General features: G+C 41.6%; 2 protein-coding genes and 1 long non-coding RNA gene across 3 annotated transcripts; all 3 read right to left on the reverse strand.

Annotated features, from left to right (window-relative positions):
- Window positions 1-6,704: 6,704 nt before the first annotated feature.
- LOC143116670 (protein NLRC3-like) lies at window positions 6,705-18,428 on the reverse strand. Its single transcript, XM_076277943.1, has 7 exons — window positions 18,311-18,428; window positions 17,925-18,012; window positions 16,368-16,484; window positions 13,025-13,123; window positions 9,676-11,478; window positions 8,915-9,088; window positions 6,705-6,819 (listed from the first exon to the last, which is right to left on the reverse strand). Exons 2-7 carry the CDS (start codon window positions 17,966-17,968, stop codon window positions 6,705-6,707), a joined length of 2,352 nt encoding a protein of 783 aa, XP_076134058.1. The 5' UTR covers window positions 17,969-18,012; window positions 18,311-18,428.
- Window positions 18,429-23,793: 5,365 nt separating this feature from the next.
- LOC143136269 (uncharacterized) lies at window positions 23,794-26,183 on the reverse strand. The gene is made up of 3 exons (XR_012989290.1): window positions 24,518-26,183; window positions 24,156-24,272; window positions 23,794-24,025 (listed from the first exon to the last, which is right to left on the reverse strand). It is a non-coding gene; the product is annotated as an uncharacterized LOC143136269 (long non-coding RNA).
- Window positions 26,184-30,885: 4,702 nt separating this feature from the next.
- Window positions 30,886-45,517, reverse strand: LOC143135924 (uncharacterized). Its single transcript, XM_076296290.1, has 4 exons — window positions 45,456-45,517; window positions 42,661-42,756; window positions 41,421-41,692; window positions 30,886-33,834 (listed from the first exon to the last, which is right to left on the reverse strand). Exons 3-4 carry the CDS (start codon window positions 41,473-41,475, stop codon window positions 31,607-31,609), a joined length of 2,283 nt encoding a protein of 760 aa, XP_076152405.1. The 5' UTR covers window positions 41,476-41,692; window positions 42,661-42,756; window positions 45,456-45,517; the 3' UTR covers window positions 30,886-31,606.
- Between the last annotated feature and the right edge of the window lie 19,900 nt (window positions 45,518-65,417).

Consider the following 65,417-nt stretch of genomic DNA (forward strand, 5'->3'; position numbering starts at 1 on the left):
TTAACATCCATCACTTTCAGCTTCAAGATGGCTCTTCATGCTCTTCACTTGTACTGCTCTTCACATCAATGCCCAACCTACTCCAGCCTAGACGCTTGCTCTCATTCTCTACTCCAGCCTAGACGCTTGCTCTCATTCTCTACTCCAGCCTAGACGCTTGTTCTCATTCTCTATATTTTGCTCTGATCTTTCAGGTCTTCTCGTGCTCTTGAACACAACACTGCCACTATTAAAGTGTATGCTGAAGGTTCATGTTCATATTTATTCTCCAGTTCAACTACCATGATGCCTTGGTAGATCAGTGTTTTCTAGAAACTTATAGTGCAAAGAAGAAACCAGTAACACCCATTTATCACTTTCAATAACTATCCTTATATTCAGACCATGTGTACATGCTGTGTAATGTCTGAGTTTTCCCTTATAGCACATATTTGATTCTTATCTCCAAATGCACATTGTGGGTAACGCTCATTGTTTCACCTCATACTGCACTAGCACACCTGGAGCAGCAGGGGGAGCTATGTGCAGATGCTCTTTGTAGATTAGAGCTCTGCATTCAACACCATCCTCCCTCACAAGATAGTGGTCAAACTGGGAGACCTGGGGCTTCCACACACCACCTGCATGTGGATCAACAGCTTCCTCTCTGACCGCAGACAGAGGGTCAGAGTGGGCCACCACACATCCACGGCCCTAAGCCTCAGTACCGGCTCCCCCCAGGGCTGTGTGCTGAGTCCTTTGCTCTAGTCCCTCTACACACACGACTGCTCCCCTGTCCATCACAGCAGCACCATGGTGAAGTTTGCAGATGACACCACAGTGGTGGGGCTCATCTCCAGAGGGGCGGTGAGTCTGCCTACAGAGATGAGGTGGAGCAGCTGTCAACATGGTGCAGGGCCAACAACCTGCTCCTCAACACCTCAAAGACCAAAGAACTCATCATAGACTACAGGAGAAAGAAAACAGAGATCCCACCATTAATCATCAGCGGGGACTGTGTGGAGAGGGTGGCAGACTTCTGCTTCCTGGGAGTCCAGGAGGAGAGCCTATCCTGGAGCGTGAACACCTCTGAGCTGCTGAAAAAGGCCCAGCAGAGTCTGTACTTCCTGAGAATACTCAGGAGGAATAACATCACACAAAGACTGCTGGTGTCCTTTTACCGTGCCTCCATTGAGAGCATACTAACATACTGCATGAGCGTATGGTACACCAGCTGCACAGTGCACTCCAGAGGGTCATCAACACCGCCCAAAAGATCGTCGGCTGCCCTCTCCCCACACTGGGAGAACTACATAGTTCCTGTTGTCTCAAAAAAGCCCAGAACATTATAAAGGACACCCACCATCCCGGTCACTCCCTGTTTGAACTGTTGCCTTCAGGCAGACGATACAGATCAATTGAGGACAAATGGACTCTAACACAGTTTTTATCCAACCGCAATAACCACCCTCAATACTGCAAAGAAATATGGTGCAATATGGAATCTGTTGTGAAATGGATCAGTGCAATGACAGAAGTATGTATGTATGTATGAAGATGTGTGTTCATACTATTCTTTAATGCAATGACTGGGTGTGTATGACTGTGTTTGTTTACGTATGCTGCTAATGATATTTTATGTTTCTATCTATATTCTTTTTTAAATTATATTTTTATAGACTCATGAATGATGCACTGACGGGAAAGCACTTTAAATTTCGTTGTACCTGTGACAATGACAATAAAGACCTGTTCTATTCTTCTTTTCAAGCACAACTCAAACATCTACCAACGCATATTGGAACTGGCCCAGACAGTTTTATTACATAAAATGGAATGTGAAAAGTGAAAATTGAAATTGAATCACGTGCCATGAGCATCTGCAACGGCACCAATCCTATATTCCTGCTGCACTGCCCCCTAGTGTCTGCAACGGCAAGCTCTATCCCACTGCAATGACCCCGAGCTCTGCAACTGCAAGCTGTACTCCCCTGCACTGACCCCTAGTGTCTGCAACTGCAAGCTCTATCCCACTGCAATGACCCCGAGCTCTGCAACTGCAAGCTGTACTTTCCTGCACTGACCCCGAGCTCTGCAACTGCAAGATCATTACCCTGCAATGACCCCGAGCTCTGTAATGGCAGCCTGTACTCCCCTGCAACTGCAAGCTGTACTCCCCTGCAATGACCCCAAGCTCTGCAACTGCAAGTTCATTGCCCTGCATGTCAAGTTAACCTTGGAGCCTACCCAGTCGTGTAGGATTGGTGCAGTCACCACTGCGGCAAATGACGGTCACTCATAAATCATTCACATGCCATGAGCATCTTATTTAACATCGCTTCACCACTTCAACCTTATCAGACTCTAGCTAACTACATATCGCATATCTCTGCTCCTTTGCTTGTCCGGCTGACCCTCTCTTCTCTACAGATGACGGCCGGCCAGTCACCCGCTCCCGGTTTCAGTCCCAACTCAGACCCAGATCACAACACAAATCAGAACTCCTGCCAGGTCCAGTCTGGTCCCCAGTGCAGCCAGGTCAGCCACAATCTCACATTAAGCTTCACGGATGCCCGTGGTCGTCACTCCGGGCTGACATCTGCCAGTGCAGTTCTAGCCCGGCGTGATCTCGTGATGAACTTCACCAACGAGCGGTAATGCCTGCACAGAGCAGCCATGTTCCCAAGAAGCTAGTCAGGACCCTGACTAGTGACCTAGACAAAAGCACTCTCACATTTAATCTACTGGCACATTTCAGATAGTGATCTCTTGAGCTTGCACTGTAAATAAATCTACCCTCTGAGGACCACAAAGGCAATACACACACACATACACACACACACACACACACACACACACACATACACACACACACACACACACACACACCTTTACTTTTGAGGCTTTTCACCTTTTGAACTTGAATATGCTCCCAGCCCCCTCCTCTAAGCCTCCGCTACCAGTGTTTAAATCTGAAATGCTCCCACACTGCAGCTGTCGCGTTTGGCTTAGAAACCAATTCCATCTTTTTTGTCTTTATTAGGCGTAGGGCATAAAAAAAAAAATTCTTGGGTTCCGGTTTTCGACCGACCCTGTCAATTTGTGTGCGACCCAAATTTATTTTATGAGCTTGGGGAAGAAATAACACTAAATATATTAAATAAATCCACAAATAAAAGGCGAACTATATTACCCCTTGCGTTATGTATAGGGATGAGCGTATTCTCTCTTTTACAAAGTAGCCTATGCACAGCTGTTCACGAAGACGATTGTTTTCGTCACTTACCAAGGCACTCGCAATTTTGTGCAAACACCGCAACTTTTTCGCAAATTTGACCAATCATCGTAGTTTCGCCGTGAAATTTCACCTACCACAACAGTCCCTCGCGCAGAATATTGAGCCAGATGGCACACTTACTTCTGCACCTTTTGCATATGACACCAAAGACTGCCCTAACGTGTTCGTTCCTCTACAGTTTTGATGACAATAAATAGAAGGCTAACGTTAATGATCTGCTTACTTGCATCTCTCAACCTGGTGTTGCTAACCTACCTAGGCTATGAAAGTAAGTTAATTAAGGCCTACTTGGTTTACTGATTTTTGAGTAGGCTATGCAACCCATTGGTAGACGTTTACCTGGATATGTCCTTTTAGCTTATGTCATGTTTGCTAGCTTGTGGGCTTAGTTTGAGTAGTGCTACCAAAATCATAGAAATTAATTAAATTGCAAGACATTTACCTCTTCTATGATCCAATAATGATTTCATTCGAGTTGTTTTTTTTAACATTTATTTTAACTAATGACATAGAAGACATTCCCAATTGCATCCACATATCATAATGCACTATGCAAAAAGTGATTTACACTCGTAGCCGAACACAGTAGAGGTGGGTCGGTCGCGAACGAACTAGTTCCTTCGAACGGGTCTTTAAAATGAACGACCTGAACTAGTTCGCCTTTCCAGTTCTTGTTCGTTCTTTCGTTCGTCGCTGAATCACACTGACTTAGTGCTGCTGTGAATGCCTCTGGCCCAGCTTCCTAAGGCGAGAGCCAAACCAATCGTATGCTGTTGTCTGTATTGTTTCTAAAACGTTCTCATCGAATTAGCCAATGAGGGGCATGAAAGCATAGCAACCGTCTCCATGAAAAAAAACAAATGGGCTAGTGAGACTAGTGGGAGAGCATACGATAAAAAATAACGATAATGTACATTAACAATTCCATTTTGCATTTCAATATTGCCATTTACATTTAAATATCTGTATAATGGCAAATGCATGCTGTCTTTGTATTTTCTGTGTCATGTCAGGTTAATAAATGTCTCTTCAATCTGTCTCGTTCGTTCGTTCTCACGCCAAGACCTGTTTCACTTCGATCTGTCGTTCTCGTTAAGTCAGTCACTCGTTCTTGGCAGAGTGAAGCAGAAGAAGCAGAGTGATTATGGCTCTGTAGCCTGGTCAAAATGGGGACTTGAAACCTTTTCATCAATATAATCTTTCTGCCAAGCCTTTAAACATGTTTGTCGGCATAGCCTACTGGGTCTTTGTTCCTTTATGAATGAACACATTTTTAAAAAAGAAATTAGCTGATCTAGCTGTAGTCTACTTCAATATGTCAATTTAATGTCAAGGTGAATGAACACATTAGCTACTGCTGTTTTGTCTAAAAGTACACATAATCATTTAGTTGCAGCTATATTTGCCGCTACAATTACAGTGTTGTGTTGACCGTTTTCACAAACGAGGAGCTGAGAACCTGCATTCCATGATTCACCGCTGAACTACGTTGTAGGCTACCGGAAATGCGACTGAACGAAAGAACGAACGATTCAGAACGAATCATCTTGGCGAACTGAACGACGCGAACTGTGTCATGAGAACGAACGACAAAATCCACCTCTAGAACACAATGAGATGCAAGCCTTCCAATCCACTCAGAAATGTACTTAGGCTACTCTCACGTCCTTAAAGGGGCAGGCAGTCAATTAGACGTACACCACCAATGTAATGACATTAAACAGAAGTGTAGTCAAATAGTTTAAATCAATATGAAATTACTAGATACTTACTTGGCTATTAGTAATTATGCAGGCCACAGACTATGAATTATTAAAAAGATATGAACTTAATATGAATTACAAAATATATGAATGTATTGAAACATATGACATGATGCCATCTCTTTAGGTGACTGTCTTTTTTGGACAGTTCTACTATAATGCTTTGTGAATGACCTCAGTCAAAGCATTTTCACAAATAAAGTAGGCCTACTTTGATTTTCTGTAATCCTTACTGTTTACCTTTGATTATCCTTTTTAATAAGCATCAAGATTATCAGTGTGATTTTGGTCTTAGTAACCTTAATTGCCCTAAATTTAAACTATTTTTGCAATTTTCACTTCCTCCCGCAATTTCTCCACAAGAAACAGCTAAAATCATCGCAACTTCCATCCAGGCATTTTAGGTTGCAACAGTCTCAAAAAACCTCGCGAAATCCTGGTGGGATTGATTTTCTACCTATCCCTTACTGGAAGAAAAAAAAAAAAAAATTCCCTACCGACCCATGGCCTCAACTGACAACCAACAGGAACCAAACCTTTTTTTTTTTATGCCTAGCCTACTCGAACTCGCAACTAGCTTTCTCTCTGCCTAGTACCTACCGGTATACTTCTCACGCGGCTCTTTAGCTGCACTCTGTGGTAGGCTACGCCAGTAGTCCCGCCTCCCCACACACCATGCGACTGACAAGTGACTGACATGAGGGTTCACTCATCGTTACTCTAAGGACCCGAGAGGGAGAGAGAGACGAGGAAAACAAACAAGCATGCAAATGGCATTTATCGCGGCCAGAAAAATTATCGAGCTAATTTTAATTATACAAATAGGCCTAGCCGACGAGACAATTATCTTTGCATCAACGGACCGTCACCTACCTAGGACATGTCAAAACGAAAGTAGAGTCGAGTCGGCTATCGCGGAGTGTGTCCTAAACTAATTAACGAACGTAAAGCAGCTCACATAGTTTAAAAATAAACTTCAAAATAAATTTGACGTCTTGTTAATTTCTGCCAGTAGGCTAATCTTAATTCACCTGACCTGAACAAAGGCTGTCACAAAATTAACGTTTGGAAAGCCAGCAGAAGAGCAGACAGAGAAGGAGGGAAGGTGAGAAATATAGGCTAGGCCTAGGGCTACCAATGAGATGCTAAATAATGAAAATGTATGTTGAAATTCAGTGGAGATGCAGTTAGCTAACCTGCATTGAAAAACGAAGCTATAACAATGTTATATAGGATGGATAATGTTGTGAAGGATATTATCTCATGGCACAAATATTAGGCTACCTATTGTCAAATTATATCAATTATTGTTCAGTAATTTAGAGACTTGTTGTTTTAAGAAATCCAACACAGGAGACAGGGGATAGAAATCAGGCAGTTGAGAAGAAAGAGGAGAAGAGGGAAATGATAGGTGAAGGGCCCTCCCAAGTGAGAGTCAAGATGCGACACTCACTGTGTCAGAAGGTAGCCTACAAGATCTGCAGCCTATGACCCTGCAAATTATGCAACATATGCTACGCTGATGAGGAGATGGAGCGATCTAGCGACGCCCCTGACCTCGGTATTTTAAAAATCCTGGCTACGGCCTTGGTCACAGGGCAACCAGAAGCTGATCATAGTTTAGCTGGAGTAGCAGTACACTCTGGGGGCATGAACATGGGGGCTCAGGAACATGGGGGATCAGGAACATGGGGCTCAGGAACATGGGGGCTCAGGAACATGGGGCTCAGGAACATGGAACATGGGGGCTCAGGAACATGGGGCTCAGGAACATGGGGGCTCAGGAACATGGAACATGGGGGCTCAGGAACATGGGGGCATGAACATGGAACATGGGGGCTCAGGAACATGGGAGCTCAGGAACATGGGGGTTCAGGAACATGGGGGATCAGGAACATGGGGCTCAGGAACATGGGGGCTCAGGAACATGGGGGCTCAGGAACATGGAACATGGGGGCTCAGGAATATGGGGCTCAGGAACATGGAACATGGGGGATCAGGAACATGGGGGCTCATGAACATGGGGGATCAGGAACATGGGGGCTCAGGAACATGGAACATGGGGGGGGCAGGAACATGGAACATGGGGGCTCAGGAACATATAGAACATGGGGGGGCAGGAACATGGGGGCGCTGCAGCTTTAGCTTTAGCTGCGGGCTATAGCAACGTAAGCTGATTGTTTTTGCTTTTTTTGTACTAACAGTACTGGATGACCTCAAGAACAGAGATCTATGTGATAATTGCAGTATTTCCCCATTAACCATTTAGGTAGAAAAATAATGTACATAGATTAGCAGTCTTTGTTGTAGATGTACAATACTCTGATTTACAAGATGATAGACACACACACACACACACACACACGCACGCGCACGCACACACACTTACCCCGTCACATAAACACACACACACACACTCACCCTGTCTCACCCCTCCTCCCTCTACTCTATACTACCAACCCCCCCCCACACACACACACACTCACCCTAATACAAATACACTTTCCCTCCTTCCACTCTACTCTATACTAACACACACACACACACACTCACACACACACACACACACTTTCCCTCTCCTCATGCACACCCCTCCTCCGACTTTACTCTACACTAGATTCAGATTCCGGTTCCGGCGCCGACGAGAGAGGCAGCCTGTCGAGGTAGCTCCGTGTCTTTGTGTTTTTCTTACCGTCTTTTGTTTATACCCTTGAATTTCCCCTTGGGGATCAATAAAGTATCTATCTATCTATCTATCTATCTATCTCACTAACACACACACGCACACACATACACTAGGGGTGGGCGATATGGACAAAAAATAATATCTCGATATTTTTTGTGATTTTGACGATAACGATAATTAGTCGATATCCTTTAAAAAAAATTGTAAAAGTCTGAGTTACTTTACAGCTCATTATTTATGAATAGCATCAATACAATAATAACCAATAACCTAACCTGTGACTTTTTAACCAAATCAACCAATGCATTGTCACTCTATGACACATTTCCAATTTTGCCCCTGTGTGTGTGGCAATGACATGGTCTAGCCAGCTACATTAGAGAAGATGACTAGGCCTAACAGTGTCTCAAGAGAAAGTCTGAAGCTGAAGTTCCTTTCAAAAACCTTTACTTAGGATTCACTGTAAAACTAAGCAGACCAACAGAGTACATCTCAGTTATTCCCTTCGATGTTTTGTTTAAGAAAAATCATGTAGGCTAGCATTCCAAGTTAGAGAATAGAAACTAATGCGTTAGCTTATGACTAATGTATATGAGAAATCCCATAGAGATGCTAACGGTTAGCATAATCGATACACATAGATATTTAGAGCGAACTTTAGTCCATTTACAAAAGGGTTACATGAGAAGAGTAGTTTGTTTACAACTGACTACTAAAATACTCAAAGGCAAATGTTTTCTCACCATATAATACCATGTAGGAAAAAAGGACTGTCTCATCAATGCTACGTGAACAGAAGTAGCTGCACAAAATCCCTTGTAGGCTACGTCGTCTTGATCTCGCTACACAAAATAAACATTAGACCTGCGTGTGACAACGTGGACCCACTAGGGATCATGTGACACTTGCTCTGCTGCAACGGGGCTTCTCTTGCATACACCTCCTGGATTTGTGAATGTATGGGGTTTCAATGCGTGATTTCGAGTGTTTTTCCCGCATAAGTAATTTAAATACTCGATAATGTAAATTTGCACATCGTTAAAACAACAATGACGATATTATCGCAGACGATATATATCGCCCATCCCTAACACACACAGACACTTTCCCTCTCCCTATGCACATCCGAAAATGCCCTTCCTCCCACTCTACTCTACACACACACACACTACATGAAAGTATTCTTACCATAGTTCCTCCAGTTTGCAGTTTTGATGACAAAGACCAGAACATAACAGTTCCACTCCTGAGTCCAGCAGCTCATTCTTATACAGGTGCAGCAGTCTGAGACTTGTGGAGTGTGCGGTCAGGGCAGAGGCCAGATAGGAACAGCTCTTCTCAGTCAGCTTACAGCTATCCAGCCTGAAACAGAATGAGAGATCAGAATATTAAGCACCTACCTTCTACTCAAACACACACACACACACACACACACACACACACACACACACACGCACACACACACACACACACACACACACACACACACTCGTGATTCTTGCGTATTGTTACAGAATGTAGTAGAGTCTGTCGATCACACAAACTACTACTACTAATGGCCGGATTTCTCTGTTAACCATTTAGGTGGAAGAATAATCTACACCACATAGATAGCAGTTTTTGTTGTACATTTCCTGTAGTCTCCTGTACACTGAGAGACGTCTCTGCTAAACACAAGCTGGTACACTGGAGATGTCCATCTTCCTCACATGCAATTTAGACCATAGCATGGGCTTTACTCAGCCTAGGGGAAATGCCATAGGAATTATATTCATCATCACTAATCTCTCTATCACTCTTTCTTTCTAACTCTCTCGTTCTCTCTCTCGCTCTCTCTCTCTCTCACACACACACACACACGCACACACACACACACACACACACACACACACACACACACATTGAATCACTCACTCACACACACTGTACAAACATTTAGTGTTACTTACACAGCTGATGTACATGTTGTGATCACTGGCACCAGCTTCTGAAGAACGTCATCTGGACTGAGGAGTTCCGTCTGATCTTTCTCTGGAGTCTTTATGTACTTCTGCAGGTCAAATTCAGCCAGCTGCTCTTCTGACATCTTAAACGTAAATCTCACAGTCTCCCACTCTCCTGGTAAGAGCATGTCTACATACAGAGTTGCTGAACCCCTCTGCTCCTCCACTCTGCTCTGTTTGTGCTCCACTACAGCATGGTGATTCAGCTCATTCAGACAGTAGAACAGGTTGATCTTTCTGTCTGAGCTACTCTCATCTCTGATCTTCTGTCTGACATACTGCACTGTTGGCTCTGAGCTATCTGATTGGCTACTGCTCAGTGGCAGCGGGTGTCTTAAGAGAATCTGATTGGCCTCGAGTGAGAGGCCCAGAAGGAAGCGGAGGAAAAGATCCAGGTGTCCATTCTTACTCTGTAAGGCCAGTTCCACTGCAGTCTTGTGTAGGTCATGAAGTGTTGCAGCTCTGAACAGAGCAGAGAGCTGAGAAGTTTGCTGTTGGTCAGACATGTTTCTCTGTCTTTTGCTGAAACAGATGACCACATACAAAGCTGCAAGAAACTCCTGGATGCTCAGATGCACAAAGCTAAACACCTTCCCCTGGTACAGCCCAGACTCCTCTCTGAAGATCTGAGTACACACTCCTGAGTACACTGATGCTTCTGTGATGTCAATGCCACACTCTCTCATGTCTTCCTCATAGAAGATGAGATTGCCTTTCTCCAGTTGTTGGAAAGCAAGTTTCCCCAGTTTGAAAATCACCTCTTCATCTGTCTCTTTTCTCTCTGTGTACTTGACATTTTTCATGCTTGTCTGGATAATCAGGAATTGTGTGTACATTTGAGTCAGAGTCCTTGGCATTTTAACTTTGTCTGATTCTTTTGATGTTTTCTCTACAACAGTGGTTGAAATCCAGCAGAAGACTGGAATGTGGCACATGATGTAGAGGCTCCTGGATGACTTCAGGTGTGCGATGGTTCTGCTAGCCAGGTTCTCATCACTGATTCTCTTCCTGAAGTACTCATCTTTCTGTGGGTCATTGAATCCCCTTATTTCTGTCACCTGGTCCACACACTTACGAGGCATCTGATTGGCTGCTGCTGGTCGAGTAGTGATCCAGAGGAGAGCAGAGGGTAGATTCCCCATGATGAGGTTTGTCAGCAGCACATCCACTGAGACTGGCTCTGTCACATCACAACACATCGGGTTGAAGTGGAAATCTAGAGGAAGTCGACACTCATCCAGACCATCAAAGATGAACATGACTCTGTGTGCTGAACTGGTGAAGATTCTTGGATCTTTGATTTCAGGGAAGAAGTGCTGAATAAGATCCATCAGACTGAGTTTGCTCTTCTTCATCTGGTTCAGCTCCCGGAAAGGAAGAGGAAATATGAAGTGAATATCCTGATTAGCTGTTCCTTCAACCCAGTCCAGAATGAACTTCTGAACAGAGACTGTTTTTCCAATGCCAGCCACTCCCTTTGTCAGCACTGTTCTGATGGGTTTGTCTTGTGCAGATAAGGGTTTAAAGATGTCACTGCATTTGATTGGTCTGCCTTGTGCTGATTTTCTCCAGGATGCCCTTTCTATCTGTATGACCTCATGTTCATCATTGACCTTTCCTCTTCCCCCCTCTGTGATGTAGAGCTCTGTGTAGATCTCCTGGAGGAGTTTGGTGTCTCCCTGCTGCGTGATTCCCTCAATCAGGCACTGAAACTTCTTCTGCAGGTGGGATTTGTGGATCTGCTGATATCTGTGTGTGAACACAAAAACAAACGATTAAGGACTAAATAAAATAAGTAATTAAAGTCCACCACACCAGTATTTGCTCCCAATTATCTTTTGTACTCGTGACGTTTCAGGCGTGAGCCCTTCCTCAGACGTGGAGTTTGATAGACAGAGGAGTTTTACATGAAATATTTCAAGCTGACATACTTCATATTTTCTATTCTCTCTCTCTCTCTCTAACACACACAAACACACACACACACACACACACACACACACACATACAGTGCTATGCATAAGTGAATACCATACCTAGAGATTGGCATAGGGTACTTTCCATAAGATCATCTCTCAATGCAAATCAAACCAGCTATTAGGCTAATTGAAATAAAACCATGGCAATCACTAGGTGAAGGGTATGATGTGGGGCTATCTTAATTCCAAAGGCCAAGGGAACTTTATCAGGATGCATAGTATCCTGGATCCATGAAATAACTGGCCTTTACAAATAAAAATCTGCCTGCCTCTATGGGAATTTAACATAGGGGTGTACTTACTTATAACCCCTGTATTTTAAGGAAGAACATTTATTTATATACAATACATTATTCGTTCACAAAGAAAATTGGTGTCCTTAAACGGTTGGACTTTTCCTCATTTTGTATTAACGCGAGACACTACAGGTGAATAGGGTAAACATTTTAACTAGCTGATATCACTATGAAACTTCCCCACTTGATTACTTACATTAATATGAGAAAAAAATGTATCACAAGTTTTCTGTAATTTAATGTATACATATGCAAATCAGGCATTATCTAATTAAATATGCATTAATTTGCATACACTTTAAAACACAAAATCTCAGCATTGGATACAGCCAGGTTCAAAATTGTGTTTTCATTGTGTTCACATATTAGATGGGGGGCAAATTACAGAAGGATTTATGGATATCTACTTTTGTTATCCTGTTAATCAAAATATGCTGTCAATAGCCTTACAAAAAAAAATTTGTTTTTAGGCATAAAATTTCATAAAATGTCATATAAATCAGGCTTGGAATAATATATCAACAAACCCCTGTAAAAATATTCTATAGTTAAGCATAAGACTAGAAAGTTTGATGTATGTAAGTGCTTCTGAAGTGGAGATTTCGCCTTTGAACTTTCGCAGTTGGTTGCTGATACAACGGAAGTTTCCATATATGGATCACATAGCGTGATACAGGAAAAACAGAGTTTTCAATGGTACTACACATGATATGTTTTGGATCATGGTCGCGGTAGTACATGCAAGGTTAGAATGCTAACTTTTGGTGAATTTAGGAGAAACATACAGACGCGAGTAAACACAATGTAATGAAATAAACACTTGAATGTGTAAATCAGACTTTTTTGTAGTGTGACAGAATACATGCTAAGGTAGAAAACTAGCACAAAATCTCGAAATTGACCAGTGCATGAAAAAAACGATGTTTTCACCTGCCGTGTCTCGCCTTAAGGCATTTTTTTCCCATCTTTTTAGTCAACTTTAGCATGGGTGTATTCACTTATGCATAGCCATGATCTTACACTCCAATAGATGAGTCTCCTCCTTTAGGGTTGATTGGCAAATCGCTGGACCAATCATTGCTGAGTGTAGGTGAGTGGGTCCTCCTCTTCTTCTTTGGGCTGCAGCAAAACACACACATACTTCTCTTAGACCTTACATCAGAGACTCTATTGAGCAAGGCACCTAACCCCTCACTGCTCCCCGAGCGCCGTTGTTGTTGCAGGCAACTCACTGCGCCAGGATTAATGTGTGCTTCACCTCTCTGTGTGTTCACTGTGTTGAGTGTGTTTCGCTAATTCACGGATTGGGATAAATGCAGAGACCAAATTTCCCTCACAAGATCAAAAGAGTATACAGTATATACTTATACGACTTTATTAACAAACTTAAGACCATTGAATTACCAGTTATCGAGTGTCATCAAGTCACTTTGGATGTCACAAGCCTATACACAGATATCCCACATAGTGGAGTATAGAGGCATCACCAGCCTATACACATATATCCCACATAGTGGAGTATAGAGGTCTATACACAGATATCCCACATAGTGGGGTATAGAGGCTCTGCATGCCTATGCAAAGATATCCCACATTGGTTTGGCTAATATTTGGCTAACCCCAATATTAAGGATCAAATAAGATCATACTGTGAGTAGACATACCACCAGTGTCATTAACATCCCAGACAACAACTATAAGTGTGGTAATGTAGTTTTACTACGAACACACGTAGACCCCTACGGACACGGATTAGTGAACACCTCAGCAACATCAGATTAGGGCTGCACGATATATCTAAAATCTATCGTTATCGCGATATCAACGCTTGCGATGGACATACCAAAGATTACTTAATTTTCAATACATTTCGATACATTTTCTGTGCCGTGCGCATTCCATAGAGTCTATGGTGTATTCACATTCTGAATGTCAACATATTTTACCAAACCGATGCTGTCATGCTGCCCTAGAAGCCCGTCCCCTACCAGTTTAGGTGTGTGGTGTTTTAGGTGTTGAGGAGGGAGCTAAGTCGTGATGGCTGAAGATAGTGAGTCGAGAGAGGTAGGTTACTCTTGAGTGAAGAGGAATTGGTGACTAAAAGGAAAAGCACGTCTGTTATATGGGAATATTTTGGTTTTATGAAGGATGACGTGTTACAAACACAGCGCAAATGAGTCCTTCTCCACCGTGTTAAAATAAACAATTTCTTTCGTTATCGTTATATCAGAAGATATCTGTCTTTCACTGTAAGGCTTGTATTTCATGATTAGCTTAACCTTTAAACACTGTTCGTTGCTACCCCCCTTAATGTACTGTTCACGGTCAAATTTGACCGGACAGTTTTAACAGCTCTTAAATACCAATACCATGACAAAAAGTATTATTTAATAGAACATTATTGTAAACAGACCCTTATGAGAACATTAACATCTACATCATGTGTGTTTGTGTGTGTGGGTGTGTGTTTCTGTATGTGCGTGAATGTGTGCGAACACTGGTGGTTCACATGCACAGTGTATGACAACATGAACTGACAACATGAACTGTGTGTGTGTGTGTGTGTAAGAGAGTGGGTGTAAATGTGCGTGTGTGTGTGTGAGTGTTTCCGTGTGTGTACATGCATGTGTGTGCAAACATTGGTCGTTTTCCTGCAGATGTGGCAACATGACAACATGAACTGACAACAGGAACTGTATGTGTGTGTGTGTGTGTGTGTGTGTGTACATGTGTGTATATGTGTCTGTTTGTGTGTGTGTGTGTGTGGGGGGGGGGATGTTTCTGTGTGTGCGTGCATGCCTGTGTGTGCGAACATTGGTGGTTCACATGCACAAGTGGCAACATGACAACATGTACTGTGTGTGTGTGTGTGTGTGTCTGTGTGTGGGTGTACGTGTGTGTACTGTATGTGTGTCTGTTTGTGTGTGTGTGTGTGTGTGGGTGTGTGTGCTTCTGTGTGTGCATGCATGCATGTGTGTGGGAACATTGGTGGTAAGTTGTAGGAGTGTGTGTAAAGAGATATCTTTTATCTCTTGGATGAAAATTAAGAAAGTAGTCAAAATAAATTCTATGTGTTCAAAAGCCTTTTGTGAAGGATATCATAAGATCGTAAGGCAATCTGATGAAAAATGCCCTATTTATGGTACAGGGAATGTGTAAATCGGTCATTTTTGACCGGAACAGTGTTAGAAGGTTAAGTAGCTTTTTTGCTAGGCCCATCGAAGGCTGGCAATGTGGAATATTCCGCTGGTTGGTGCACAAGTGTTCAGATTGGCTGTCTATCCGTCTTTTACGAGGATTTTCTTGGAGCAGATCTTCCACACAACTTCGATAGCCTAGTCAGTAGGTCTCTTAGCTGTCCACTTTCATCAGGCCATATACTGTATAGCCTAGGCTACATAATATTTTATATTGTTTATGTAGAAAATTATACATTTATTTCTGTAATTATACATTTGCCCCCCCTCCCCCCAACCCTAGAGTCTATGCTAGCAGCAAGCAGAATGGAGAAAAACATTAAATATACTGCTCAAAAAAATTAAGGGAACACTTCAATCATACACTGAATCGGTACTCTGACACTGTTTGGTTCTGAGCACAAGTAAAACTTTTGAGGGGAGTGTTTTGTTTTGCAAGAACTGTCAGACATTCTGTGAATGTAGTTTGAGAATGGAGAAAAGTGTGGAAGGTTTCAAAAAATGTGTGGAAAACCTAAGTGTTCCCTTCATTTTTTGAGCAGTATATTTAAATATCGCAAATTATATCGTTATCGCAGTACTCAATAATGTTATCGCATATCGCATATTTTCCTAATATCGTGCAGCCCTACATCAGATGCGGGGATGTATGGGAATGATTGAGAATGTTGGGAATGAGAGTAGTTCCATGTCAAATCAGCCTAGAAAACCGCCACGTTTCATTTTCCGCTATTATTACACTTTTTTCATGGGGCTTTATTTCACACACACACACACACACACACACACACACACACACACACACACACACACACACACACACACACAGACATACACACACACACACACACACACACACACACACACACACACAGAGTGTGACTTATACTGCCACTTACTGGTAACATGGAGGTACTACAACATTCACTACCTCAGAGATTCCAATATTGAAACAGCACCTTTGATACAGTATTAATCTACAGGTGTCCACATGTCTGTACTGATGCTTGTGTTTCTGTGGCGACTGATACTCACCTCTGACCAGCAGGAACACCTCCTCCAGCAAAGTTCCAAGGATAACATTAGGCAAATGCAAACGCTACCATGAGCAGAGCTGGCAACTCTCACACATTTGCCATAACTGAGCAGCACTAACTGATACTCACCTCTGACCAGCAGGGACACTTTCTCCAGCAAAGTTCCATGGAAGATTCATGGACCGGTCACTCTTCATGGACACACAGCTCGGTACAGGAGAGTGTGATCTCTTCTGCTGCATTGGGCTTTATTTCACACACACACACACACACACACACACACACACACACACAGAGAGAGAGAGAGAGAGAGAGAGACACACACAAACACAGTAATCAGAAGTGTGTGTCTTATATGGCTTCTTCCTGGCAACATGGTGGTACTACAACATTTACTAGTTAATTGATAGTTCAAGTGTACTGGAAATGATGGATGGATGCTCCATAGGGCAACATGGTGGTACTACAACATTTACTAGTTAATTGACAGTTCAAGTGTACTAGAAATAATGGATGAATGCTGCATAGGGCTGGATCTCTATTATTGGTGGAGGAGCTGTGACAGGAGGATACCCACTAGGGCACGCATGCACACACACAGTGTCTTAAGAGACTTCACGCATGCACACACACAGTGTCTTAAGAGACTTCACGCATGCACACACACAGTGTCTTAAGAGACTTCAAATGAGCTGTGACAGGAGATACCCACTAGGGCACGCATGCACACACACAGTGTCTTAAGAGACTTCACGCATGCACACACACAGTGTCTTAAGAGACTTCACGCATGCACACACAGTGTCTTAAGAGACTTCAAATGAGGAGGATACCCACTAGGGCACGCATGCACACACACACAGTGTCTTAAGAGACTTCACGCATGCACACACACAGTGTCTTAAGAGACTTCACGCATGCACACACACAGTGTCTTAAAGGAGAATTCCGGTGTGATATTGACCTAAAGTGTGTTGAAACATGATACCGAGTGTGAACGTATGTCTCATAGCCCATCTCGGCTTGTCCCCTGCACTCCAAAAGAATTCAGTGGAAATGCATGGATTCCAGTTGCTGCTACTGGAAGAAACTGGAATCCATGCATTTCCACTGAATTATTTTTGGAATCTGATCCCTTATCATACCTGTTCATTCTTACTCGTAGCTCGACTTATCGTGACTAAATTCAAGATGGCTGCAAACGCTAAACTTCATGGAGATACTGTCTGTATAAATCGTCTTGTAAGTAAACTACCAGTGCTTTTTCAAAGTTCTCAATGTCTCGTTTTAAATGTCAGGGCCTTCGGTAGTATACAAATGAAGTGTGGAGATACATTGAGCCTCATAAATAGTGTAAAACAGTGATTTATTTGCATGGCTAGTCCGATGCCGAAGCACCACCATTGAACAAGCTGTTGGTAGCATCGGCTAACTAGCACCAGATTTTGGAGTGCAGGGGACAAGCCGAGATGGGCTATGAGACATACGTTCACACTCGGTATCATGTTTCAACACACTTTAGGTCAATATCACACCGGAATTCTCCTTTAAGAGACTTCAAATGTCAGAGACTTAAAATGTCTTTATTTCATTAGTAAGTGTCAGACCCTGTGATCAAAATATTATTATATATTAGTAGCAGCAGCAGTAGTAGTAGTAGTGTTGATGTTGTTGTTGTTGTCTTACCCCACAGGCTCACAGTCATGATCCTCTTCTTCACAGGAACTCATTTTAGGCCAACACACCCCTTTTCCTGGGATCTCCTGATCTTACACTGGAGAATGAGAGAGAAAGATCAACACACACACACATCACACACACACACCACACAGCACTAACACTAGTCTACACATGGATACAATGGACACATCACAGTAACACACACACACACACACACACACACACACACACACACACATTTCTTACAGTAGGACTACTATACAAACACACACACATTTCATACAGTAGGCCTACTATACAAACACACACACATTTCATACAGTAGGCCTACTATACAAACACACACACATTTCATACAGGCCTATTACAGACACATACAGCGTGTTACTTACAGTGCTGATGTGACCACTGGAACCAGCCTCTGAAGAACTTCATCTGGAGACTACATTCAAAACAATTCTAATTCAGTTTTATGCCAATAAGACAAGTAAGATTAGTTATTAGGACAACAGAGACTGCACAGACAGAGAACTGGGATAGGTGATCACATTATTTGTTACTTCCGTGTCTGTAACCTCCGTCATTACAATGCAGTGTCAAATAGCCTATGTGTAGCCTGGATAACTGGATTACCCCCCCCCCCCCCCAAAAAAAAAATACAGCAGCCGTAAATCGGTTGATAAATAACAGTGACCAAAGAATATTTCTCTGTATAGCGAGACGGCGGTAACTCATGTCATGTCTTCTCAATTTAGCCTAACGTTACACTTAGCCTAGGCCCATCTGTCATCACTCGGATGGTTGGCTAAATTGTTGGCCCACAGAGGCACATTAAAGCTTTTGTACGTAGCGTTAACTATTTCTGTGCTGAAAAATCATAAAAATGTGTAGCCTACATTATTATCGTGGTGATAGATTTAACACAGCACTAACACCAGCCTACACATGGACACAGTGGACACAGTGGACACAGTCATGGGATACACAGGCACATCTGTTCTGTAACCAAATGTCTAAATGAAACATGTGGCCATGTACGGGTCCGAGTGCCCACGGTTCGAATCCGACCTGCGGTCATTTCCCGATTCCCACCTCATCTCTCTCTCCCACTTACTTCCCGTCACTCTTCACTGTCAGTCTACTGTCTAATTTCAGTAGTCTATTTAAAGGTCCTCCAGTTTAGATTTTTTGACGTTAATCATATCATTCCTGTATTGCTATTGTCTATCCAAAGCATAGCTTTCAACATTGAGCATTAAAATGTTTATAAACATTTTAATGCTCAATGTTGAAAGATATATATATATAAAGCAGAGGTTTTCAACTGATTGTGAACCAGGGACCACCATTCTGACTAATAACGCAACCCCAGGACCACCACTGAATAAAAATACTGATTCCCACATTGAAACTACATTACTGAATCCATGGTCAGGGACCACCAGCAATGTCCTCACGGACCACAAGTGGGCCGCGGACCACTGGTTGAAAACCCCTGATATAAAGGGAGATTTCACGTGTTTCTCGCTCAAAATACTGGAAAATGTCAACATTCGTCCCCCAACGGTGGGAGGGTTGCAGTAGGCTATTCATCCGTTTCATAATTGCAAGTTTGTGCATTGGTCAGATAATAATGTAGCCAACAAAGTACTTTATTCACGCCTAACAACAACCTATATTATTTTGGTCAACTTTATACAAAAAAGCCCTAAAAAGGCTAAAAGTTCTGTAATCACTGCTCTCCTATTGACAATATATGTATCAAATATAGTAGCTTGTAATCAATGTACTGATTATATTTCATTGCTCCACAATTGATTTGGTAGTTGTTTACTTTTGATTTTGCATGAGGGGCATTAGTTTGCATTGGTTAAAATGAATAAAACACAAACAAAATATGTGACCCAGGAACAGATATGGCGAACAGTACAAATGGAATACGTTCAAGTCATAACAGCCAATGTCAATCATCCCCCGCTGACCTCCTCGCACATTTCTCTAGATTTTGCATTGACCTTACATGACACAATATCATAAACTATACCAGATTTTATTGATATCACTTGCACTAAAATATGATTTATTAATATTCTACAAAATGGAGACATCTGTTTGTGTAACTACAGTGGTGTAGTCTAGTAGTTAGCTGTAATGGATATACTGTGATGTAGTAATTAGTTGTAGTAGGTATACTGTGATAAATCCCAAATGTTATGTAATATGTATCCTTGCCTATTTTAAAGGTGCCATGTGTAAGAATTGAGATAAACATATTCAAAAAATGAGCTACACGCATCAAAAGAATGAGAGGAAATAAGGGCGATGATGTCATTAAAAAAATGACAAGGTAGTGCTGCAGAGATATCAACCTGAATTAGCATGCTAAATTACTAGCCACAGCCCGACAGGTGTCATAATACCAGTTTCGGCCATGGGAGGCGGTATGCGGGCTACATAACCGCCAGCCAAACTGCAATATACGTTTCTTGGTTGTTAATCTAGGGTAGACCAACTCCCTTTCTGGAGGTATACTGCCCCCATCTTTTATGAAATGTGGAGTATGAATTGATTTTTTGGCGGACATTACACATGGCACCTTTAAGTGAGTATACTGAGTCTACTGCCTTAGTGCTGCTAGTCTCCTCTTAGGACATGTTCTCCTGTTGACCACTAGATGGCACCATAACACCACACTGTGGCCTCAGACTGTAAGTATAAGTATATATACTCTATTGATCCCGAGAGGGAAATTTGGTGGTCTCTGCATTTATCCCAATCCGTGAAACACACTCAGCACACAGTGAACACACAGTGAGGTGAAGCACACACTAACCCCGGCACAGTGAGCTGCCTGCAACAACAGCGGCGCTCGGGGAGCAGTGAGGGGTTAGGTGCCTTCAGCCGTGCCTACTGGTCGGGGTTCGAACCAGCAACCCTCCGGTTACAAGTCCGAAGCGCTAACCAGTAGGCCATGGCTGCCCCAATAGACTGAATAGTTTGAATTGTACAGTGAGATGGGACCAGGTGCTGATGTTACCACACATGTGGCCTGACAAGTGAATTTTAGAGATGATATGCACTGGTGTACCTCGCATAATAAATACATTTCTGCAGTGGAACATTTAAAAGATTATTTTGTTACTGAAATAAGTTAAACTCCCTTATAAGTATTTATAGATTTCCTGTTTTTCACTTGAGAGCCTATCTTCTGTGGAGCACACACACACACACACACACACACACACACACACACTCATGACAATGTACTAGGCTATATTCAAAGTACACATTATTAAACATTTACTAGAAAATCATACTCAAATCTACAGTTTAAATATTGTACAAATAAACATTGTAAAAACAGACCTGATTGTCGGATGCTGTTTTGAAGACAGCAGTTTCTTCAAAGCAAACAGTAATTTATTAATTCACCTGATATGCGTGGACTCACACACACTCACTCACACACACACCCTCACACACTAATACTATAAAAGAATGAATGGAAATCAACGCAAAACCCCATTTGGCTTCTACACCACAACTGACTCTCTCCTGCCATCCCCCCATTCACACACACACTCACACACACTCACTCACACACACACACACACACACACACACACTCACTCACTCACACACACACACTCACTTTCAACAACAGTATCCATATGGTTACATATGTATGAGTGAACAATAAAAAAACATATTTGTATGTTATGTGTGTTTGTGTGTGTGTGTGAGTGGAAAAGGCTGTTTCCTGTGTGCTGCTGATGTATGTGTGTGTGTGTGTGCGAGTGAGTGGAAAAGTTTCCTGTGTGCTGCTGGTGTTTGTTAGCCTCGTGAGACCATCCTGATCTCGCAAGCTTCAGGTTTCCACTCGCAGATCAGTCTGGCATCTTTCCAATAGAGAACATTTGGAGCAGTTCACCAAACGAACGTCCAATCAGCGTTGGCTTTGAGGCGGGTTGAGGTGTGACCCAACGAACAACATGACGGCATCCACAGATGAGATGAGCGTAGCTATCGCACACATTTTATTCAAATTAGAAAGTATTCCTGGGGAAGCTGTGAAGCTATGAGTCTCAGCCATGCAGCTGGGAGGAATGAACAACACAGACATCCTCCACGGCCGATTCCAGTTCATAATGGAGGAATATACTTTCTTCAGAAGTGTAGGGCCTACCGTGAAAACTTGATGGGAATTGTCGTTGATTAGGTTCATGTCACATACAAATGGTAAGTTAAAAATGTTTAATGTTAGTTACGTTACCTAACTTAATTGTATGTTAAACGAAGGCATTAGAAGAACAGTTTGATTTGGCCCGTCGATAACCAACATAGGTGGTGATAGACAGATGGTTTATCCAATCAGCTAACCAGTATTTCCGCCCCTTCCCAAAAGTTATCCAACGGAAAGTGGAGTCAGGTTAGGTGTTTGTGTGCTGGTGTGTATATGTAGCTTTCACCTGCTTAAGGAAACTGGGATCCACTTCATGAACACTTTCTTTGCACAGCAGAAGTCATCCCTTGCAAGTGTGTTCACACATTTTCATTGGGTTCACACAGTTCTCACACCCTTTTGCAAAACAGTTACAGTTTATCTCGATTGCTTTCACCTGCTTAAAGAAAACTGCAGGATCCACTTGATCTTCATGAACACTTTCTTTGCACACCAGAAGTCAGAGTGAGTGAGTGAGTGAGTGAGTGAGTGAAATCCTTTTGAGTCTCTCCACATTTCAGCAGTCATAACTAAACTGGTGTCAAGTGTGAAGGTGGTTGTTTGTTCTCCTCTCTTTTCTATGGCTGTCTCTGGTCTACAGTAGGCTGTCTCTGGTCTACAGTAGGCTGTCTCTGGTATACAGTAGGCTGTCTCTGGTCTACAGTAGGCTGTCTCTAGTAGGCTGTCTCTGCACTGAAGAAATGGAAGTACCAGTGTGTACCTAAGTCGGTACAAATGCTTGTCGCTGGGGCAGTACCCTTTTGAAGTACAATAATGTACCCATGAATGCAGGTACATTTGTGTACCCTAGCCATCTGTACCCATCAAGGTACACTTGTGTACCTGCAATGACTAAAATGTACCTGTATATATCATTATCACATAGTACCCTTAAAAGGTACTAATCTGTACTTCAAGGGTACAACCCCAGTGAAAATTTAAGGTGGTATAACTAAAATATATGCACAACCAATAAGTACATTTAAATGTTTATTCTGGGGGGATATAACACACAATACTCCACATGAATACAGGTACAATAAATGTTAACATGTTCATATTAAAAACACATTCATATCAAAACATCAAAGTATCTTATATCCATATCAATATACATATTCACGTAAAACATGTTATGACTGTAAGTGTAAATAATAAAACATTTGGTTTACAATATTTTGCCTGAGTAGCAACATTGTGTTTATATGCAGAAGGAAAAAAATATATTAATTTGCACGATAGCACTAATAATACCTTTATATGATCTATAAAATACCAATATTTGAGTTAGTAATTACTCCAACAAACCTTGTATGCTTTCAAGTTCATGTTAATACTCGTGTATGAGTGATGAAAATACAGTATCTGCTTGCCATAACCATTACACGTTGCAATTAACAAAGTCCTTGCAGTAACTTAGTAGCTATGATCCTAGATCTCATTCACAGTGCATACACCATAGAATTGAGTGAACAATATGTGTGATTTAATGAAAATAATGTGCCAGCCATTGGGAAATATTAGCAAGCCTGTAAAAATGTACAATATATTGTTACAATGTTCATTACCTCACCAATAAATCAATCAATCAATCAGAAAATACACTCCAATCCTTCCAATCATGAGGCGAACCATTAAAAAGGCAAGAGTCTCAAAAGGCACCAAAGTTCAATTTCAAAAACTGGCAGAAATCCAACATATTCTTCAGGAGAGTGTGCTAAGTAAAGGTCAACAGCAGTAGAGGCTGCTGTTTTCCCCCTCTTCAACTTCTGTTCCTCTGCATATATCCACTTTGACTTAGACTGGAACCTTACTTGATCTACAGGACGTTCACATATTTTCAATAGCAGTGGTAGCCTCACCAATGACAGCAGGGGTTTTACATCTGTTGGAAGCAAAATGCAAACACAAACCTCAGAATAAGATTTTTTTCAACCACACAAATAAATAGCCTCAGACAGATTGGGTAAAATACCTTGTCTAATACATGTATGTAACTATATGAATCTGCTCACCTGGCATAGATCAGCGTTGAGTCATTACAAGTTCCATGGACCGGCTGACTCTCCCAAACTTCTCCTTAACGTTACTCCTTTTCACCGTATCTTCATGAACAAAAGCTGCCTGCTCCACTATGTGTTTGAGAGACAAATGCCATGCAATAGAATAATATAATTAAACAAAATGACACAACAATGAAATAGCACAAAGATAATCTTAACCAATATATAAATTGCTATTGGACAAAAACAAATCTAAAAGTTGTCTGTATTATTATAATTTGCATAATTTATTATGCAATACTTGTCTATATGTATTTAACATCAATAAGAAAAATACCATTACAAAAAAAAAACCACCAAGTTGGGTAACTTACATAGCCATTAGATCCTTTAGGAAAGGTAAGCTTACTTCCAAGTGGCCATATTCTGCCTTGGTGGGTATCTGTGAGAAGGATTAACGTTAGACCATTATCAAGCTCTGAGTAACTTTATAACATTATAGAATGGTTCTGAGTTGCTCCCTCTAGCCCTCTAACTAGATAAGCAATGACAAACAGGATGTTCTGGTGAACATAGGCAACTCAACTAATTGATTTTCACCTAAACAAAATGACAGTGTTGAGAGTGATCATGCTTACTGCATGTATGCACATACCAGGCTTCTTTCACCTGCACTACCGTTGATATTAAACCAGCCTTTCAGGGAAGTTAGCAAGTATGTATGGCTAACAGTGCTAGGATATGCTCATATATCTATGGGCTAAGCTAGTTAGGATAGCTGCTAATGATTGTTAGTGAAAGTTGGCTTCCACAAAAACTTAACATTGACATGGGAAATAGTAGATAAAACACACACACAAATCATTTCCTTACCATTTATCACGATAGTCATGCATTATTGAAGGAGTTTGAATTCCATTTAAAATATCTGAATTCATAGCTAACCTAGGCTAAGTTGCTAGCGAATGCTAATGTTAGCCTTTAAGCCAACAATCTGACTCCATTACTGTAACAGGCTATTTACAATTTACAAACCGAATTTCGATAAATTGCAACTACACCTTACCTCTGAATAGCTTTGCCTCCTCATCCACAAAGATTATTCCATCCTGCACATGTGTTTTCTCACACCAAGCTCCTCACTGAAAGTTGCTCCATTTCTTGGTGTGTGAGATGAACAAAGTTAAGGGGGAAAATAACGGTTGCTCCCGTCCAGAATCTCCTCCCCCAACAACTTTTGAGTGACAGGCCATGTACTTTTTGTACCCTTAGGTACAAATATGGTCCCTTTGCGAAAAGGTACATTAATGATCCAGGAACGGTACATATTAGTACTTTAGGGGCTCAATTTTGTTCCCTTTAAGGTACAGGGTCAAAAGTTGTACCTAAAAGAACAAAAATGTACCCCAACCGTACCCCTATTTTTGAGAGTGTGGTATACAGTAGGCTGTCTCTGGTATACAGTAGTCTGTCTCTGGTATACAGCGCTCCCGTAGCACAATGGACTAGACGCCCCTGTGCAAAGCACTTTAATTGGGGCAGCCGTGGCCCACTGGTTAGCACTCTGGACTTGTAACCGGAGGGTTGCCGGTTCGAACCCCGACCAGTGGGCCAAGGCTGAAGTGCCCTTGAGCAAGGCACCTAACCCCTCACTGCTCCCCGAGCGCCGCTGTTGAAGCAGGCAGCTCACTGCGCCGGGATTAGTGTGTGCTTCACCTCACTGTGTGTTCACTGTGTGCTGTTTGTGTTTCACTAATTCACCGATTGGGTTAAAAGCAGAGACCAAATTTCCCTCACGGGATCAAAAAAGTATATATACTATACATATACTACAGTAGGCTGTCTCTGGTATACAGTAGGCTGAATTCCTGAATTTCCCCTTGGGGATCAATAAAGTATTTATCTATCTATCTACAGTAGGCTGGCTCTGGTATACAGTAGTCTCTGGTATACAGTAGGCTGTCTCTGGTATACAGTAGGCTGGCTCTGGTATACAGTAGGCTGTCTCTGGTATACAGTAGTCTCTGGTATACAGTAGGCTGTCTCTGGTATACAGTAGGCTGGCTCTGGTATACAGTAGTCTCTGGTATACAGTAGGCTGTCTCTGGTATACAGTAGTCTGGCTCTGGTATACAGTAGGCTGTCTCTGGTATACAGTAGTCTCTGGTATACAGTAGTCTCTGGTCTAGAGTAGGCTGTCTCTGGTCTACAGTAGGCTGGCTCTGTACAAGGCTCTGCTCTGCCACACTGTTCCCCTGAGGGGACCACATTGGGTGAGGGACACTGCACTGGTGTGTACCTGTAACCGCAACATGGTGTGATATTTTTGTAGTGGTGTTTGCAGATCTTAAGTGTGTAGTGCTCGTTGTGTAACCGCAACATGGTGTGATATTTTGTAGTGGTGTTTGCAGATCTTAAGTGTGTAGTGCTCGTTGTGTAACCGCAACATGGTGTGATATTTTTGTAGTGGTGTTTGCAGATCTTAAGTGTGTAGTGCTCGTTGTGTAACCGCAACATGGTGTGATATTTTGTAGTGGTGTTTGCAGATCTTAAGTGTGTAGTGCTCGTTGTGTAACCGCAACATGGTGTGATATTTTTGTAGTGGTGTTTGCAGATGTTAAGTGTGTAGTGCTCGTTGTGTAACCGCAACATGGTGTGATATTTTGTAGTGGTGTTTGCAGATCTTAAGTGTGTAGTGCTCGTTGTATAACCGCAACATGGTGTGATATTTTTGTAGTGGTGTTTGCAGATGTTAAGTGTGTAGTGCTCGTTGTGTAACCGCAACATGGTGTGATGTTTTGTAGTGGTGTTTGCAGATGTTAAGTGTGTAGTGCTCGTTGTGTAACCGCAACATGGTGTGATGTTTTGTAGTGGTGTTTGCAGATGTTAAGTGTGTAGTGCTCGTTGTGTAACCGCAACATGGTGTGATGTTTTGTAGTGGTGTTTGCAGATGTTAAGTGTGTAGTGCTCGTTGTGTAACCGCAACATGGTGTGATATTTTTGTAGTGGTGTTTGCAGATGTTAAGTGTAGGGTTGGGTATCGTTTCAATTTGAACGATTCCGATTCCAATTCCGATTTCTTATTTCGATTCCGGTTCCTAACGATTCTCGATTCCGATTTTTTTTAAAGGCAGGGTCAAAAAAAGTTTAGGATATTTTAAATGAGCTAGCTAACCAACGGTCTTTCTCAGGGTATCTGCACATTTTCCAAGTGCAAATTTAAAGACTTTTAAGACCTTTTCAAGACATCTAAATGAAAATTAAGACTATACCACGGCAAAAAGATATATAAGACAGTAGTTAACAAGTAGTTAACAGTTAAAAACAATAGTTTTTTTTTCCTACTAATTTTAACCCCCACCCCATTTTGGATGTCTACAGAAGTTACCAAAAATATTTTGGCGAAAGAAAATAATTGTGTGTGAATTACCTTCACAGCTATAAATGCCCAATTTTAGGGTCTGGACTGCTTGCTTTTGAAGCTGGCTGTACTGTACATATTTGGTTTTGCTTACTGCTGAGGCTGTTCTTCACCTGTGTCTGTAGTAGCCTAGGGCTACTTGCCAAAGACATGTGCACTGGACTGGATTCCCTTAAATATTTTTTTCAAAGTTAACTAAGCTATTTACATATTTTAATAAGCCTACTTTATATAATGTACTATGTGCATCTATTGTCCATATGCAGCACAGCAAATTAAAGTTAATCCACTACTTTACATTTTGCATACCAGTTGTATCTAAACCAACCAAAGCTTGACTGAAACATTGTAAAACCATTGACTTGTTTTAAATTAATTAAGAGACAGGTCCTCTTCGCATGATCGATCCTGCTAAAAACTGCTGGTTTCATCTCAAGCACGCACGTATGAACGCACGTATTTTTATGTAGCAGTCGCCGACATTCAAAACATATGCGGTTATATTTCACAACTTTTGCTAAGTAGGCCTAGCCTACTGGGAAACGCTGGCAAGCAAGCTGCTGGCAGATATTACAGGTAGGCTATTATAACTTAGACAGATATTTTCTTCCCTAGGCTAGGCCAGCAACACACGCTGGAAAGATGCAAACAGATCAACTTAACATACCGGTATACAGTATTTCCTCCTGATTGCGAAGCACTGCACATAATTTCACCAGCAGTCTTCGCGTCCATAGTTTGTGAAACGATGCTGCGTCCGAGCAAAGACTTTAGATGCCAAGCGCAACTCCAAAAAGGAGAACAAATAAACGTCCGGCTTGAGGCTGCGCCGGACGCCGGACAGGGCTTTTAAAATCCATATGTCCGGCCTAAATTCGAACATATGGCCAACCTATCGCTAACTGGCTTACCAACTCTTTCTCCCGCTCATTATACCGTAGGCTCCCTCAGTCCACGTAGGCTACCCTGTCTATCTCTCAGGCCTCAGCTACACCACGAAAACGCCGGGCATATTATTTTGTACATAGGCCTACTGTATTATTACCGTTTTCACACCTTTAACCAAACCCGTGAAAAACATCTTCACTCTGCAACCACTACACTTCCTCCCGTAGCCTAATAGCCTATCACGTATACAATTGCGTTTTAAATACACGAAACTGGATGGAGACATCACTCGCTCTCTTGCACTCGCTGGCGGTCCCATACGCACATTTAATACCTCTCTTTCGAAAATTCAGTTGTAGCCTATTTAAGACTTTTTAAGGATCCTCGGGAACCCTGCTTTCTGAATGAAATAGTCTGACCTTCTCCATGAATTTTAATTCTATTAACTATGCGCTTCTTCGTTGGTGTTCAGACGTTTCTTCTTCCTGTCGGCAGACTGGGAATCGAAAGTAGGAATCGAAATTTAAACTTTTGAACGATTCCGGGAAAATCGCAAAGATAGTCCCGGTTCCAACCAATACTCGATATTCGATACCCAAGCCTAGTTAAGTGTGTAGTGCTCGTTGTGTAACCGCAACATGGTGTGATATTTTGTAGTGGTGTTTGCAGATCTTAAGTGTGTAGTGCTCGTTGTGTAACCGCAACATGGTGTGATATTTTTGTAGTGGTGTTTGCAGATGTTAAGTGTGTAGTGCTCGTTGTGTAACCGCAACATGGTGTGATGTTTTGTAGTGGTGTTTGCAGATGTTAAGTGTGTAGTGCTCGTTGTGTAACCGCAACATGGTGTGATGTTTTGTAGTGGTGTTTGCAGATGTTAAGTGTGTAGTGCTCGTTGTGTTGCATGCTTGTTTAGTGTTGGGTTTGCTCTCTCACCAGGGGCCTCTGAGCTAGGGGCTTGTGTGAGCCGATCCAACCTTCTTACATTGAAGAGAACCATCCGGCTACGCACTGATCAATTTTCATGTTTAATATTCTGACTGTGTGTTCTGTTTTGTAATAAATGTGAGATATTTATCTGCATATATGCCTCTGTAAACTGTCCCTTTGCTGTTGTGGCGTCCGTCATTCTACAATTACACGTAGTGATAGAGGGAGACGACCTCTGTTACACTTACATACAGTATTTTCTCCAGTCCCCCTGATTACACGTAGTGATAGAGGGAGACGACCTCTGTTACACTTACATACAGTATTTTCTCCAGTCCCCCTGATTACACGGTGAGAAACACCTGAACATCCATATGATTGTGTAATACATAAGATTTACCTTGACATTAAATTACTTTATAACTTATAACTCAATGCATTCAGGGTTCCTACACATTTTCCATTTCAAAATTCCATACTTTTTCCATACTCAAATTTCCAAACTTCTCAGTAGATTTTTCTGACCGTATTCTTGACATTGCGGCCACATCTGGTTTGGGATAACTCGGTGAAAACAAAGGTATGGACAACTGAAGTGAACTTAAAAATTACACTTAATATTCGTCCATTTAGCTGGTTCATTTTTAGTTGTATCATAGTTTTATCTTGACGATGGGGACTGACAGTTAAGCTACACAACAGTAGGGATGGTTCATTATGACCAGTGTGAAGTGATTAGTACTGCAAATGCAATAGTCTGGAAACAAAAATATTTCTCCATACCCTTGTTTCTTTTTTTCCATACTTATCCAAACCTGGAAATTACTAAAAAATCAAATGCCATACTTTTCCAGGTTTTCCATACTGCGTAGGAACCCTGTGCATTGAAAATGCTTGCTCATTCATCACTGGAGCATTTATATATGTTATATACATTTTATAAGAATATGGGGTAATACTTTAGGTTACATACAGTAAGAGTGGCATGATACTGTCATAACCTTAACACTAACTTAAAGTTAACTTGTATTGTCATGACAAAAAACGAATGACACTGTCATAACCCTGTTATGTCATAAACCTTTATGACTGGTTCATAATGTTTATGACACGTTCAAGTCATTCTTATGTAACCGAATATGGTTACAACAGGACATGCAGCCCAGGATTCATTTTAGATTGTGATTTAGAACTTTGTGCAAATGACACCCAGCGTAGGGCAGTAATAAGCATGTCCTCCTGCATGTACCTTCAGATGTGGGGAAATAAATTACAACGCCAGACTATCGATATAAATGTCTGTGTTGATAGAATGTTAGGAATAAAACTATCCTTGCATCTCAATGATCGCATTACATTTTGAGGGACTAGTTTCTCAACAGTAGCGGAATTGTGCTTGCTACGGTTACTGCGCCGAAAAGTAAACAGAGAAGCGCACTCCAGTCAGCAGGTAAATAAACTTGTGTGATTGTGATGCAATGGTAGTTTTATTACTCCCTCCAAGAATACAACAGAAAAACTGATAACTTACATGAGTAAAAATAACTTTATTTTTGACAGCACAAATCAGAGTACATTATACACAGGTGCAAGTAGAGAATATATACATTGACCAACATCTAGGCCACACAATAACAATTAGGATTAATAGGTATCTACATTTGAAACACCGCCATCTTCTGCCTGGTCATCGGTGATTCTTGGATATCATACACATGCAGCCCGGTGTTCCTCCTCAGTGGAGGCTGAGATTTAACTCTCTTCTTCCAAAAGAGTCTGGCCTCTCACAAATGGGAAACATTTTCCACCCTAGCATAGTAACGGCCGTAGGCTTTGAAAGTCTTGCTCCAACCTAACCAATCGGATCAGGCATTCCTAACATTATTTTCACTATAACCTTTACAAACAGACCACATTTGCAAGAACCAGTGTATTTAGACATACCTTTGCTTTACCAAGACAAACACATTCTTCCGACAACAATTTTCTTTTCAACACTAATCTAATGTAAACAACATGAGCATAAAACATAATATGGTAACACTTTAATTCTCAAATTTCGGAGCTATAACTAACATGATTCAATGTTGTTCCACACAACACAGTGTTATGGACACATACACTGTGTTTTCCATACACAACCAAAAAATACACATATACATCCACGACATTTTGTGTTGAGACTTTTAAACAAAAACTCTTTAACCAAAAAAGAAAAATGTTTGACCTAAAACGTCAACCAACCATGTGTCCTGCGATGGGCCTTAAACTGTGATTTCCTGTCAAAAGCCTCTCCACAGATAGAACACCTGTGCGTTTCAGAGTGGCTCCTCTGGTGCCTGAGGAGATAAGATTTCCCTTTGAAAGCCTTGCCACAATCTAAACATTTGTGAGCTTTCCCCCCACAATGACGTATTTGATGCACCTTGAAACTAGACGCTGTAATAAAAGTCTTTCCACATTCAGAACAACGATGCCGGTTCCCTCCAGTGTGGGTCTTCTGATGGTCCGTGAGATTCCCTTTGGTCCTGAAACCTTTCCCACATGTGCTGCAGTGATAGGGCTTTATGTTACTGTGTGTTTTCTGGTGAGCTCTTACATGGGACAACATCTTAAATCTCATTCCACACTGAGCACACTGATGTGGCTTCTCTTCAGTGTGACTAGTTTGGTGTATCTTCAGATTATTTTTTCTCCTAAAGACCTTTCCACATTGACAACATTCAAAAGGCTTTTCCCCTGTGTGTATCTTCTGGTGATGATAGAGTACAGATCTAGTCTTAAAACTCTTCCCACAAGTACTGCACCGATGAGTCCTTTCACTGCCGTGTATCTTCTCATGTTCCTTGAGATTAGTGACATTTTTAAAGGCCTTTCCACACTGGGAACATTGGTGCGGACTTTCCTCAGTATGGATCTTCTGGTGTTGCGTGAGTCCAGATATTTGGCAAAAGGTCTTTCCACACTGACAACACTGAAAGGGCTTTTCACCTGTGTGGATCATCTGGTGGTCAGTGAGGTGGGCTCTAGTCCTGAAGCTCTTATCACAAGTACTGCACTGATAGGGCCTCTCAGTGCTGTGTGTCTTCTCATGCGCCGTGAGCTGAGATGATAGCTTAAAGGTCTTTCCACAGTGAACACACAAATGCGGCCCTTGTATCATCTGATTTTCTCTGAGATGCAAGCTTTTCCTGAGACTCTTCCCTGGCTCTTCCCCTGTGTGGATCATCTGGTGGTCAGTGAGGTGGGTTCTAGTCCTGAAACTCTTCCCACAGGTCCTGCAGTAATAAGGACTTTCAATGGTATGTGCTTTTTCATGGGTCTTGAGATGAGCCAAGAGCTTAAACGTCTTGCCACACTGAGAACACACATGGGACTCTTCATCCGTTTCTCCACATGATTCCGGAATTCCTCCACATGATTCCTCTGTTTCTCCAGCTGATTCCTCCATTCCTCCACATGATTCCTCTGTTTCTCCAGCTGATTCCTCCATTCCTCCACATGATTCCTCTGTTTCTCCAGCTGATTCCTCCATTCCTCCAGCCGATTCCGCTGTTTCACCAGCTAATTCCTCTGTTTCTCCAGCTAATTCTTCCATTCCTCCACCTGACTCCTCCATCTGATCGTCTGGGAGATGTGAGATTTTTCTATGTTTCTTTCCAGTCTTCTTTCCAGTGTGGGTCTTCTGATGGTCCGTGAGATTCCCTTTGGTCCTGAAACCCTTCCCACATGTGCTGCAATGATGGGGCTTTATGTTATTGTGTGTTTTCTGGTGAGCTCTTACATGGGACAACATCTTAAATCTCATTCCACACTGAGCACACTGATGTGGCTTCTCTTCAGTGTGACTAGTTTGGTGTATCTTCAGATGATTTTTTCTTCTAAAGACCTTTCCACATTGACAACATTCAAAAGGCTTTTCCCCTGTGTGTATCCTCTGGTGATGATAGAGTACAGATCTAGTCTTAAAACTCTTCCCACAAGTACTGCACCGATGAGTCCTTTCACTGCCGTGTGTCTTCTCGTGTTCCTTGAGATTAGTTACATTTTTAAAGGCCTTTCCACACAGGGAACATTGGTGCAGACTTTCCTCAGTATGGATCTTCTGGTGTTGCGTGAGTCCAGATATTTGGCAAAAGGTCTTTCCACACTGACAACACTGAAAGGGCTTTTCACCTGTGTGGATCATCTGGTGGTCAGTGAGGTGGGCTCTAGTCCTGAAGCTCTTATCACAAGTACTGCACTGATAGGGCCTCTCAGTGCTGTGTGTCTTCTCATGCGCCGTGAGCTGAGATGATAGCTTAAAGGTCTTTCCACAGTGAACACACAAATGCGGCTTTTCTTCAGGCTGGATCATCTGATGCGAACTTGTCTTGAGTCTCTTCTCGCGTATACTGTTCTGATGTAGCTTTTCACTTTTCCCTCCTTTGTTTGATTGTATCCATGGAATGTCTCCTGTAGAATTGGAGTAGATGTAAATTATATCATCCCTCTTTTCCTATATATAGTGTATATATGTATCCTACAGCACTGAATTATATCTGTCATATTTTCTAATAAATGATTGATTGTAGAGATGCACCGATTGCAATTTTCTGGGCCGATACCGATTTCTGATTTTTCATAGAGTTTGACCTGCCGATACCGATTTTAGCCGATTCCGATTTCATTTCTTCTAACCATTTTACAGCACACACACAAATAGTTATTTTCTATCTTTTCTTTAATAGAACATGTTAATATAGACATGTAATCAACTTATCAATAATGAAATGGCTGTTAAAATGGAACCGGTGAGCAGACAGATTATTCTTCAAGTCTAACTTCAGCTGCAGTATCAAATTATGGATTAAGTTAAGTTATGGAACACCCATTTTATTCTTCTCACATCCAATATCCAACTAAAGATATAAGAACAATTTTCATGATAGACCATGTAACATATTTTCATATGCATTGATGAATTTATGGGAGGGCGAGGGAAAAGTGGTAGTAGCCTAGGCTATCACGCAAACACAGGGGAGAAGCAATAATAGCGATTAGGTGCTCCACCATATGAAAACAGTACACGTCTGTTTTGCGGTGAAAAAATTAAATCCAAATTCCGGTTAAATGCATCAATTAGGCTATATAAACTTTCAGAGATGGCTGATTCACTATTCAGAGCATCAATTTTCTTCATTATAGGCTATGTCAAAAGCAACTTTAACGTTTGTTTGCCTTTCTAATAGGCTATCGTTTGTTCACTTTCACAACATCCACTTCTCAATCTGCTAGACTAGGGTATTTTAAGGCATAGCCCTAGTCTACGTACAGTAAATAGTTCAAGTATTTTTTTAAGTGGAGTAGAACTACTAGGGCTACTGTATGTCGCTGCTTGTTGACATCTTATTATGTAGCCTATGATCGCTAAACTTTGATTATTTTTAATGTTGCAATCGGTTATCTCCGTTCAGCAACGCTTGTGGTTCAGCTGTGGGCACGCAATTAGCGGCAGTGACGGGCGGTGATGAGCAATGTTTACGTAGCCTAATGAAGTGACAGGTCAGTAAATTCCACGCAGTAGGCCAATGGCAAAGCACAGCGTTTGCTGCATAGAAAAAGTCAGTAGCCTACTAGCGCTTTCTTTATAGCCCTACATCCAGCCCTGAGTGTTGCTTGCTAGCTTCTTCAAACTTTGCAAACTCAGCTGAGTGTTGTTACAATTGCGGCGCACGAGTGCATTTGACCGGCATAAAATCGGCATGTCTCAGACTGACCGGCCGGTCGCCGGTCATGGCCGATCACGTGAAAATCGGCCGATTCCGGTCACCAGCCGATCTATCGGTGCATCTCTAATTGATTGGATGATTTTCCAGAATTATATCTTACTGAAAAATCACTTACGATCAAGGTGTCCACCCAGAGACTAGTTTTAGTGTAAACAGGGTTATAGTGTGTACCTGAAGACTAGTTTTAGTGTAAACAGGTGTGTACCTGTAGACTAGTTTTAGTGTAAACAGGTGTGTGTATCTGGAGACTAGTTTTACTGTAGTTTTACTGTTTTTTTTATACCCACAATAATTTTTGCCTAAAGTCAGCTGTCGTTGTTTAAGTGGTGTAGTTTTAAAATAAAATGTCAATTTAGGAATAAAATGGCAGAAACATGCTGCCCTGCAAAGGCAAAAGGCCTTAACTCACCAGAGTGTGAAACTGAGAAAAATGACTTTTGAAGTTTATTTGTGACTTATGAAGTTTATTTGTTGTCTAGCGTTATAATGATGACAAAAATTAGGGATGTACGATATATCGGCGGCCGATATATTTTTGGCCGATAAGTGAAAAAATGAAAATATTATTATCGGTCCGATAACAGAATTCTGGCCGATAATTTGCGCCAATATTTTTTAAAGTCCTAATTTAGGCCTAAGTAAGGTCTGTCTGGCTACACTGAGCTACTTGAGCTTGGTTGGCTATACTTTTTCCTCAATATAATGTCAGCGGTGTGAATGTATTTCACCACTCTAACAAAATCTGTGGATATGCGTTCATTTGGGAATCTGTGCATCTCAAAATCGTCTCGTGAATGATCCGCCATTTAACCTTACCAGAGCGGAGCTCAGCCCTATCTAGAGCTGTCTTGTGCTGGTGTGTTTGCAATTCACTGCGCTGGTCGGGGAAACAAATAAGCAAACTCGTTAGTGGGACGAGTACATAAGTAGGCCTAGTTCTAAGTTGTGTTTTAGTATTATATTTGCATTACGTTAGCTTGGGTTTTGTATTACTACCTAGAAATATGCTAACCATTCCTGCTTCATTTCCAGACAGGTCATCATAATAAGTTATTAAAACCTTCGGGGCTAACCCCTTTCATTTCTGCTGCAGCAGGTTGTGCGCAACAGAGTAGACGGACATAAGATACAGTCTGAGGAGTTGCAGCTTTATTCAGTTACCCGCAGTTGAAACTAAACCTAAGTTTCCCTCACAAACTCTGATTTGGTCACTATACTGTAGCTTATTCCCAGCTGAGCCGTTTATGAGCGTTTAGTCCTAAATTAAAACGATTCTAGCCACTCACTCGCAATTCACTGATGTCAGGTTCACTTAAAGGAGCCACACATACTGTAGGGCTAGGCTACTGTTATGTTGTTGACTGCCACACTATTGAGGACTATTATGAGTTCTGTCCATCATTTGGTGGTAGGTAAAATTAGTGCAATAAAATTATGCTTATTAAATGCTTTCCCCAAATCACTTTTCACGAGTAATATTATCGGTTATCGTATCGGTATCGGCCACAACAAACCAATAAATATCGGTTATCGTTATCGGCCCTAAATTTCCATATCGGTGCATCTCTAACAAAAATATTAAAGATATTTTAGTTGATATTCAATATCCCTAGGAAATAAAATTAAAAGGTCCATCAACATTCTATTTGACCAATACGCTAGCTTATTTCATTAATTAATGTTGGATTTGACCAGGTTAATCAAGGGTTGTTTTATGCCCCCTGATGCACAGCTGATGGAGTACGATAGCCTACAAAAAGTTGTAGGCTATCGTACATGTGGGTGGATGATGTTTTGCAACAATTTTATCAACATTTATCACCCAGAGCGTATACATACAAGACGAAGCACAAGGAAAAGGAGCACAAGACAAAAAACAGAAACTCAGACACAAAGACAAAAAATAAATAAATAAATAAATAAAATGAAATAGAAAGAAATAAGAACAGAGAAAGAGTACAGAGAAAAGTGTGTGTGCTTGTGCAAGGGTGTGTGTGTGTGTGTGTGTGTGTGCTTGTGCAAGGGTGTGTGTGTGTGTGTGTGTGTGTGTGTGTGTGTGTGTTTGTGTCTGTGTGCACAGTGTATGTGCATGTCTGTTGCGTGTTACACATGCTTTACATCAAATTGAATGTAAGTACTTTCTACATTCTACAGAAACGCACACTTTTGACATGGCAAGATGTCTGAAAATTTCTTTCATTTTCTAAACTTTAAACTTAGACCACACTATTACTTAACTTATTGGCTGTAAGAATACACTTAAGGGACACCTTAAATATTTTTTTCCTTTATTGAGCATTTATTTAAAAATTTCATGCACCGTCTATTTGTCACTGGTGTTACCTTACTCATTTTGGCAATAATTATAGCTTTTTTAAAAATATTATCTCTCAACCTCTTCAGCACATGTAATAAGAGCTACAGTACAATAATGATAAGGCAAAAAACAGGAGATTATTGATTTATTTATTTTAATAATGAGAGATGAGATGAGATGATGAGAATAAAAGTTTGTTTGAATGATTCAAATGCGCAACCATTTGAATTATTCAAATGCGCAACCAAGTATTCTCTATAAAAATGAAAATATCATTAAAAAAAAGTTATAAACAAATAATATTGCAATTGTTTAAATGTCATCTCTTAAGTCTAGCAAAATTAAATGAATATGAAATCATTATCATGTCGAATTTGACACATTTGACTTAATATTCCTGAAAACACACACAGTAACACAGTAACACCAGTGACATAATGTAACACCAGTGACCAAAGATCTTGACTACTCAACTCTAATTAAGTATACGACACTCAACTCTAATTAAGTATATGACACCAAATTGTTACATGTAGGCTAATAAAATCACATTGACAATAAGTGAAAGTATTTAACAAAGTATTGTAAACAAGAATTTCATACATGTGTTACTGACAGTCACTGGTGTTACCCACATGAGGGTAACACCAGTGACAACTCTCAAGGAAAATTAAATTTACAAAATGGCTGCTACAGGGAATCAAACCACATGTTGTCATTCATGGGATACTCACTAAATTATGTATATTAATCCATTTGTAATCTTTTTTTTTAACTTTTCAAAGAATAAAATAGGTCATACCAGTGACGTCAACTAAAAGCTTCAAAGGAAAACGTAAGATAAATGAGAATATTTCTCAAAAATGAAAAGAGTCAGTGGTCTTACCATGTATCTGTCTTATTTGATCTTCAGAAAGGAAGTAAATAGATGTCCTGTTATGTCATCAGTCTGATTTTTTATGTGAAAATAATAGTCTTTTCTAATGAGGTAACACCAGTGACATGACTCCATGGGACATACATTTTTATCATTTTATTTGTAATATTTAATTGGCATTTTGTATTTTTATTTAATTCATATAATATAGTTGATAGTTATGTATATATTATTGCAATTTAACTGTATAAAAAACATGTTTTTGACTTAAAAATATTGCCCTCTGCCTTTGTACTTGACAGTTGGGACGGGCATTTTTGTGGTGCCTGGGAATTCATAAAATTGTTTAAAAACAAATACTGTCATAATGATGTCTCAAAAAGGTGTAATTGTTCAGGAAACATATTATTTTTAGCCTGACGAGCCAGACCCACATTAAAATGTAGGGTCTGGGCACTCACCGTTCGCAGTGCTCAGTGCGAGGGGCGGGATAATCAGTTGTCTTTCAAATTCCCTCTGCACACAATAGGACAGCGGCAGCGCTATGAGTCCCATGCGTTTCCCACCAGCGGAGCTAGTTGGCTAGTTCAAACGTTTGCCAACTTAATACAAACTTAACTCGTGTCACACTGTTTGCCAGCAGCAACATCCATCTTATTTGTTTTCAAGTAGCAGGGAATTCAAGCCAAACCGTTGCAACTCTGCCATCAATCATTATGTTAAGCCCACCTAACGATTACATACAGTACACGATTTCATTGGCCTGATTAAGTTTCGATTTCTGGAGCTCACAAGCCAACAGAGAGTTGCTAGACTAGCCCTGGCAGCAAATGTAATTTGCTGCCGCTAGGGGCGCATCTAGATTTCTAGGCTATATTATTTTACTTTAAAATATAAATAAATTGCAACAGTAATATGTTTTTAAAATGTTATAGTCCTCTAAAGTCAGAGGACAGAAAAGTGTGTGTTTCTGTAGAATGGCCCAAGTAGGCTTACATAGCCTTGCCTAAAAGAGGACAATTCGTGGATAGTGAATGCGTTAGTGTGAACACCAGCAAGGATTAATGCTCAAAGCGTGTGTTCAGACATCTCAGATAATGTGCATTGCAATGGATTTTATTGAGTTACAAGAAAAGGTAGGATATGGACTCTGGATATGAGGAAGACGCAGTGTGTCGAAACGTCAGTCGATTGTGCACCACAATAAAAAAGTTAAAAAGTTCTCTGAGTGCTCTGGTTATCCCTGGGCGTAGTCTCTCTGAAGTGGCCCAGCCTGTCTCTCTGACCCTTTGGTCCTGGACTATGAGGACTGAAAAGGTTATTTTGAAATAGGCTGCAGGCCGGAATTGGGCCGGGCGCGGGCCGGGGGTTTGAGACCCCTGCTCTAACTCTTTAGTCCTGGACTGTGAGCACCGAAAAGGCTTGAGCGCAAGTGACACCCGTCTTAATTGTGAACTGTTGTTGCGCTTTGCCAATGTGTGATTAGGCTACGCTCATGGGAGGTGTGTCTTGCAACTAGTGGGCATCTGCAGGATGTCATTTGACAGGTGGCCCGAATGACTAATCAGCTTTATGCGAAAATAAAAACATTATTGACGATCGTGTATGGCTATATTGCACTATCCCCACCCTTTCAACTGTATATTGCATCTTGCTTGTGTCTGTTAAGGGGTCCACGACCATGGCACCCTTGACAGGGACAACAAGGAAGCGATCATCCTCAGCTGCACACTGAATTACAGGCTCAGTCACTGCCCTGTCATGCTTGATCATCCTTAAGCACACTATGTTGATATTTGATTTAGTTTATATAGTATATTTAGTATTTAGTATTTTGGTATCATGTTTATCTTCTACTGTCTCTATTGTTTTATTTGTATATTACTTTTTCTGCTGTAAGTGCATGTTGTGTGTGATGCCTGTATGCTACTGAGACCTTGAATTTCCCCTTGGGGATCAATAAAGTATCTATCTATCTATCTATCTATCTATCTATCTATCTATCTATCTATCTAAACAAAGGCAGAGTACCTTAACTCAAGCAGGGTCTCTTCAATAAATAATCCCTTCATTTAAGGAAAAACAACCAAACTGACTTGTGATATTTCTCCACATGATAAAGTAGGTCTTGAATATCCCAAAAATGACATTGTGTAAAATGTGAATAAAAACAGATTGTAATAATCTGCAAATCCCGTAAACTCATGTTCAGTTGCAAAGAGAACACAGACAACCACATATCAAATGATGATTTGAAATGATGATTTCATGGAAAATGTAAGCTTATGTTAATTTTGAATTTGATACCAGACGCATGTTTCAAAAAAAGTTGGGACGGGGGCAAGGAAAAGTTGTAAAGATAAAGAAAAAAAAATTGTACAGTGGAGTTTTTTTATTTGTATATTACTTTTTCTGCTGTAAGTGCATGTTGTGTGTGATGCCTGTATGCTACTGAGACCTTGAATTTCCCCTTGGGGATCAATAAAGTATCTATCTATCTATCTATCTATCTATCTATCTAAACAAAGGCAGAGTACCTTAACTCAAGCAGGGTCTCTTCAATAAATAATCCCTTCATTTAAGGAAAAACAACCAAACTGACTTGTGATATTTCTCCACATGATAAAGTAGGTCTTGAATATCCCAAAAATGGCAATAACTCATTTTCGACCAAAGATTAAGTTATTGTGTATTTGCTGCTAATTCAGACATTATCAATAACAGAGTTATCCAAAAGTCACATATTCTGTGATACAGGGAGAAGGAGAATGTAGTGAAAGTAAAGCGCTTAACGTGTTGGTGAAACTCCATGTTTCCGTACCAACAGTACTTGGCGACCTTGAGAAATGGAGATCCATGTGAAAAATAGCTGTAATTCCCCTTTAAGTTAAAGTTATTCAGTAAAATGCACATGCTGTTAATGTTAGATAGACAGATAGATAGACAGATAGATAGATAGATAGAGATAGATAGATAGATAGATAGATAGATAGATACTTTATTGATCCCCAGGGGAAATTCAAGATGTTATGTTATGTTATGGGCCAACTATCAGGCTAACAATTCAGCAACGTACCTGAAGGAGAAGAATCCTCATTGTGGCCATATCCAGTTAAATTGCTTTCTTTCATTTCCGTATGTGAACCCTTCTGTTCTTCACAGCTCAAGGTCAGTGATGCTGTGTGTGTCTCAGTCCGAAAGTCTTTCTGTTCCCGCCCAGGCTGGTTGTCTTCTGCTTCCTAAACTGCAGTCAAACTCACGCAGGGCATCTTCAGATCCTTCTCTCATCTCCCTTCTTCGTGACTCTCATCTCCCTTCTTCTGATGTGAGCGGCTGAGATTGTAAATCCTGAGGTGGTCAACATGTGCCAAGAAAGCACAACGGCACAGTGGTGGTGTTGGTAAATCATGCACACAGAGACATAGTATGAAACATTTCAGTGTACGGCTCGACATTAATGGTTGTCTGGTTGCCCTTAGCTACCAAATTGTTACAAGTGGCAACCAGATTTGGTTGGTTTTGGCAACCAAAACCTCATGCTTGGTTGCCAAGCTGGCAACCACTTTTAAAAGTTAAAGATGAGCCCTGCAGGGCCTTATGAATTTGAGTTCAGTAATCTGACTCCTGACACCTCCTGGGTTTCTAACCAATCAGCTGCAAGACTTTTTTGAATGCAAACTTAAATGACTGTGGATTGTGAGAAGGCATTGTGAGTGTATGTGAGCACTCTTTGCAAACACTCCTGAGCTAAGGAGCCAACAGTCGCCAGAAATGTTATGGATTCAACAACCCAGAGTTGCTCTAGGGACATTTGTAATAACTTATGTGTGGAAGTTGCTTTGGATAACAGTGTCAGCCACTAGTAAAGACAGGTGGGCATGGTCAAAGCCTAACACTCTGTAGGAACTACACATGAGTGGTGTTAGGGTGGGTGTGGTCAAAGCCTAACACTCTGTAGGAACTACACATGAGTGGTGTTAGGGTGGGTGTGGTCAAAGCCTAACACTCTGTAGGAGCTACACATGAGTGGTGTTAGGGTGGGTGTGGTCAAAGCCTAACACTCTGTAGGAACTACACATGAGTGGTGTTAGGCTGGTTGTGGTCAAAGCCTAACACTCTGTACAGTAGGAACTACACATGAGTGGTGTTAGGGTGGGTGTGTGAGCTGGGGATATTCCACAAAGCATCGGTTAACTAAACTTGGCATAAGCCCTAACTTTGGGAAAAGTCAACCAGTCATGACAACCAGTAATGAGTAATTAATTAGCCAGTAGTTAATGGTTAACTAAGCTTTGCATAAACCCTAACTGACTTACCCAAAAGTATTGACTCCAGAACACTACTGGTGGGTGAATTTGCCGTCTATAAACTCTGTCTTGATTCATCAAGACTTTTGCATGTCCTCTGCAAACCTGTAAAGACATAATTGGTTGAACGTCAAAACTATACACAACTCCACCTCAGGGCAAAGCTATACAACCCTAAATCAGAAAAAGTTGGGACATTGTGTAAAAACATGAATAAAAACAGATTGTAATAATCTGCAAATCCCGTAAACTCATGTTCAGTTGCAAAGAGAACACAGACAACCACATATCAAATGATGATTTGAAATGATGATTTCATGGAAAATGTAAGCTTATGTTAATTTTGAATTTGATACCAGAAGCATGTTTCAAAAAAAGTTGGGACGGGGGCAAGGAAAAGTTGTAAAGATAAAGAAAAAAAAAACGAGGAATGTGTCACAACTAAATAGGGTAACTGGCAACATGATTGGATATCCCAGAGGCAGAGTCTCTTAGAAGTAAAGATAAAAAAGATAAAAAAGTAAAGATAAAAAAGATAAAAAAGTAAAGATAAAAAATGGGGTATTCATTATCATTATTATTTATGGTAATGTTCATCATCACTCTGCACAAATGATGAAACACTGCAGTTTTTATGCTTTTTAACATGAAATTGTTTAGTATTTGGGGAGTTCATCGTGTCCAGTACATAATATCAGTGAAATATTCAGAGAATACAGAAAAATCTTTGTAAACAAGGGATAGAGCTGAAAGAAACTATTGGATGGCTGTGGGCTTTTGGACCCCAGATGACACTATATTAAAATCAGACTTGTCTCTGTAAAGAAAATCTTTGTATGGGCTCATGAAAACGTCTGATAACCATTGTCTATTGAGCACAGTTTGATACTCAATTCAGAAATGCTAGTCTAAACTGTAACCATGCACCAGCCAAAATTGCATTTGGACATTATACAGAAATACCAACGTGTTTAAACAGTATAGTAGTACCGGTAAGTATATATACTCTTTTGATCTCGTGAGGGAAATTTGGTCTCTGCATTTATCCCAATCCGTGAATTAGTGAAACACACTCAGCACACAGTGAACACACAGTGAGGTGAAGCACACACTGATACCGGAGCAGTGAGCTGCCTGCTACAGCGGCGCTCCGGGGGTGTGAGTCTTGCTCAAGGGAACTTCAGCTGTGGATGTGGGCATGGGAGAGCAGTGCTCCACCACTTCCCCCGCCCACATGACAGGAGTTTGGTTGGGGATCGAACTGGCAACCCTTCGGTTACAAGCCTGATGCTCTAACCAGTAGGCCATGGCTGCCTCCCCCCCCCCCCCCCCGAGGAAGAGTCTGCCCTGTCTGCAGTCCAGACCTGTCAAATTAGGTGCATCATGGAATGAAAAACTTGACTAAGAATACCCCATACTGAACAACTGAAATCCTACTGCTACTGTGGGCAGGAACAGGAGCTAAACAGATGACGACAGCTTCAATGAATCAGTCAGTAAACATTGGTTGTTGATAGGAATCAATCAGCATATCTGAAATGAATTGCATGGTTTGTTTTTGCACATAAATTATGTAGAATGGCAGTATATGTAGAGACATGTGATATGTGTGTGTGTGTGTGTGTGTAGAGATGTTAATATATTTGTGTGTGTGTGTGTGTGTGTGTGTGTGTGTGTAGAGAGAGAGATTTTAAGGTATGTAAAAATATATAGATTAAGCACACTCAGTCTCACAGGGCCGTAGGTTCCAGCGACTATAGGACACAAACTGGAGGGCCGATTCTGCAATACAGTGATTCATTTTTACCAGTGTAGAGTCTGTAGCCGTCTCAGCGTGGTGGGATTGTCTCATACTAACGAACACTAAAATGTTCTCATACAAACTCTCCAATATGGGCTTAAGACCCTGCCCCGCGATTGGACACATAACCGGCCTATCAGCTGTCTCAAACTGGATCTTCATGCCCTTATCCAAACCAGGGCTAGGCCACGAAAAACCTTACAAAAGATGAGGTCCAACAATTTGTCAACATTGAGAAAACAGAGCAAAACACCTGCTGTAAACCAGACCCATTTAAACATTTACATTTGGTGCCTTGATCTAGGCTACTTGAGTTATAGCCTATTATCTTATTGCACACAATAGCCTAATTTCATCTTACTTTGAAGGAGGCTCCTTTAGTCCCAAAGCCTACTTACTGTCTGCAATATTGATAACCAGAGCCGAGCTAATGCAACCATACCATCAAAACTATACAGCCACACTTCGTAATGCAGTGTGAAGAGTTTTTCACTCCAACTTTCTGGCACCGTTTAGTGGCTCTCCGCAACTCTTGAGAAAGCAGACATTGAATTTTGTGGTTGCTCATCCAAGTTAAAATAACCGAAACACTAACGTTAGTAGCCGAACTCAAGACCTAAGCGGAGATGACTCGCTATTCTCAAGTTAATTTACCTAGGCTGCTGTACGGTACGTTAGTCTAGCATAGTATACGACGCAACTAATGCAAACAGCACACCAAATGCATAGATATAATACATAAGTTATCATGTCATATGGCGTGATGTTATCACCACAACTTTCATTGCCTAATAAAAAGCGAGCTCAACGAACTTAACCATCGTCCATCCATCATTTGGGGTCGCAATACTCGGCTCTCTGTGAGACTTCTACTGTCATCTTATAGGCTCCTTTTGAGCGAATGATAGCAGCTTTAGGAGTATAAAGACAAACTGTTAATGTTTACAACACGGATAAACCAGCCTAAATACGACAACACAAACGAGTTCTGTTTAAAACTCACACTTATCTGCATTCCATGGACAGTTTTTGCGCGTTGTGATCCCTCCCGAGATCCTGGCAAACTGACGTGTGTCGACGTCAAGTGACGCTGCGTTTGTTTCGTGAAGTCAGACACAATATTGTTGTCAGTGTCAACTTAAAAGCCCAGTGATGTCTGCTGGGATCACCTGTGAAGTTTGTTGTTTTGCTTGAATTTATCCCTTAGGCTCATTCGACTCCATGCAGCACAGAGCAGATCTGGCGATCTAAAACGTGCATGCTGGACTCCAGACATGTTTGCATTGGTGCAAAAGTGTACTTTCATCCCATTGTTTACGTAGCCTTAATACTGAACAAAAGGGTTTTTTTATTATTGAATATTGTTCCTGCACTTGAGTCTCAAGTCCTAACCTTGAGGTCTTAAAGGCATGGACGGATTATGAGCCCCTTATTGGCAAAGATGTTACCCCGCCCCCATTTTTTTAGAGTGTACTCACAGAATGGGTAGGAGATGAGATTGTGAGATGATTGCTGAATGTGACAAGAACTGTTGGGATTGCCTAGTTGGGAAGGCTGGGATTGACATTGCATATGATCACAGACCTCACCTCTAATACGTTACCTAGCTTAGAAGAGAAAATAATGCTAACATTGCATATGATCACAGACCTTACCTTTAATCCATGTTACCTTGCTTGGAAGAGAGAAGAATGCTAACATTGCATATGATCACAGACCTCACCTTTAATACGTTACCTAGCTTAGAAGAGAAAATAATGCTAACATTGCATATATCACAGACCTTACCTTTAATACATGTTACCTTGCTTGGAAGAGAAAAGAATGCTAACATTGCATATGATTGCAGACTTAATTTTTAATACATGTTACCTAGCTTAGAAGAGAAAATAATGCTAAGTAAAGAAACAGTTTAACACTGGTTTATTACAAACAAAATGACAGTGTCACCATGTATACACACAAGGTCTATTGAACCATGTTAAAATGTAACAGTCGGCTAACTATCCACTCTTTATACAGTGAGTCGAGCATCGCACTGTCAAAACATGCAAACCAGTTGGATTCAGAGGACCACTTGAAGTTGAACTACGCACCATAATTAACCAAGATTTAAGCTGCTAAATTCGGACGGAAATGTGCCATTATATTGATAGGCAACAGTAAGCCGTTACAGTCATGTTACCGAGTATTTCTCCTCAGACTCAACTTGGTCAAGACAGACAAACTGCCAAAAGAAGAAATAAAACACACAAACAAACAATCAAGAATGAACAAAACCTACTAAATCTGTAGGTATGAACACACGGCATCTACTAATTTTTTTACTGATAAAAGGTATAAATGTGGAACAGTATAAATGTGGAACTGTTAAGATACTGATCAGGTATAAATGTGGAACAGTTAAGGGACTGATCAGTTGTAAATGTGGAACAGTTAAGATACTGATCAGTTATACATGTAGAACAGTTCAGGGACTGATCAGTTATAAATGTGGAACAGTTAAGAGACTGATCAGTTATACGCTCTCTCACACCAGATCTGCCGCCAGACAGTATTGTTTTAAAGCTGAGGTGAACTGAACTCTGGATAAAAAGGTCTCCAGTAATCTTAGGTGAAGTGAACTCTGGGTGAAGAGGTCTCCAGTGGTCTGAGGTGAAGTGCACTCTGGGTAAAGAGCTCTCCAGTAGTCTGTACGGTAGAGAGAAAGGACTGCCTCTCTGGAGCCACCGTTACTTTGGGCTGAGGTTGCCATTCACATAGTCACCCCTGCAAAATAAAAACAAAAGACAAAATGTCCAACTTCAAAAGGCTGATATTGGTTGATGGCATTGCATGTTAACGTGAATTCCAGGAAACATGAAAGTTATCAGACAGCAGCACTGACCAATGGCTGCCATGGGTACTACTGACAAGTTTGACAACTGTTTGTGTGTGTGTGTGTGTGTGTGTATGTGCATGTGTGTAAATCCAAATGCAGGCCATTGCTACCCACCTCATATGAAAGTGAGATCAACTACATCGGCAAACTGGCGACCAACGCGGCCATGGAAGCCATTGGAGTCCTGCATCCTGTGCAGCATCCTCCTCTCGATAGTCATGAGCGGTGAACTCCCCCGTCTAGAGGCGAACTCCCTGAACGCTTTGATTCTTCTCAAAACAGAAGAGTCCTCCTGCTTCAGAGTGCCCAGTTGCATGGCCAGGCTCAGTTCACAGAGTTTGGACACTTGTGTTAGGAAGCTGCTCAGGCCAGTGTAGTGGAGGAAGGCGAGTGATTCGCACAAGTTTTTCTTCTCAAACTGGTATGAAGAATAGAGCACCTGAAGTTCATTTCGCAAAAGAGCAAAGTTGAAAAACCTTCCATAGGTTTCCTTCAGACACCTGAATGCTTCCTCAGGAAATGTTCCGCTGTAGGCCGTAAACTTGGAGAAGTCGAGCAGTTCAGTAAATGTCATATTTGCCAGGGAGTCGAACCGCACTTCTAACTCTGAGGTGATTGTGTCCAGAACACTGACGTAAAGGCCATGAAAAACCTCCTTAGTCTCTTCCCATTTTCCTTTCTCTGCGGGGCTGTCCACTGGCTCCACTGTCTGAGAGAAAATGGAATCAAAGTCACTATGCATTGCTGTCAGTGCTTCTAGTGTTCTCTTCAAAGCACTCACGCAATATGCTGTTTCCACACCATTTCTTTGAAGGGCATCTCCAAACGCCTCCATACGAAAGAAAACGGCTGAAAATACCTCCAGCAGAAACTTGAACTTGGGCTCCTCAACTAAATCCAAAAGCATTGAAGCCCGGAAATTGGAGTCCCGGTCCAACACCAGTTCATTGTCTAGGATCTCGACGAACAACTCGATCACCGATTCGTAGTGCTCCTTCATTGTCTTCGCCATGTGTGAGATGTTATTCCAAAGAAGAGGCGCTGTGCTTGAGGTGCGCCTTCTAACAATGTTGTCCAGAGCCTCGCTGCGTCTTGGAAATGTGTTTGAGAAGAACTTACCGACGCCTTGTAAAATTCCCAAAAACAAGCTAGCATCATCGATAGAGTGGCACGCTTGAGCTACGGCTACACTCGGCTCCAGTGCACACCAATGTACGAAGATGACCCACGGGTACCGTTCCTTTACTTGGGCGACAAGGCCACTGACTTGGCTTGATGTGACGGCTTGTCCACTGTATGACAGAGCAACCAACTTGTCACCACAGTCCATTTTCTGTAGAAAGGTGAGAACATACTCTGCCAGGGCACTGGCGGTACGTTTCTCCATCGCATCTGTGAACTCCACAAACCTCTCCTGTGCAAGCCCCTCTTTAGTTGCGTATCTCAGGACTGTTGCGATTTGCGTGTCCCATGAGTCATCATCGGTGGTTTCGTGTAGAATCAAAGATACAAAGTCGGCATCTTTTATTTCTGCTTTGATCTCATCCAGCACCACTTCTTCCACAGATTCCATCAGCCTGTCTTCGAGGTCAGCTGGCAAACCTGAGAAAAAGGAGTCAGGGTCTATGTGGTTTGCAACATCGAACTTCGCTATGAGTTTGACGAGGCCGACAAAGGCTGATGAGGGTCCCTCTTCCTCTTCCTCTTCAGAGTCGCGCCATTCAACAAGAGGTTTATATCCCCTCTCTTGACTCCCGAGAAAGATGGCCGAATCAGTCAGAACTTTCAGAATGTGTCTGTGTTTGTCCTGTTGCTCCGCAGACAACTCAGCTTGCGTTGACACTGACTGCCTGATGAGACGTTCGTGCTTCAGAGTGTGCAGCTGCACCATGTTACTGACGTGCTGGACACTGCTCTCGTGCTGCTCTGAGGCCTTGGGTAGGTCAGTCAGATCACAAAACCCTGTGGTCCAGACTAAGCTTTCGGCGGAGAAGAGTGAGCACGGCCAGCAGTAGAGCTGGTTTGACTTGGGACACCCCGTCAGCCATGGTATTCTGCTGTAATGCCACGAATTGAAACGATGAATGCTTTTTTCAAGGCACTTTATGAGGTCAAGATCCGGAGTCGGGCGGCCTCGAGCTACAATATCCTTTTTCTCCTCCGGTGACCTCAGCCTGAACGGCCGCAACAACAAAGACTCTATGGGAACTGGGAAGGTGCTTGGAGCATCGTTGGAGGCTGGTTCCAGTTCAGGGCCAGTGTTCAGTGCAGTTTCCTCTCCTCCCTCCTGCTGTGGTATGCTCTGAGGTGCCTGAACATCATCTTGTGAATCTTGTTGTTCCTCTTCTTTCAGGTCCACTTGTTCCACTATCTGACCCAGCAGCGCCACCTGCTGTTCACCACTCAAGCCTGAGGGCAACAGCGCCACCTGCTGTTCACCACTCAAACCTGAGGGCTGAGGACATGGCTGCTCCATTTCAGTATAGTGAAGAGATTCAAGCAATCCAGCTCTGGATAAAGGAGAAAACACACACACACACACACACACACACACACACACATTTACATGTATTCTTTTGGCAGACAAGTTTATCCAAAGCGACATAGCAATAGGTCAGGGTCATTTAAAGAGATTCAAGCTCTGGAAAAGTGAGCAATCAGACAGATCAGATACACACACTTGGGTTGGGCCCAATCGTGATAGTTGATGGACATCACGATGGGAAGCAACCATTGTGATGCCACGCCCTTACACGCCAGACACACAGTCATTCTATAGGCCCTGCTTTAAAGGAGAAGTTCGCTGTGATGCACTCCGAAATCTGGCACTAGTTAGCCGATGCTACCAACAGGTTTTCGATGGGGTTGCCTCGGGCATCGGCCTAGCCATGTAAATAAATGAACACCATTTACGAGGCTCAAAGTAGCTCCATACTTCATTGGTAGACTTCCGAGGGCCCTGACATTTAAAACGAGACATTGACAACTTTGAAAAAGCACTGGTAGTTTATTAAGACGATTTATACAGACAGTACCTTCAGGGAGTTTACCGTTTGCCGCCATCTTGATTTTAGTCACGATAAGTCGAGCGACGAGTACGAATGAACAGGTATGATAAGGGATCAGATTCCAAAAATAATTCAGTGGAAATGCATGGATTCCAGTTGCTGCTACTGGAAGCAACTGGAATTCATGCATTTCCATTGAATTATTTTTGGAAAAGCTTTTTCTTTTTTTTTGTCAAACTGGACTTATTTGGTCGTGGCACGCCCCATATATAATATTCTATGTAACTGTAAGTTATGTAAGTTATGTCATTTTATGTAGAACATATTTATTTCTGTTTGGTAACTGGTTCTGACATGGTAATTAGTGTTAACTACACCCCCCCCCCAACCCCCCCCCCCGACAATATCATCGTCCATCGCGATGTTTTACGGTACACATCTTCAAATGCCAATTAAGGGGACATTGCCTAACACACACATTCAAAATGATGCATAGAGATACATAACGAGCATTTAAATCCATGGTTAAAGAACAGTGCATATTGAAGAGTGATACAATGTTGGTGTTACAATGTTACAATGCAGTGGATTTAACCTGTGGAGGAGTGAATTATTTTCCTGGGTCCTTCGAGAATTCTACACAAACAATCTATAATTTCAGTGTTCTTTATACAGTCTATGGGGAAAATCTTTCAGGGTAATTGTCGCATCATAGTGCAGAACTCTCGGTTCGCAAATATTCTAATCACATATTTGTGTCGTACCCCTCAACAGGTTAAGCAATATGACACGAGCGGGATGGGTAAAAGTATTCGCTATGGCTGTTATTAGGCCGAAGGCAAAATACAGCCGTGGGGATATCCTTTACCAACCCCATGATCAAGAGAGTTTTAAATACAACAGTTCTATTACCAACTAAAGTCTATTACCAAGTAAAAGGTCTTGAGTGACATTGTGCTGGGATATCACCACTCGTGATTCATAGAATGTCTCTCGTCCAATCAAAATATAATACATTTCTTGACTGGACCAAACTGTTGTATCATTTTTCCAACCAGCTTCAGGAGCACTTTAGTGTACAGTTTAATCTCACAGTCCAGCAAGATAACACACCGTGCGTGGACTCTACTCCCACAACATCCTGCATGTCCTTAGTCTGCCCCCTGATGATGCAGTCTGTCCCATATCATAACACAACTTTTAGTCCCACATCATAACTTTTATTAACATATAACACATAATATTAACATACAATAAAACTTTATTAGTTTAAGATTGTGTAATTCACATGTTAAACATTTATTTTTTTTATTATCATTAATACTTGATTTAATAATATTTTACCAACACTGATATGGTGTAGTGCTAGCATCCCAATAACCCAAAACAGAACTATTAAGACTAGTAGCCTAGTACTAGGGCCGTGTCATGCCTCTGGAATTGGTAATAGTAAAATACTATTAGAATACTTTTGTAAACTATATCCTGGACTCGTCTACTGGCGGATCCCTCACTTTATAAGGACATAGGGAGATGGATAGAAAGCCCACCCCTGTCTAGATCTGCGTTAACACCGGCGGTGGATAAGACAAAAGACAAAGACAAAACTGCTGGTTAAACCAGATCACCGGTGCCAACACTTGTCCCTACATCCCACGCCCTTTAGCATAGCCAGTTCTGACGTTAGATAGGCTAATCACATGTTAAAGTTTGCAACGTTAGCATAGCTTTCATCTGCAACCACACCGAGTTTCGCAATTAGATGAGATTGTCAAATTGTCCTTCCTTCCTACGGGTCCATCAACTTTCTGATGAAAAATGGAGGAGATCAAACATACCTGAATCCACTGATGTTGTTGGTCAGAAAATGCTGTTATTGTTTTGTTTTTTTCGCGCCAGTTCGGTTTCCACATTAAAACGTAGACCTCCGAGGTACTGGGATTCTGAAGTTAAAACGTCTTCTTCTCGTTATGAAGTGATTTGCATAGGACCGACCACTCGCATGTGTACAGCTCTGGCCCGGCCCAAGCAAGCACGCCATCTAGTGGTGTGTAGTTTTATGGTTTTAGCCCAGAAATGCGCCTTAAACAATTAGACTAACCCATCATGGAAAATTATTTTTTCCATCTAATGTGACATTTTCGTATAACTTAGATTCATTATACATTAAGTGCAATATTTCAAGCCTTGTTTATTCTTGATTATTCCAAACTTGATGACTTCTGATTATGGTTTACAGCTCATAACACCAAAAATACAGTGGGCTATATCAAAATATTCAAATAAAGAATTTATAATACAGAAATTTTGACCTGAGAAGAGCTCTAATCAGTTAAAGTAAAACACTGCCAATGGTTTTCAGATCCTTTCATCATTCAGTCTGGGAAAGGGAATAGACTTTTCCATATTCCAATATTTTTAGAAATTGCTTAGGCTACAAGAGAGGGAACAGCCGCATAAAATGTTAAATACAAAAATGTTAATGGCGAATGTTAATGGCATAGCCTACATTTCAAACGAGTGTCTATTCACCATGCACTTGTTTTGGTGTCCTAACAGGTGACAAGCCCGAATGTTTTCAATTCTTGGTGATGCGCCAGGTACGCATACCCTGCATTCGCCACTTATAATAGGCTACTCTAACATAGTCCAAGCTATTGGAAGAATTCACAGCCTTATACAAACTACAAACACTCAACCTCAATTCATTCACTTACAACTTTAAAAAAAAGTTACTATTGAAAAGAAAAGACTGGTTTACTACAAACATGAAAACAGTGCCACAATGTACACAAACAAGGTGTATTGAACAACGTTAGAAATGAACAGCCTAACCACCTGGCCACTCTTTGTACAGTGTGTAGAGCATCACATACTGTCAAACCATGGGACTATATTACATTATATTGCTAGGCAACAGTAAGCCACTTTCTTATGTACGCAGTGCTCATACGAGCTCAATGACTGAAGTACGTACAACTTGTATTGCTGCTGCTGGCAGTGAGCACTACACTGGGGACAATGACAGATGCATTATGGGTACTGAATGTCACCGTGGTTACCTGTAGTCACTAGAGCAGATCTGATGGTCATGGGCCCAATTCCAGAGAAAAATGAAAGTGCCTTTACTAAAGTAGTGATTACCTGGTACGCACACACATGCACACACGGACACACGCACATGCACACACACACACGGACACACGCACACGCACATGCACACAGACGCACAGACACACACACATGCACACACACACACAGACTCATGCACACACAGACACACGCAAACAAACACACACACACAAAACAGACACACAGGGAAACACGCGCACACACACACACACATGCACGCACGCGCACACTTCTGTGCACCTTACAGTCATCTGCTGTCAACAAACACACTTATGCAGCAATAAGGCTACACAATACAGTATTCCAAATAACAAAGTTGTGGTCAAAAACAAAACAGAGATGCCATGTGACAGGGTATTTGTCTTCAGACTGAACTTGGCCAAAGCAGACAAACTGTCAAAACCAGAAATAAAAACACACAAACAAACCAACCAACCAACAATCAAGGATGGACAAAACTCACGGCACCTACTCCAGATTCATCTCAGTAACAGTGGAACAGTTAAGAGACTGATCAGTTATAAATTTGAAGCCAGATAAAACACTGATCAGGTATATGCACTCAAAACATTATCTGTTGTTTTAAAGCTGAGGTGAAGTGCCCTCTGGGTAAAGAGGTCTCCAGTGGTCTGAGGTGAAGTGCACTCTGGGTAAAGAGGTCTCCAGTGGTCTGAGGTAAAGTGCATTCTGGGTAAAGAGGTCTCCAGTAGTCCGTACGGTAGAGAGAAAGGACTGCCTCTGGATCTCCCGTTACTTTGGGCTGAGGTTGCCATTCACATATTCACGCCTGCAAAATAAAAGTAGCTATTAAGAGAAAATCTGGAAATCCAGGAAACATGAAAGTTATCAGACAGCAGCACTGACCAACGGCTGCCATGGAAACATGAAAGTTATCAGACAGCAGCACTGACCAACGGCTGCCATTGAAACATGAAAGTTATCAGACAGCAGCACTGACCAACGACTGCCATGGAAACATGAAAGTTCAGACAGCAGGCCCTTCTGACAAGCCCATCTGCCAGACTACTGAACTGTTTGTTTCTGTGTGTGTGTGTATCATAGAGATGCATCGATGTGGAATTTTAGGGCCGATACCAATACGATGTCCGATTACATTACTTTATTACGATAACATTAAATTATTATTATTATTATTATGTTCAATTAGATTAAATTCTGTCCTCCCGGCTATCCCCTATTTTAAGCAAAGGGTTTCTCCTTGTACACCTTAACGAAACAGGGATCTACCACCTGTGGATTAAGCCACACAGTCAATTCTAATGTTCTAATATAAACCAGCATTGGCTTATATTAGCACAGGACAGGCGGAAATATTTCACCGCAAAACAGACGTGCCAGTTTTCGTAAATACAGGGGAATACCTAATTAGGCACATTTTTTACGCTTCTCCTCCCAAATTTTAACATGAAACTCCCACTTTCCCCTGTCTCTCCTCTGAATGCAAATGCATGACACAGGAAAGCACAATTTGCCATTTTCAGCTCCTGCGACAGGCAGTCTGCGGTTTTACCCAAGACCAGCCTGTTTGTGAATAGCTTGCATCAGTTAAGTCAGTATTTACGAACAATCAACGTCTGGAAACAGGCGCAAACGGCTTGAAAAATCTAGCCCTCAGTCTCAGACTCAATCAGTTGGCCGACAACTCATGCCTCGTGTAGCCTTGATGATTTGGTGAAATTGTACTTCACCATTGGGTTTATAGCAACAACTATACTAACTAGTTTTGAATGTCGAGAATAAAGTCGAAATGCTGAGCTTAAAGTTGACATGATATTTGAACTTTATTCTCAAAATGTTTTCTTTAAAAAAAATTGTTCTTCATGTGTGGGCCTAATATTGAATCGGATTTGACCATTAGCATCTCGCCCGCTAGCATCACGCTTGAAAGTGACCGGTAATTTTCCTATTAAAAGTTGTCTCTTCTCAAGTTAGAAAGTGTAATAAGACTAACAAAAAATTAAACGTGGCGATTTTCTAGGCTGATTTGACATGGAACTATACTCTCATTCCGGTGTAATAATCAAGGAACGTTGCAAACGTATCATGGGCGCAGCAGCACGATGATATCACGCAGCAACTGAAAATAGTCCTATTAGGCAGGAACAAGTTTGAGCTGCAGCAGATTATTATGCCGGACAAAGCAGATTATTAAGATGTACAAAATATTGACAGCGCAATAAGTGTGTGTGGGCATGTGTGTGTGTTTGAGTGTGTATACGTGTGCATGTGTGTGTGTGTGCAAGTGTGTGTGAATTTCCCCTGAGGATCAATAAAGTATCTATCTATCTATCTATCTATCTATCTATCTATCTAAGAGCGTGTGCGCATGTCTGCGTGTGTGTGCGTTTGTGCATATGTGTGTAACAAAAATCCAAATGCAGGCCATTGCTACCCACCTCATATGAAAATGAGGTCCACTCCATCGGCAAACTGGCAGCCAACGCGGTCATGGAAGCCGTCAGATTTCCTTATCTTGTACAGCATCCTCGTCTCGATAGTCATGAGCGGTGAACTCCCCCGTCCAGAGGCGAACTCCCTAAATGCTTCAATTCTTCTTAAAACAGAAGAGTCCTCCTCCTGCTTCGGAATGCCTAGTTGCATGGCCAGGCTCAGTTCACAGAGTTTGGACACTTGTGTTAGGAAGCTGCTCAGGCCAGTGTAGTGGAGGAAGGCGAGTGATTCGCACAAGTTCTTCTTCTTCTCAAACTGGTATGAAGAATAGAGGACCTGAAGTTCATTTCGCAAAAGAGCAAAGTCGAAAAACCTTCCATAGGTTTCCTTCAGACACCTGAATGCTTCCTCAGGAAATGTTCCGTTGTAGACCGTAAACTTGGAGGAGTCAAGCAGTTCGGTAAATGTCATCTTTGCCAGAGAATCGAACCTCACTTCTAACACCGAGGTGATTGTGTCGAGAACACTGACGTAAAGGCCACGAAAATCCTCCTTTGTCTCATCTTCTGATTTGCCTCTCTTTGCTGGGCTGTCCACTGGCTCCACAGTCTGAGAGAAAATGGAATCAAAGTCACCATGCATCGCTGTCAGTGCTTCTAGTGTTCTCTTTAAAGCAATCACGCAACATGCTGTTTCCACACCGTTTCTTTGAAAGGTATCTCCAAACGCCTCCATACAAAAGAATACGGCTGAAAATACCTCCAGCAGAAACTTGAAATAGGGCTCCTTAACTTCATCCAAAAGCATTGAAGCCTGGAAAAAGGAGTCATTATCCAACACCAGCTGATTATCTAGGATCTCGTTGAACAACTCGATCACCGATTCGCAGTGCTCCTTCATTGTCTTCGCAATGTTTGAGATGTTATTCCACCGAAGCAGCACTGTGCTTGAGGCGCGCCTTCTAACGATGCTGTCCAGGGCAACACTGCGTCTCGGAAATGTGTTTGAGAAGAACTTACCGACGCCTTGTAAAATTCCCAAAAACAAGCTAGCATCATCGATAGAGTGGCACGCTTGAGCTACGGCTACACTCGGCTCCAGTGCACACCAATGTACGAAGATGACCCACGGGTACCGTTCCTTTACTTGGGCGACAAGGCCACTGATTTGGCTTGATGTGACGGCTTGTCCACTGTATGACAGAGCAACCAACTTGTCGCCACAGTCCATTTTCTGTAGAAAGGTGAGAACATACTCTGCCAGGGCACTGGCGGTACGTTTCTCCATCGCATCTGTGAACTCCACAAACCTCTCCTGTGCAAGCCCCTCTTTAGTTGCGTATCTCAGGACTGTTGCGATTTGCGTGTCCCATGAGTCATCATCGGTGGTTTTGTGTAGAATCAAAGATACAAAGTCGGCATCTTTTATTTCTGCTTTGATCTCATCCAGGACCACTTCTTCCACAGATTCCATCAGCCTATCTTCGATGTCAGCTGGCAAACCTGAGAAAAAGGAGTCAGGGTCTATGTGGTTTGCAACATCGATCTTCGCTAGAAGATTGATGATATTGACAAAGGCTGATGAGTGTCCCTTTTCCTCTTTCGAGTCGCCCCTTTGAACAAGAGGTTTATATCCATCCTCTTGGCTCCCTAGAAAGACGATCGCCTCAGTCAGTACTTTCAGAATGTGTCTGTGTTTGTTGTACTGCTCCGCAGACAGCTCAGCTTGCGTTGACACTGACTGCCTGATGAGACGTTCGTGCTTCAGAGTGTGCAGCTGCACCATGTTACTGATGTGCTGGACACTGCTCTCGTGCTGCTCTGAGGCCTTGGGTAGGTCAGTCAGATCACAAAACCCTGTGGTCCAGACTAAGCTTTCGGTGGAGAAGAGTGAGCACGGCCAGCAGAAGAGCTGGTTTGACTTGGGACACCCCGTCAGCCATGGTATTCTGCTGTAATGCCACGAATTGAAACGATGAATGCTTTTTTCAAGGCACTTTATGAGGTCAAGATCCGGAGTCGGGCGGCCTCGAGCTACAATATCCTTCTTCTCCTCCGGTGACCTCAGCCTGAACGGCCGCAACAACAAAGACTCTATGGGAACTGGGAAGGTGCTCGGAGCATCGTTGGAGGCTGGTTCCAGTTCAGGGCCAGTGTTCAGTGCAGTTTCCTCTCCTCCCTCCTGCTGTGGTATGCTCTGAGGTGCCTGAACATCATCTTGTGAATCTTGTTGTTCCTCTTCTTTCAGGTCCACTTGTTCCACTATCTGACCCAGCAGCGCCACCTGCTGTTCACCACTCAAGCCTGAGGGCTGAGGACATGGCTGCTCCATTTCAGTATGGTGAAGAGATTCAAGTAATCCGGCTCTGGAAAAGGGATAAATCAGATAAGATATTATAAACACACACACACACACACACACACAATCAAAACAATGATGCATAGATTCTTGGCAAGACTGAGATGATCTCTGCAATTGTACCTTGATGAAGGCTGTGTGCCAAAACATTGGTTACACACCACCACAACGGTAGTCAGAATGTCAAACTCCTATTGCTTGCTGGCGAAGTGCCGATTTCAAAACGTTACTGACAAATAGAAACTTTGCAATCGGATAACCCCGCCATTTTAACCTAAATATGTCTGAGTTTATTTGCAAAGCTTACTATCATGTTGCTAGCCTGTGTGTGTGCCAGTCTGTGTGTGTGTTACTATCATGTTGCTAGCCTGTGTGTGTGCCAGTCTGTGTGTGTGTTACTATCATGTTGCTAGCCTGTGTGTGTGCCAGTCTGTGTGTGTGTTACTATCATGTTGCTAGCCTGTGTGTGTGCCAGTCTGGGTGTGTGTGTGTGTGCCAGTCTGTGTGTGTGTTACTATCATGTTGCTAGCCTGTGTGTGTGCCAGTTTGTGTGTGTGTGTGTGTGCCAGTCTGTGTGTGTGTTACTATAATGTGGCCCGCCTACTACCTGCAGGCTGCTGGAAGCAGCCGGCTCAACACAAAGGCCGAGTCGACCAATCACAGTCCTTGTGTATAAAGTTAAAGTTAATTTAATGCCGGTCTTTAAACTGTTGCAAAAACAGACATACATGGGCAATTCCACGGAAAACTGTCACGTCCATAATGCCAACTACGATGGCATTGTGTTGGCGTTATGGATTTGACAGTGTTGCGTGGAATTGCCCACATACACGTTTTTTTTTGTGAAAGTAGATTAACTTATGACAACAACAACAAAACATTATGCTCTTTTCTCAATACTCAAAGTGCTTCACATGGAAAAATACTATTGTCTGCTCCACATTGTCATAGTCTAATTCTGTATGAAGTTAATTTAACGGTGGTCATTGAAATATTGAGTGTTGTCAAAGAGTGTTGATGAAATGGTGGCACAGTAGGCCTATGTTACTATTATTGCTCTGACTCCATCACATGCTCATGGCCTAGCCTAATTTTACAGTAATTGTAATACTTGTCTTTTGAAAACTGCAAAAAAGGTGTCAGTGTCAACATAGTGTCTGAGAATGATGATTGAAATACAGGACATTAATTAAATGTTGGCTTTTTACTACGCCTCTTACATTTTCATTTGTTATTCATCGTAATAAACGAAACCATGTGATTTATATAATGTCATACAAGAACAGAATTGAACAGAATTGAGTTCAGAATTCAACAGTATCAGGCCTCTTTAATGAGAACTTTTTAAACTTTTTACACAACTAAAAAATCTTTCCCAGATAACAGCAAATGGAAAATTCTGATAAATATTAAGATGTATATCAATACATTAAGATGTATAATAATACATATACTGTAGCATCCGCCACATAAATGGCCATATTATAATATAAGACAAGTCTTATTTATTTTTGTAAAACATAACAGATTTGTTAACTGTTTCTTCATGTGGAGTAGGCCTAACTTTCTTACTATAAAAGTGCCTTTCCTTTATAATGTACTATTTAAAAACCTGGCAAGGTAGTATTGAGCTCTATAAGCTCTGTTTCTCTCTAACCATCTTTATAGTTGGCTAGCTATCTTGATGACTATGGGTAAGTCAGTGATCCAGGGCGAGTATAGTCAAACAGACGATAGGGTCTAGAACTGTCACTCACCCTTCCACGCTCACTCTCATCCACTTTTCCTGTTCTGGCCCTATGGCTGCGCTCTCGGAGAATCACATGTTGCGTTTTAAATGGGACGCGGAAAGAAAGCCAAAAAGAAGAATGAATGAATGGACAGGGGTAGAAGGCGATCGGCGCTTCTGATAACCTCCTTTAGCCTACTTTTCAGACTGGATTTATCTTTTTCTTTACGCCCGACATAAGGAATAATTTACTGTTTTTTCCGCGTATCCTGGAGATGATTTCGAGGTGAGATCTATCCTTTTCCTATTTTTGTGCTTACGTTTCAAAGACTGTCTTGACACCCTCGGACGTATGGATTATTATTGAAAATAAAGTAGGTTTTTCAGTTACCTTTTTCGCTCTGTTTAATGGACTGAAACAGCGTTGGTTGCGCGTTTCTTCTCCTTTTTTGTTGTGCCGCGTCGGCGGTGTTTAGACAATTATAAACTCTGGCCTATGGGCCTATCTCTCTCTCTCTTTCACGTTCTCACCCTCACCAAAGCACTTCAATAAATCTAAGCATGCTAGAGATTATTAGTGAATGTGCGTTTTTATGAACCGATGACATTAATTTGGTGACAACTCGAGCTGAGCTTGTTACAATATTAATATTTATATATACAAGTACCCGGAAGAAAAATAGCTGTAAACCTATATGACCCGGGTTCATAACTTGATCTGCGAGTGTTATTTACATAAACTCCTGGGGCCGTATTCACAAAGCCTTTTATCTTACCACTAGGAGTACTCCTACATCGCACTAAAAGATTTTAGCTAGGAGTTTTCTCTTAAAAGTTATTCACAAAGCCTAAACCAAAGATTCTAGAACAGAGCTCTGTTCTAGAATCTTTGGCCTAAACCAGTGCTTCTCAAATAGTGGGGCGCGCCCCCCTGGGGGGGCGTGGTGCGATACCTGGGGGGGCGCGTGTGACTCTGGGGAACAGGCTTTTTTTTGGCCGTAGCCTACTAGTATAAAGTGTAATTGCGCATCCACTACAGTAGCTGGCAGTGGCGCTCTCATTGTTACTTCTGTCATGTTTGCAACAGTGCAACATACGACTTACAAGACAACAGGTTTGCCTTGGTTAGCAGTGTTGAGTAAACAGAAAGCTCCGACTGCGTTCTGTCTATAGCCTCCGTTATTCAACATAACAACCCCCAACATGAAAAAGTTTTTAACAGGGATGAAAAGAAAACCGGAGAGAGACAAAGATAATGAGACAAAAGAAAGTCACCCGAAAGCTAAGACGAGGAAATACGACGAAGCATATTTAGCGCTTGGCTTCACTGTGACTACAGTTGGAGAAGAGGAAAGACCGGTGTGTTTGCTGTGTCTAAAAATGCTCGCAGCGGACAGCATGAAGCCAAATAAATTAGCGCGTCACTTAAATACATTACACCCCAATCACGCCGATAAGCCGCTAGAGTTTTTTCAGCGAAAACGTTCTGAATATTGCCAACAGTCATCCGGCTTTGTGAAGGCTACTTCAGTAAACCATCGAGCGCTGTTAGCATCATATAAGGTGGCGTACCAAATTGCGCAGTGCAAAAAGCCCCACACCATAGCAGAGGAGCTGATACTGCCTGCAGCATTAGACATGGTCTCTGTCATGCTGGACGACGCCAGTGCAGCAAAACTAAAAACTATCCCTCTGTCCAATGACACTGTCGCCAGACGTATAGATGACATTGCTAACGATCTTCAAGAACAGCTGGTAGATACACTCAAAGACAAACGTTTTGCCTTACAATTTGATGAAGCAACTGACAGCAACAAAGACTGTCTGTTTATTGCTTATGTACGTTTTGACTTGTCAAACTCCCTGTGTGAGGATCTACTTTTTTGTAAATATGTCAGAGACAGAGCCACAGCTGAAGAGCTATTCAAAATTCTGGACTCCTTTTTGACTGAGAATGGGCTAAAGTGGGAGAACTGCATTGGTGTTTGCAGTGATGGTGCACAAACCATGGCAGGGAAGAGAAAAGGACTTAGGGCACTCATCAAGACAGCCTCACCTCATGCTGAGTGGACACACTGTATTATACACAGAGAAGCACTTGCATCCAGGCAACTTTCCCCTGAATTTAGTGAGGTTATGACTGACATCATAGGTGTAGTCAATTTTATAAAGACCAGACCACTAAAAACAAGAGTCTTCTCTGCCATCTGTAAGGAGATGGGAGCTGAACATCAAGCTGTGCTCTATCACAGTGAAGCAAGGTGGCTGTCACGAGGAAAAGTCTTGTCCCGAGTTTTCGAGCTCAGAGAGGAAATAAGAGTGTTTTTGGAGCAGGAACACAAGCATGAACTGGCAGAAAAATTTTGTGATGAGAACTTCCTGGGAAAACTGGCCTACCTGAGTGACATATTTGGAAAGCTAAATGAACTGAATCTACAGCTTCAAGGGAAAGATAAACACCTCCCTCAGGTCACAGACAAGATTAGCTCTTTCACCCGAAAACTTGCAATGTGGGGCAGGCAACTTGATGAAGGAAACACTGATTCATTCGAGAACCTGCATGAATTTGTGGACACTAATGACTATGATGCTATCTCAGTGATTCCACACATTAAGCAGCATATTTCTTCACTGATGGGATACTTTAAAAAGTACTTCCCTGAAAACAGTTCCCAGTATGACTGGATGAGAGACCCTTTCAGTGCACCAGCTCCAACTGGTTTCAGCTCTGCAGAAGAGGAGCAGTTCATTGATATGACGTCTGACTCCACATTGAGACTGAGCTTCACATCACAGACACTCAGTGCATTCTGGCTGAGTGTAGAGAGGCAGTATCCACTCTTAGGGGAGAAAGCTATAAGCATTCTGCTTCCTTTTGCAACATCTTACTTGTGTGAGATTGGCTTCTCTGCTGTTGCTGCACTGAAGACCAAGTACAGGTCCCAGCTAAACATTGAGCAGGAGCTGAGAGTTGCACTATCATGCTTCAAACCTCGCTTCAAAAAGCTGTGCACTGCAAAACGTGCTCATTGTAGCCATTAATCCTGACTTCCTCCTCATTTTGAAAAAATGAGCACAAATTGTTTAATTCATTTTTGTTTTGTAGGTTCAAGTGTTTTATATATTGTGCTCCTGAGTTAATGTTGCTGAACTGAATATAAATTAGTTATATTATTAAATATTATTTATTGATTTTATTTAATTTTGGCAATGGTGCAATAAGTTGGTCAAACATGTTTACAGTTTAAACAAGTATTTATTTATTTTTTATTTCAGGCATTGATGCACTTAAAATCTTTTCTGTTGCAGACTTAAAACAAGATTTAATAAAGTTGTTCTTTGTAAGTTTGACTATATTTCTTTATTTTTTTCTTTTCTTTAATGTTAATAAGGATAAAATGTTATGCAGAGATGTACTTATAACAATTTTATAAAATTATTTTATTTATAGTCACAGTGGGGAGTGTGTGTGTGGGGGGGGGGGGGGGGGGGCGCGAATAGTTTTCTTCTTGCTAGGGGGGGCGTAACAGAAAATAATTGAGAAGCACTGGCCTAAACTAAGAGTGAGTCTTCGTTGCTATGGATGACGTCATTACTCATGCACGAGCTTGCCTGAAGCGACCACCTTGATTGGCTGATGATTGTAACGCGGGAATGATTCCAAACACCTCCCTTACGATGATGAGTGACAGGTGACAGGTCTGAGAATGCGTGCGCTACACAAGTAGTGCGAAGGACGGAAGATGATGAATAACTGAATAAAAAGGCCTAGCCTAAATGAATAAAAAGTAAGGCAAAACAAATAGCCTAGTAGCCTAATGAAACATAGGCCTACGGATTGATGTAGTATCTTTGCAACATTATTAAATTAATCTGTCACCATAGGCTATGCCTACGTTTGCAAAGAGGAGAACATTTTAATTTGATTCACAATGGTTACATTTAATTTACATGTTAACAATGAGTAGTTTTGGTTGTTGTTGGTGGCGTAATTGCATCCCTTTTATGAATGCAAAATTGTTCCCTCGCGATAAGCTCCTGTTGCCGCATAGGCCGCATAGCCCCCCCCCCCCCCCCCATTCCGTCCCAGCAAAGATGGTGCTTGTCTACTGCATGGTTTTATTGAGCAATGTCTATAAAATAGGCTGTCAACACAATTGTTCGTATTAGTTTCAACTTGTACATGGTAAATTTAAACTGAATGGGTAATTTTACTTTTATAAATGTAGCACCAACATCTCAGCCAAGTAGAATGAAACTGGGATAATCAAAAGGTGAAGCTTTTACAGGTGAAAACGAACAGTTAGGCTACATTTTTCCTTTGCTACTGTACTTTGAATATAGTGTTAGAGTTAAGCTTGAGTTAGAATAAAAAGCTAGCTTGCAGTTTATCCTGCAAACTTAAAACATGTCCAAATCTAAATTGGGCCACATATGTACACTCTCCTTTCACAATTTTTTTTTCTCGAATTGATTTTGATTACCGTTTTTTAACTAAACATAATAGACATGTGTAAATCAAGGTAACTAAGTTACTGTCTGTTATAACAGACAATATGAGTTCTGTTGGCATTGAAATAGCACTGACTTTGCATGAAGCTGCATGCTCACTCTATGGGTTTAAGTTATTTTTTTAGTAAATTACAAAGTAGCTTCTGATGTAGGCTAGTTACTTTTGTGAAATGTACCGTAACTTAGCTACATTTTGTCCTGAGGAAGCTTTTGTGTAGTTAAGCTTCATTTAATATAGGCCTAAAGTAGGCTAACTGGTAGCTTTGCTCACCACATTTTCTATTGCCAAGCACTGCTAGTTGAACCAAAGATCCGCCGCTTAACCCTTTCTTGTTAAACTCTGGTTAAAATAGATAATTGGCGCCAGCGGGACACGATAGCCAATATAGCCTACTGTAGATAGTTCAAACACGTTACATATCCATGTTTTTTCCCTCCACGCCATTATGCAAAGCCTGTTTTCTGACGTTAGGCTAAGTTTAGTGTGTCGCCTCCATCATGAATCAAACCGAGTTTCGGATGTGAATGTTCAACTGGGCTTCCAACAGGTCGCCACCAGACTTTTTTTATAGTGATGACATGGAGGCGATCAAACATACCTGAATCCACTGGTGTTGCTACCAAGAAAATGCTTTTTTATTTTTTTTTTCACGTCTGCTCGTTTACCACAAAACGTGGCCTGAGAAGATTCTGAAGTTAAACGTCTTCTTCTCGGTATGAAGTGATTTGCAGAGGACCGACCAAAGCACGCCATCTGCTGGTGTGTAGTTTTACTCTGGTTTTATTTAATGTTTACGGTTTGCAGCTCATGGAAATACATATCAGAATAAATAATTTATAATTACAAAAACGTCGACCTCAGAAGAGGTCTTATCAGCTAATTAAGTCAAAACCCTGGCAATGGTTTCCTGAGCCTAATTACAGTCTGAGCAG

The sequence above is a fragment of the Alosa pseudoharengus genome, unplaced genomic scaffold (assembly GCF_046254945.1).
Source record: "Alosa pseudoharengus isolate Yale_2024_CS ecotype anadromous, Long Island Sound unplaced genomic scaffold, YU_APseudo_1.1 YU_APseudo_1.1_scf_1, whole genome shotgun sequence".
Taxonomy (NCBI): domain Eukaryota; kingdom Metazoa; phylum Chordata; class Actinopteri; order Clupeiformes; family Clupeidae; genus Alosa; species Alosa pseudoharengus.

What these genes read in the sequence shown, in the direction of transcription:
- LOC143116670 (XM_076277943.1), bottom strand. Translation starts at nt 17,968, where the DNA reads ATGAGTTCCTGTGAAGAAGAGGATCATGACTGTGAGCCTGTGGG. An exon ending in CATGACTGTGAGCCTGTGGG is followed by an intron (nt 16,485 to 17,924) that starts GTAAGACAACAA and finishes TGTGAAATAAAG; the next exon opens with CCCAATGCAGCAGAAGAGAT. An exon ending in AGTGTCCCTGCTGGTCAGAG is followed by an intron (nt 13,124 to 16,367) that starts GTGAGTATCAGT and finishes GTTTTGCTGCAG; the next exon opens with CCCAAAGAAGAAGAGGAGGA.
- LOC143135924 (XM_076296290.1), bottom strand. Translation starts at nt 41,475, where the DNA reads ATGAAAGAAAGCAATTTAACTGGATATGGCCACAATGAGGATTCTTCT. An exon ending in TGAGGATTCTTCTCCTTCAG is followed by an intron (nt 33,835 to 41,420) that starts GTACGTTGCTGA and finishes CCAATTCTACAG; the next exon opens with GAGACATTCCATGGATACAA.